This window comes from Archocentrus centrarchus, chromosome 18 (assembly GCF_007364275.1).
Source record: "Archocentrus centrarchus isolate MPI-CPG fArcCen1 chromosome 18, fArcCen1, whole genome shotgun sequence".
Taxonomy (NCBI): domain Eukaryota; kingdom Metazoa; phylum Chordata; class Actinopteri; order Cichliformes; family Cichlidae; genus Archocentrus; species Archocentrus centrarchus.
This window is the reverse complement of record NC_044363.1, coordinates 12264562-12336650: the sequence shown is the minus strand read 5'-3', so window position 1 is coordinate 12336650 and position 72089 is coordinate 12264562. Positions and strand designations below refer to the sequence as shown.

At 40.7% G+C, this 72089-nt stretch overlaps 1 protein-coding gene, 1 long non-coding RNA gene and 1 pseudogene across 2 annotated transcripts; all 3 read left to right on the top strand.

Annotated features, from left to right (window-relative positions):
- Positions 1-35256: 35256 nt before the first annotated feature.
- Positions 35257-45726, top strand: LOC115797123 (NACHT, LRR and PYD domains-containing protein 7-like). The gene is given in 19 exon segments (XM_030753603.1): positions 35257-35376; positions 35615-35656; positions 36134-36264; positions 36945-37047; positions 38783-38861; positions 40147-40375; positions 40463-40490; positions 40492-40652; positions 40655-41434; positions 41437-41511; positions 41514-41681; positions 41684-41722; positions 41725-41832; positions 41835-42246; positions 42358-42367; positions 42369-42532; positions 42833-43003; positions 43944-43990; positions 44742-45726. Coding segments are annotated over 18 exon segments (3261 nt in total). The 5' UTR covers positions 35257-35376; positions 35615-35648; the 3' UTR covers positions 45290-45726.
- Positions 45727-52397: 6671 nt separating this feature from the next.
- On the top strand, positions 52398-53952 carry LOC115797126 (uncharacterized). Its single transcript, XR_004021388.1, has 3 exons — positions 52398-52534; positions 53174-53247; positions 53599-53952. It is a non-coding gene; the product is annotated as an uncharacterized LOC115797126 (long non-coding RNA).
- Positions 53953-62347: 8395 nt separating this feature from the next.
- LOC115797008 (NLR family CARD domain-containing protein 3-like) overlaps positions 62348-72089 on the top strand; it is a 9841-nt pseudogene continuing 99 nt past the window's right edge.

Below are 72089 nucleotides of genomic sequence, written 5' to 3'. Positions count from 1 at the left end.
ATACACCCAACAACCAAACATTTTAACTTGTGTGCTTTCAACTTTTGCATGACTGAACTTGAACTACAAAGAAAAAAATGGCGGCAAGCTGGATGTCAGTGCCCTTGTTTAGCAGATCCACGGCAAATACTGTGATATCACAGGACAGAAATGTCACAGGGACTAGAGAAAACTGAACAGCCTGAAAAATATGACCAAAAAAGAATATAAAGATATCTACGCAGCACCGGAAACAGAATGCATTTAAATTTCCTGCACTGCTACACACTGAAAGTACACAATAAAATGTATTTAAGGGCTAAAAAATGGATTTTGCATGATACGTGTCCTTTAAAGTCCAATTAATAAGCATCACTGCTGAGATCACTTAGACCCAGATAAGAAGCTGAAATGGAATGAAGTATCGTCCCCTTTTTTGGCCCAGCACCCAGCCTTTACTTCATCAGATGTACGTGTCCTTCTAGTTTTTCTTTGATGAAATGAAAGTAAAACATGATGTGAATTAATCAGTGAAGATGTGGGGCTTCCAGCTGATTTGAAACCAAGACTTCAATTCAATTCTATTTTTTTATAGCACCAAATCACAACAATCAGTCGCCTCAAGGTGCTTTATATTTATATAACCAACAGTCAAATGAGCCCCTATGAGCAAGAACTTGGCAACAGTGGGAAGCAAAAACTCCCCTTTAACAGGAAGAAACCAGCAGAACCAGGCTCAGGGAGGGGCAGCCATCTGCTGCGACTGGTTGGGGCTGAGAGGAACACATCTGAACAAATAACCTGCTGTGGACCAGGTCATGTGTTCAGCATTAGTACCACGGTGATCTATCCATGTTAAAAGGAGAGTCACCTTCCTGACACTGAAAACTAACTTTAAGCTCAGGATACCTGGCTAGCCCATTCATTTGACCACAGTACACTTGTCTATTTTTAATTTTTTTTAATTTTTGTCCTGCATGTATTCTCAAACAATTATTTACTTTCTTAATTCTTTGCAGTGTCTGCTGATCAGCTCCTGCCTGAGAGAACCAACTTTGAGTGCAAAACTAAAGAGTTTGGACTGGGATGTGTTTTACATGCAGGTGACCACACGGGCTAATAGCAGGAGCGCTGTTGTTTATTTGTCTGTTACCAAGCATTTGTACTTGTTTAAACAGAAAGACTGTGGGAAATAACTGCAGTATCCCAGTGAGTCATCAGAGGTGTCACATCACAAAATCACATCACAGAATCCAGAAACTTCCAGCAAGTAAACTGTGATATAAAGTCTAAAATATGCTCTGTTTTTAATTTATTATATTGTTTGTGTTTTAATTAAATGATTGCAGCTGTTATATTAATTAGATTAACTGGTGGGAAAAGGCGTGACAGGTATGAGAGTGTGAGTGGACTGGTGACCTGTGCAGGTTATACCCTGCCTCTCAGCCAATGATAGCTGAGAGAGGTGTCAGTCCCACGTTTAGAAAAATGGATGGTTGTATGGAGGAATGACCTCTGTCAGTTTCTCCGCCTGTGTATCGTCTTGCTGATTCATTAAAAGCTTCATCCACCACTTTCTGCTGACTGAGGGCCTCAACTCACCAACTTCAGCTTCACTGTGAGTGCACTGAGGACAGCTGGCTCACACTTACAGGATCACAGGCCTCAGGAGATAACGAAGAAACGGCCATGGAGGACGTGAGGAGGAACTGAAGAGCAGACAGTAAACATGTGTAGTCATCAAAAATAGTCTGACCTCAAATGCACCGAAAAGTCACGTGAAAAACACCTGATGCTGTTTCAGTCTGATAATTTAAGATGATTTGAAGAAACAAAATTATTTGATGGCAATATAAGCTTTTATATTACAATGTTTAAAATTGTGACACTATGTATTCTTCCCACCTCTAAAAGTCTGTAAAGTTATTCACAAACTTGATGGAAACATAATATGTGGCTGGTATTTCTTACTGCACGTTGTCCTTGTAAACCTTTTGCACGTCCTTTGAAAATCTTTATCCCATTTTATAGATTTTATTTATTTTTACTCTTGACTGTATCAACTGAAATACTGATGAGAAATCCTGAATTAGCAAAATGTTCCACTCATCTTAAATCCATACCTTTTTTTACTAAAGAAGAACTGAGATTCTCAGCAATGAAATAAAATTCAACAACAGTACAATCCTGTGAATGTGTTTTAGGGCCACATTGAGACAAAATTAATAAATTGCGCATTTTAAGAATAAAGTTGAAATGTGGAGATTAAAGTCGCCGTTTCAAGTCAAACTGCCCCGCCGTGGCTGCTACACCCTCTCCAAAATGTCTTTTGTAGATGAGTTAGTGAAACTGGACTATAGAATCGCTTTGAGCAACAAGAAAATTATTTTTCTTCTAGTGCATAAACATGATGTAGTGATAACTATGAGGACGATACAGAGATGGTTAGCGGTGTGAAGCATGGAGACCAGGGACAGAGTGTTTTTGTTGACCTCTTTCTTTGTGCATGTCAGTTGCCTGGCATTGTATGGAGTGCCTTGGAGTCGCTTGCTTGTGCTCGGGCTTGACTGCAGTGTGGATGGATTATTGAAACATGCAAATAAACGATCAGTCTGTTGGTTAGTTCAAGAACGAGTCAACAGTGCAGTACTCCCTAATTCAATTTTGTAGTGGCATAAAATGTGTGGAGTCAATACACATGTGCTTAAATAAAGCTGACCCATCATTCTTCATAAAATCTCATATTTACTTCATGACATACCAAGCTCACAACTAACATTTCTAAACTGATGAGACCTTAATTCTTACAGCTTCAAAATAATAATATAAATCATTATCATTATTATTATTCGTTTATTTTTTGGGGTCAACATTTGGTTTAAAATAAATGTAATTTTCGATAACACATCAGAGCCAGGCGGTTCCCTGAGACAAACAAACAAACAAACAAAAAGGTAAAGGTGGTCTTGCATTTATCTCGGCAGTTCCACTAAGGGATTCAAGCCAAACAGATGTGACAGCATTTGAAGAGAGCAAAGTATTCATGTCCTTTGAAACAACAAGCGGTCGCATATTTTTGCAAGAGACCTGAACAAATATCCATCTATTCTCCGCTAACATTTTGTGTTTCGAATCAGCTGATCAGAAATCGTTTTACAGCAGTTTATGCAAACATTTTGTTACTGATGAGTTCTGTTGGGATATTTGTATCAATGATGTTGTTGATCTGGGTAAAAAGCAACAAAAAACAAAAACAAACAAACGAAAATGCATTTTCACTGAAAACTGAAACTAAAGGAAAATGTGAAGCGAAGTAGGCTTTGATACTGCTGTAAAATGCTGACAGGCAGTCCTCTGACACACACGTCCCTCTGCGTCTGTCAGACTGTTAATGGACGATTATGAAAGACGGAGGCATAAAAATAGAGCAAAGTAGGTATTTAATCTTTATATATATATATATTATATATATATATATATATATATATATATATATATATATATATATATATATATATATATATATATACGTTAATTATGTTTTCCAGACATGTATGATTGTGTTGTATATGTAACCAGATCTTGAGCCACCTGTAATTCTTTTGCCTTTTTAAGACACAACAACAACACAGCAGGACAGATGCGAATCTTCTTTTCTCATCCACATGATAGAGGCTTTAAAGCAGGTAATTCCACACAAAAGAAAGTGTGTCACACATGGTTTGTCGACACATTTTTTTTTACTAACAATAAATAAAAAAAAAATCAAATCAAATGCAAAGTGTAAATCCAAGCATTACCGGACTGAAGAAAAAAAAAAAAAACAATAAAACGAATACCTCGGGTAAAGGCCGTTACACACCGAATGCGTTGTGTAAAAACGACACAAAATTCCGAATCCTTTGGGTGCGAGCTTGTCGTGTAACCTTCATACACACTGGACGCGTTGCGTTTTTGCGAATAAATTGTCCTACAATCATCATAAAACGCAGTGTAAGAAAAAAAAATGCAATCGACACCATGAAATGAGGTCCTGATGTTTTTAAACAAGAGCAGGAAGAAACAGATTCTGGGTTGATAAGCACCCTTGTATATAGGCGTAGGAACCGGGGGGAAAGTGTCCCTCCTAATATTGGAGACAGGCGCATTTGTCCCACACAAAAATTACATCGCGGAGGAGAAATATTTTTAACTTGCGTGCTTTTATTTTGAAGGCGCAACTGTGCCACTGTGCCCCCCCCTTCCTCTGAACAGCTGCAAGTGTTTGGGAGACAGCGGCAGGAGTCAGAAACTCTGAATGAGGTAAAACGGTCTGTCGGGAATGTTACCATGAATAAGGCTGTTTGTCAGTTTACTTTCATACAGAGGATAAAGTTTACTTACTGGACAAGAAGTCAATTTGCAACGAATTTCAAATGAGAGGCGGAAAAATCATTTTGGCTCTTCTGCTTAGGCCAGTGTTTTTAACCTTTTGTTTGGCTAAATGCAGGGCTGTAAAGAGGCACACAGCTTGTCTATTAAATGTAAGAGGTATCACTTTCATTTATTTCTTTTGGTTATTATTTTTATTGATATTTATTTTGATTTATAGATTAGAGTTTCAAACTGAATAAGCATATTTTAATAGCCGTTTTTTTTTACTTAAGGTTGATATTAAAAGTGAATAATTTGTTCATTACATTATCTGTGAGGATTCTTTCATGTCAGAATGTTGTTTAATTAAAGAACCAGTTCTGTTGCCAGTCAGCCTACATAAATGCATTTTTGACCATTATTAAATGTTTTTGACCAATAAAACATCAGATTTTGCACTTCTGTGCATTACTAAATTATTTTTGTGCTACTGAAATATTTAGCTTGCTAATATATGAAGGAGTGTGAGGGCCACACTGAGAAAAAAAAATCATTTTGAGAATAAATTCAAAATCGTTGAAGTCTCATTTCAAGTCAAATAACAGCCACAGCTGCTACACTCTACAAAATGCCTTGGGTAGAAACAACTTGATCAGCTGTGTTATTGTGTCTTGTGGTTCTACATGTCCCCTCTGTACTGTACGAAGGTGCAGCCATCCTTGCATCTAACCGTTGCCAGTTTGTGGTTTTTCCTTCTGAGCAGATGCAGCTTTCTGCACTCTCTCTTTAACGTCCTCATACTTATCACTACATCATGTTTATGTACTAAAAGGGAAATCATATCCTTGTTACTAAAACCAATTCTAAAGTGTAGTTTCACTAACTCATAATACAAGACATTCTGGAGGGTATAACAGATGTGTCGTGGCAGTTGTTTGACTTTGAACGACTTTAATCTGCACATTTCGACTTTTTCTCAAAATTTTAAATTTATTCTCAAAATGCATAATTTATTTTTTTTCTCAATGTGGCCCTAATACTCCTTTGTACCAGTGCGGCAGCTGATAAAGTAAACCTGGAATGACATGGTCATTATGCTTCATAAAAGACTCAAGCCAATTTGTTTGGTGGTTTGTCCACATCTTATAATTATAAAACATATTATGTAAATTATACATGCAATAATATAGGTGTACACAACACTATTTTTCCAAGAAACATTTAAAAAGAAAGTAAAAGATTAAATAGCATTTTTTATGCTTTGCTCCGAGTATTTACGGATCTGTCAGGTTTCCGGTATGTGTCCCCCCAATAGTAACTCCTTCCTACGCCCTTGTTCCCACAACACTGTTTATTCAATGTCTCGCTGCGCGTTTTGAGCTATAAGCTCACATGTTGCTAAATGCAGAGCTCTGATCAGTCAGATCTTTTTGTTCGCTCACTCCTCAAAACCCGCGATGCTGCCTTCAGGTCAGGTGACAAAGCTCTGTACAGGCCTGCTTGAATTGACCTGAAAAGAGGAATGATTACTGCCCTGTGGCCCTCGCACCGGTAATCATGAAGTGTTTTGAGAGGCTGGTTCTCCAACACATGAAGGACCCCCCTTCAACACCCATCAGTTTGCATATCGTACAAACAGATGCACAGAGGACGCCATCGCTGTAGCTCTTCACTCTGTGTTGAGCCACTTGGCGCAGCACCATGGTCTTTGTGGATTACAGCTCAGTGTTCAACACATCATCATAGATATTCTCACCACCAAAACTGCACAACCTGGGCCTCCCCCTCTCACATGTTCCTGGATAAAGGATTTCTTTTTTTTTTTTTTTAAGCCTGTCGTGTCTGGCAGTTTTCACAATCGGAATGATGATCTGAATGCATGATGTACCAAACATATTTGCTTTTACAAGAACAGCTCTTTAAGTTTTCTATAGTCTATTCTTGTTAATGTTTGTATTTTATTTTTTTTATTTAGTTATTTATGCCAGGCCTGACAGGCAATAAGGAAGGGAAAGAAAAGAGGGATAAAAAAGAGAGAGAGAAAAAAGGGCAGAGAAAGAGAAACAAAGGGGAGAAAGGAAAAAAATAATTAAAAAAAAAGTAGATATACATACATACATACATACATACATTCTCATATCTATACATATGCATATACAAATACACACAATTTTGCTGTTTGGAGTAATATGTGTGTATGCACCTCTGTCATGGAATGTACCAATAATGAGGGCAAGAAACTGCAACCATGCCCCCCGCGATCCAGAGGAAAATAGGGAAGGACCCAGGGGACCCAGGCCATCCACAGCCCACTAGGAGCTCAGAAGACCTGAGGCCACACATCCTGATGGCAACCACGTGCACACCCCAGAGGAGGACAGAGAGCCCCCAGACGGAGCCCCCCATGGCCAAAGGGCAAGAGGCCAGAGCTGAGGCCCCAAGCTCCCAAGAACGGCCCGACACCTGGCAGAGCACCCTCCCAATGCCAAAGAGGCCCAAGCCACCCCCAGGCCACAGCCGCCAAGGGAGCAGGTCAAAAACATGCCAAAACATCTGGCCATGCACCCGGACCCAGCACCCACACCCAGGGCAGCAGTGATGATTAGTGGGGAGCAGCATGGAGGGGTAGGGGTAACTCCCCCCCTCCACAGGTGCCAAGGCTCAGTAAGCCACAGACCCAAGCCCAGCTGTCCACACACACACACACACGCACACACACATGTGGGAAACTGCTGCCCCCCACCTGGCAGAATGCCAGCCAGACACCCAACGTGGGCCAACCCACCCCATATGGTGGTGCACCCAAGGGGGCACAGACCCCTCCAGCGCAGGGAAGGGCCCAACCGGGAAACGAACGACCCCAGGTACCAGGGCCCCACCGAGGAGGCCGGCTACCCGGGTGGGGCCAGCACCCACCACCGCGGGCCCCCCAGCCCCCCAGCCCCACACTCCAAGACCATGCCATCAGACAACCGAATCCCCCGGCCCACCCCCAGCCACCTGCCGGGTACACCGTGAGACAAGACTACAGCTGGTCACCCCATCATGTGATGGATTGATCAGTGGGGACTAGAGAAATTCAAATTTGGCCAGTTAGTTTTTAGAGGTGGCAGACATACTTTCCAGACTAATGTGGACTAAAAGTAGATTCCTATAGTGAGTAATACATAAATCATTTTTTGATTTCCAGTTTCATGAGGATAGATTTCTTAGCGATGCATAAGGCAGTAAGAACTATGTGTGATATATTTTTTCCATGTTTAATTCACTTACATCACCTAAAATGCACAGTTTTGGTAAAGCTGGATACTGCAATTAAACAATGTGGATAGTCTTAAAATATCATCTACCAGAACCTCTGAACAGGCATACAAGACCAAATAGCATGCATATAGTTTTCAGTATGATTCCCGAACAGTGGGTGCATATATTGTGTCTCTGAGGCCCTGTCTGTTGTGTTCAGTTTTGCTTCCCCTGGATCTCTTCAAAGGAATTAGCGTCAGGTGTGTTTGCCAGCTGTTTTCCTCCCCCTCATTATCTTCTTGTGTATTCAAGTCCTGTGTGTTCTCTGCCTGTTGTCATGTCTTCATTGTTGTTGATCTCCTGCTGTGTGTGTCCTGTTTTGCCTTGCATCGGGAATTTAAGTCTAGTGTATTTTTGTTCTGAGTTTTTGCCACTGGCTCTGTCCAGTCTGGCTTTTTGTTCAGCACTCACAAATAAAGCAGAGTTTAAATTTTTACTTCCATCTGGCGTATCCTGCACTGGGGTCCTCTTCCTGCCTGCCACACAGCTGTGATGTCTCTCTATTTTAATAATAAGTGAATGAAGTCAGACTGTAGATTTCCTTCTTCTAGTTGTACTGACTGACCTTTGACCTCATGTGTTGATGACTCTTCACCTCTGTCTCCTCTCACAGGGAGAAGATGATCTGCAGGATCCTGCTCCTCCTCATCCTCACCTCATCTGTCTCTGGTTAGTTTACAGCTTCACTTTATGAACTCCAAATAAAGCTCAACAACAGATTTGTTCCAGTTCTCAGTGTGTCTGCTCCTCTCTTTCCCTCTCTGTCTCCTCAACAGGATCATTTGTAGTCAATGTGACACAGACCTCCTATCAGGCAGAGGAGAACCACAACATCACACTGGAGTGGACGTTCACCACATCTCATGGATCCCCCAAATCCCTTTCAATTTACTGCAGACTCGTAACTGGTAATAAAGTCTTTTTTTTCTTTCACTTCCATCTTCATGAAGGTGTTGAGGTGTCAGAGTCTCCGGATGCAAAGTTTTCAGGACGAGTCCAGTGTGACAAAGACGCCCTCAGAGAAGGACGAATCAGATTTCACTGTCCAGACTCAGGACTGATGACTCGGGTCGGTACCGGTGTGCAGTTCAGACAAATGATGGCTTTGACTCTGCCAGCTGTCAACTCAATGTGACTGGTAATTAAATGTTATTTGAATCTTTCATTTTTAAAAGCTGAATTTTACTGTTGCACTGAGCCGCTAACCTACACCTAATTTAATGTAACAAAAATGTTTTATTTGGTAAGATTGTTAGTTGTTTTGTGAAATAAGGGTCATCAGGTTCACCAATATCCATTTTAATTTTAGACATAAACAAGTGTCAACAATATTTGTGCTTTGCGTCTTATAGCAGTTGCTGATTACCCCCCAACTCAAATACCAACTTTTCTGCCACTTCAAGCAAGTCGGACCAGGACCCTCCTTTACATTTCACTGGGACTGATAGCAGCAGCTCTTGTTGCCCTACGTCTGATTGCTGGGAGAAATACAGTAGAATCAAATAGTTAAATAATTATTTAATTGTAAAATTGTAAATAATTTTGTAAATAGAAAGTTGTAAATATTAACCCACTGTATATCTGTAGCACTGTAGCAGTGGTAGGAGTGAGGAGCCATTTTTGTTGAAACCATTTTCTCTTGTTTATTGTTAAGAGTATAGTTCACAGAATGTCTTTGTTTTGCCTTTTTCTTTGGTTAGGAAAAAAATAGGAACACTACAATCTTTTGCTTCTTGTTTTTGCACAGCTCACTGCTGGCATAAATAAACTGCTGCTTAGCATCCTCAGTTGTTCTGTGTTGCCGTCCTTTTCTTGGGTGTGGTTAGAGTGGGGGGTCACACCTCATGTTATGTCTAGATTACCTCAAGGCCAGGGACATAACAGAGTTTGAGGGGCTTCTTTTAAAGTCTGCTTTTTAGTGCCAGGAAGTGATTTGTGGTACTCTGAGTACTCTTTGTTAAAATGTGTTCATAATATTCTGGGTGCGACTTTATGTAATTCCAGCAGTAATGATGTATTTGTATGTAAAAACATTTATACATTTATACATCTGACTGAGGACCTCACATCCCTCAAATCTAAAGACTCACATTTTTTTCATTTTTGGCCACAGCAGCTTTTTGTTACAGTGGAAAGAACAGGAAATGGGGGAAAGATACAGGGGAAGACACGCGGGCAAATCGGCACTGGGCCGGGACGCGAACCCGGGCCGCCCGCTCCGCAACGCGGCGTGTGTATATGGTCGCGCTTCGCCACTAAGCGATTTATGTGTCTCACTGAGAGAAGAAAAATATTTTGCATATCATTTGCCTATATGACAGAAACATGTTTCTATAGATTGTATTTTCAGTCTAAAGGACATACGGGAAAACAGCTCTTTCCCTGCTGGACTTCTGTTCAGATTGAGTTAAATAAGAACAGCATATTAACAAGAAAATCAGACTTTCTCACACACTCATTCATTCATTCATTCATTCATTCATTATGGAGTTCCACAGGGTTCCGTACAAGAACCAATTCTATTTGTATTATACATGCTTCCCTAAGACAGTATTATCAAAAGGTATAGCATACAGTGTCATTGGTATGGAAATGATGTTGAGCTCTGTCTACCCATTAAGCTAGATGACACACACCAGTTAGGTACTGTAAACTGCAGGGATGTCTTAAAGACCTCTAATTTCCTGCATCTAATTCCAGATAAAACTGAGACTTTTGTACTTGGCTCTAAAAACTTTAGAAACATGGTGTCTAACCAGATACTTACTCTGGATGACATTGCTTTGGCTTCCAGTAACACTGTGAGGAATCTTGGAGTCATTTTTGACCAGGATTTATCCTTCAATGCACATATTAAACAAAGACTGATTGCATTTGTGCGATGAATGAGGTGCTGCCTGTGAGCATAAAAGAAGAGTAGCAAATCCTCCTCTATGCTCTCACATTTTGACTCATCCTGGTCTAAACAACTAATCAAATTATCCCCAATATTTTCACAGATTTTGTGAGTGCAGGCAAAGCGCCAGCTCTTAAACTGTTTGACTGTTTTTAAAGGTATGTTTTGGAATTTCTTCTTTAATAATCATGCAGTCTTAAAAGGAAACAAAAGGGTCTTTGAATGGCATTTCTGTGGGGTGATGTTAGCGTTGTTATTGGTGTGAGTGGTGTGAGAGAGAGTGTGTGTGTGTGTGTGTGTGGGGGGGGGGGGTCATGAAGTACATGAATATTTCACTTATTAAAGGTTATGTTTTCACATGTTTGCAGGACTTACTGAACAATGAAAACTACACAGATTAGAAGCTGAATTTTCATGGCTAAAATGTTGTGTTCACATTAACGCTGTGTGGACCAAACTAAACCACACAGCCGTGACAGGATCACACTCTTCTGCCAGTCACATGTAGAAAAAAGATGAGCTGGCTGATGGCAGGGAACCATTAGTGCTGATGCAGACTGTGGGTGCGTTTCAAAGTCCATTTTGCTTTTGAAGGTTCCTGAAAGAGGCACCACAGTGGCATGGTGGTTAGCACTGCTGCCTCACAGCAAGAAAGACATTTAGGCCTGGTTTTGATTCCACCTTGTTTCTCTTTGTGGAGTTTCCATGTTCTCCCTGTGTCTGTGTGGGTTTCCTCCCACAATTACTGGGGTCAGGTTAATTGGTTACTCTAAATGTCCATAGGTGTGAATGATTGCCTGTCTCTCTGTTTTGGCCCTGCGACAGGCTGGTGACCTGTGGACAGGTGTCTTTTTACAGATGACGAGGTGGAGCCTGCCTCTTGCCCTATGTCAGTTTTTTAAAATTTTATTTAACCTTTATTTATACAGGTAATCCCATTGAGACTCAGTGTGTCATTTACAAGAGAGACCTGTTTCCAAAACATACTAAATTTACAACAATAAAATAATACAATAAATAGTAAATAAAATGCCAAATGGGACAAGCTCCTTCAGTAATAACCAGATTTCTACCAAAAGGAGTGCAAATTAGTGTCTCAAAATGAGCATCTGACCCGAGGAGGAAGTGTGAGGGAGAGCTGATGAAGGCCCATCAACCAAATTAATCCAGTGTAAGCTCAGATTTGAAAAAAGAGGAGGCTAAAGGTAGATCAACATGCTTTTGATAAGGGATAATTCTTCTGATAGAGGTCATTGAGCACTGTGCTTGAGGTCCTGAAGACTGAGTTTTTGTTTTCTATCTTTGGTTTTAGTTATTTATATTCTGTCTGTTTTCCCTTTGTCCTTGTCTTCCTGTGTCTGTTTTTCTCAGTGCGTCTGTCTCCTGTCTGGCCCCTTGCCCATGTTTTGAGTTTAGTTTCCCTTCCTGTTGTTTCCTGTTGTGTGGTGTTTAGGTTTCCTTTCCTGTAGCTTTAGAGTTTTGTTCTCCTTTTATTTTCCCTTCGTGTGAAGTGAGAAGTGTCTTGTGTCTGTTTTCCCGAGTGTGTAGGTGATTTCTTCTGTGGTGTCAGCTGCATGTTTGTATCTTGTTTGGCCACTTCCTGTTTTTAAAAGATGCTTTGGCCACAGTGGCTTTATTTGCAGTGCAGACAGACAGGAAGTGGGAGAAAGATATGGGGAAGACACGCAGGCAAGTCGGTGACAGGCCTGGACTCGAGCCCGGCCGCAAGCCAGCACTGCCCACGCCGCAAGGCAGCACATATATTGCCTGCACCACCACTGACCTACCCAGGCACCCCAGGTCACTTCCTGACAGTCCAATGTTCCCGTGCTTTGTGTTTGGTTTTGCTTCCTTTGTATTATTAGTTTCATTTGGTTCACCTGTTGTTCCCTGCTGTTTCCACTCTCCCTAATTTCCTTGTGTGTATTTGAGCCATCAGTTTTTTTTTTGTTTGTTTTATTTGTTCTTTGTTATGTCATTGTCTGTGCTTTTGTAGTGGGGTGTCCCCCTGTTTAGTGTTTAGGTTGTTTGTCTCTGCAATCTGAGATTGATATTTTGAAAAATAGTTCATCTGATTAAAGACCTCAATAATATTCAAGTCTCCTTCTCTAAACAGAATCTTACAAGTGTCGATGACTGAGAAAGGTTTGTCAGCAGCACATGAGTGAATGAATAATTGGAGTCTAACCAATTCATGGACAGCAGTAAGTTGCTGTAAAATGCCTTGTATATGGTGTAGGCCAGTATTAAGGGCTACTGAGAGGATGAAAATTAACATTTAATGCTGTTCTTCAGTTCCTGTCTTCTGGATACATAATTAGTAAACTAAATCATGGTCGCTGAACTAGAAGAACGAACTCTGAAAGGCTGGAAATGTGAAATATTCAAAATAATTTCACTAGTGTGTGAGGAAAACTCACATCAGAGTTCTTTCCAGAATGTGATCTAAAATAAGGTCTTATGGACTTTGGACCAATAGAAACATAATACCTCCTTTAAACACACAAGCTGTTTTTTTGTTTGTTTGTTTGTTTTTTAAAGTTGGGTACTTCTTGACTGCAACACCTCTGGTTAATTTCACTTTCTTCACTAAGCTACACATCATTCAAAACTTGCTCTGCATTGTTGCTATAAGTTGCCTACAGCAAAGACTTAATGTCTGGTGGGGAACCCACCACACTATCAAAACAACATGTAAATCATATGGGCTTCTCAGCATGCATCTACAGTTCAGGGTGAGCAGATTGGTCTAATCAATACCTACATTGATAATGGTATTGGATGGTTACTTTAATACATTAAAGATCACAGATGGCCATTCAAGATTTGTCTTCCTCTCTTCATCTGCCTCCTCCACCACTGCTAGTGCAAAATACAGGGTGATATTCACCCAAGAACACACCAGCTGGTATAAACATTGTACTTTTGAGTCTGAGATGAAGGAAACTTCATCTCAGACTCTGTTGATACCTATAAACTTGATGTTTATAGGTATCAACAGAGATGCCGCTGTTACAGGGTTCTTGTAAGCCATACAATTTATTAAGTAATTCACATAAACCTACGTTGTAGCTATTTTGTCAGTCAGTGAAGACAACATGCAAATTACTTTATTCTTTACTAACTGGCAGATGGGCTCAACTGCAGAAAAAAATATTAATTTTGAAATCTATACAGATAATAACTTAAAAAATGGTTAGCACTCCCTTGAACTGAAGAGAATTGAGGAAATTATTGTGTCATTTGTAGTTAATTTGAATAAATTACATTTATGCATACAAAACATTGACAAAGCTTTCTGCACCCCCTTACTCAACTCAAAAACATGTTAGCTTTTAAAAGTTATACGCCATGAATATAACATTCAATATTGCGTTACTAGAGTGACTGATCTGATGAGCTACTACACACATCCAGCAAATCAAAGTGGGTCAAAGTGCTGTTACAGTGAAGTCAGTGAGCAAGTGTGTCAAGTTTGATGGGTCTAGCTTGAAATCAGAGTAATTAGTAAGTAAGTAAAAAGTCAAAAGGGTGCAGGAACAAAAGCATAATCCTGAGCAAAAGAACATGTGCACACCAGAAGAGCTCCTGAAGGAATTTATAATGCAAAAAAGCCTCGAGGATGTAACATTTCAGGCACAGCTGGCCTTCTCTAGATGTGAATTGTGAATTTAAACACTCCAGGTGAAATTGTTCTGGAGTTACTGCATTGACAAGATGTTTAGAAAACTTGACCTTCTGTCAGGTTTTCTTAATGTGCTGCTAATGATGTCATAGCTTTTTAAAAAAATTAAAACGTATGTACAGTCCTTCTGTCACCGCTAAGAACAATTAAGAGCCGGTGTGTAAGAGCTATTGTAGCTGTTTTTAAAACGTGTCACCACTAGAGGGCAGGGTGGTGCTGTCAATTGGTGACTTGAGCTGATTTAGGTATTGTGGGGTTTTGTGACCTTGCGCTGGGTTTTAACATCTTTGTTTTGTTATTGGAAACATATTGAATGGAGCTACCTTTGTGTTTATATTCATAAGATTATAGAATAATTACATAAAGTATTAAAAGCTGAGGGGGGGGGGGGGGGGGGGGGGGGGGGGGGGGGGGGGGTGGGGGGGGGGGGGGGGGGGGGGGGGGGGGGGGGGGGGGGGGGGGGGGGGGGGGGGGGTGGGGGGGGGGGGGGGGGGGATGTTAGGTAGGTAGCCACTAACTGCTAACAGACCTAATTATCAAATGCTTAAACACAATTTTGATTTCATCCACTTAAGTTGATCAAGAAGAGCTCACTGTCTAAAACACAAAACATCACTGCTCAGTGAATGAAACTCATTCTGGGAAACACTTGATCTTACAATAGAAAAACTGGAGCCAGCTCCACTAATACCACAATAGTTAACTTATGTTAAACATGCCAATGATTTTCTTTGTTAAGCACAGTGGTTACCTGAGAGCTGGACATCTCCAGTCCCTCTCCAAAGTTCAGAATATTTTTCGGTGCAACAATTGTGTTACCAATGACACAAATTTAAAAATCAACACGTTCTCTCTCTCCTTACTCACATATGATGCTTGGAACGGGGTTCCTCTGCATCATGCGCTGGGACCCCCCTAGCATCATTAATCAGTGCTCTAGGGCTTCCCCCAAGTTGATAACTGATGACATGAGACTACATGCTGGGTTTGTTTGTTGTTGTTGTTGTTTGTTTGTTTAATGTCAGAGGCTGGCTGAAGCAGGTACAGGTACTGACTTGGATTGGATTTTTATTTTTGACTGTTTTTTACTGTTGATATTGTTAATTTTAAAACGGATGGGGAAGATCTCAGCGGACAGTTTTGAGAAAAGTGCTTTTGAGTGGGAAGCTGTGAGATATGACTTAGATAACATTTTAAAGGAGGATGCCTTCACATGTCATGGGTGCACCCCAGATATACTTGCAGTTTCAGTGGATGGAAACTGCAAGCACGCAGCTAAGTATGGAAAAATATGTATATTGATACAATATTTGCATCATTAAAAAAATGTGACTAACTTTGGACTGTGAGACATCATAATGTGTACATATCTTTTGTTCAGATCTGAGGAGCAGGCCATCTTTGAAGATATCTTCATAGCAAAGGATGAAGACGTGGCAAGATGGACTACATACACAACACGAGCAGACATGTAAGATTACAGACTATAATTACATAAACAGAATTAAAGTGACCTCTAACCCCCTACTAAAGAAATAATGTGGACCATTGATATCAGCTGCTTAAAACATTTTAGCTCTCTGGAAGAGGTGTTTGTGGAGGCCAGAGAGACCTCACAAAGATTCAGCAGCAAGACGAATGAAGAAGGACTGGAGCTTGCAGTGTGTAGGCATGGGGTGCTGCTCAGTGCTCTAAATATGTACAGGGGTGAAATTTTTGCTTATCCCTTGTATCTGCAACAAAAGCCGGCCAACTGGCAAATCACTTTTTTGTATGGATGTGACCTGCAAGTATTGGCTGCTTCATCTCAACATGAAGCCGTTTCTTTCAGTATTTCATGCAAAGCTCAAAGTTTCAAATGTGAGGAATTCTGACATAGACATGGAATCACTTTCACTTTCTCTTTGTGTGTGGGTGTGTTTGTGTGGGGGCGCATGTGTGCATCTTTATTCAGGTGAACTGGAGTGGAGCATATCAGGATGGGCCTGTTTGGACAGTAGGGGAGGAGGTGGAGCAGTGCAATGCTTTTCTCTCAAGGACTGCAGTTACCACAAAGCATATGTCCAAAGCAGGTGAAAAGGCCAAATATTTCAGCGGTTTGATCTTCAGCTTAAGAAACTGTCATGAAGGAAAATAGAAACAAAATTTTCTTTGTTTGCAGGACAGAGAGACATACTGACTCTTATGGACGTTCCCCAAAATCTCCAAACGTGAGACAACTTGGCCACCGCTCTGACCCACCAATATCAGAATTTAATGATATCCATGATGTATTTTTAAATGCTTAATTCTCTCTGTTCTAAAGATTTGGAATTGCAGTTTAAACATGGTTACTGTTTATTTAATTTCTCAAACTGGCAATGCAGATCACAAAAGCTTTTTTAAGCCAGCTGCAGAATCTGGAGTCCTTCAAAATCCAGTTGGCAGTGACTGACAGTCAACTGGACGACTGGGTCAGTGATGTAAAAGAGTGGGCAGAAGGTGAGCACAGAAATGTTCAAAGAATAGATGAAATTGCACAGTTACCTTAAGTTAAGTGTAACCGATTTAACTTAAAGCTGAACAGTTTTTGCTGTTTTTCTGAATTGCTAAATCACGAAACTTGATTCCATAAACCAAATCCTCAGTGGCCTAAAGTTATTTCAGGAATCAAACACTCTATTGGCCAAAACGCAAACACTGTTCAGGCATTTAGACACATAGCGCACACCTCAAACTATTTTTTGCTAAACCGCAAACACATTCTCAGTCATTAAACACACTCCACTCTGTTGCAAAACCATAAACACTGAGTAACTTTCAGTGTTTGTAATGTGTGTGAGGTGATGCTGCTTTATGCTGCTAATGCTCATTCTTGTGTTGGTTTCTAGTTTCTCAGCCATCAGTGAGCTGTCTGCTGCACTCCTGACTGCAGCTGATTTTATCAGTGTTAGGAAGGTTGAGTCTGCTCTGCCTGCTGCAGCAGGAGAGTTTGAGTAGAAGAGAAATGCTGCTTTGGTTTGTGTCACAGTTTGACATGAACGGCTGATGAATGAAATGTGCATCAATGCATTCTTTCCATTTCTTCCAAAGTGTAAAAAAATGAGTCTGTGACGGTTTCTTTGTATTATACCTGTTATTGTAGCGCCCGCTAGCATGTTTACTCTGTTTACTTTGTTTCTCCTGAGAAACAAAGTAAACAGGTGGCTGATGAAGCCGCACCACATCTTTGATAGAAAGCCAGATGTAACAGTTGTTGAAACTTGAGGAAGAGAACAAACAGGCAGCAACTGGAAGAAGAGGACACAGCAGGAGTTTATATATTATTTTATTTATTTTTTATTTTACTGTAATTCTGTGTCTCAGTTCCTGCTGTGATGTGGATTATTGTCCAGCTTGTTACCATGTGAACTTGGTTAAATATTTGAGTTAGTACATATTATGAAGTGAAGCTCAGACCAAAGCAGTTTATTATAAGGGATGGTGTTCTCCTCTGTAGTGGGACCCTGAGTTCCTCTGCCTGGACTGAGAAGGCTGAGGGTCTCCCACTGCAGGCAGATCATAGACTGTGTTCAGCTTTGTCTCTGCTGAGGACTCAAGGTGAGACCATGAATTCAGTCTTTTGTCTTTGGAAACATGATCCTGTGGTCATATTTGCATGTTGCTATGGAAATGCTTTGTATAACCTTTAAACTCCAGCCTCTGGTTGATGATCTGTAATTTTTCATCTTCCTGATTCAGATGTTTGAGTCTGATCTGGTCTGAAAACAAGACAGGATATTCAAAGCTTTGCAGAGTCCTACATTTCATAAAACAACTGTTATTAGAGATGGATTCAAATGTCAAACACTATTTATGTAACTGGTTATTTAAGCTTTGCTGTTCAAAGAGGAAATTCAGTAACCAGGAGCATGAAATTCAACAAAACATCAGAATAATGTGATGGTAACATGAGACTCAAAACTGGTTTAACCAGCTGGACGGTGCAGGCATGTCCGTCAAGGTCAAATAATGAGCTCAGTGTGTGCAGCTCTGCTCACCTGTATTCAAATCCTCTTTATCTAAGAGAAAAACAGGGAAGTGAAGTTCAGAGTGAAGCAGATTCATGGTGAGCTTTAAATTATTTTCATTACAGAAACATTTCTGTTATTATTGAATGTGCAGATGGAAATTATTTCTCATTTTGTTTGGTAAAAATAGTTCTGTTGGCAGATATGCTCTCAATTGTGCAAAAGACATGTTTGTTTCCTGTTGTTTACAGACAAGTTATTTGTGTTAAATATTAATGTGGCAGAGGATGCCGACAGCCAATGAGGCGTGTTTTTTGACAGTGGTATACACTGGTGGGCGTGAATAAAGTTTTCCCTCTCGCGGGAAGTTGGTTCAAGTCTGGGAAAACTAATGGCTGGTGTGTTTTTGTTCCTCCGTAATGATCGTCGGTAAAGTCTAGGCTTCCATGCCAGGATCTCTGTGCATCTTGTCTCTGCTAACAGGTTATGGGCCCAGTATAGCTTAGACTTGCCCAGAGAAAGTTGTCAAGTGATTTTCCACCGAAAGAAACGTCGCAACGTACAGCGTGTCCGGTGAGAGTTAGCATGCTAACACCATGAGTCGACGGGTCGCCGAGTCAAATAACCGCTGGTCTCGGCTAGTTTTTGACGGAGATGAAAAGAACTATGAACTGTGGGAGACGAAATTTTTGGGCCATCTTCGATTGCAAGGATTGAAAGATATCATTCTGAAGCAGCCTGCCGGCGTCGAGGAAGAAGAGGACAGCGCGAAAAACGCAGAGGCATATGCGGAGCTGATCCAGTTCCTGGATGAAAAGTTTGTCTCTAGTGATGCGAGAAGCGGCGGACAATGGGCAGAAAGCGCTGAAGATCCTAAGGGACTATTATGCAGGTAAAGGAAAGCCTCGCATAATTAGTCTGTATACAGAACTGACTTCACTCCAAAAGTCTACCAGTGAGAGTGTGACTGAGTATGTAATACGGGCAGAGGCCGCCATCACTGCCCTGAGAAATGCTGGTGAGACATTGAGTGATGGGTTATTGGTAGCAATGGTTTTAAAGGGACTGCCAGATTCATTTAGACCGTTTGCTATCCATATCACACAAAGTGAAGTGACAGTGACCTTTGCAGAATTTAAAACTAAACTGCGGAGCTATGAGGACACTGAGAAAATGCGCACCGTAGCATCGGAGGATAATGTCATGAAAGCAGGAGCACGGCCGGGTGACAAACCCGCGTCTGAAATTCCAAATGACCGGGGAGCCGGGAATACAGACATTGTGTGTTTCAGATGTGGATTAAGGGGACACAAAGCCAGAACGTGTCAGCGCAAGCAGTGGTGCAGTGAGTGTAAAAGCTCTACACATCGGGACGCAACCTGCAGACGGAAACAGCGACGGGACAACGCGCGAAAAGTTTCTGAGGAACCAAGCGGCAAGGATTATGCTTTCCGGACGAGCGACGAGGATCCAGGGATCCAGTCAGGGCGTGGCGTCAAAAAGAAAGGTCTGATGGTGGACACGGGAGCAACTTCGCATATCGTTACGGATATTGCAAAGTTTGTAAAATTCGATGACAGCTTCCAGGCCAAGACACACTACGTAGAGCTGGCTGATGGTACGAAGTGCAACGGAGTCGCAGAGCACAGAGGAGATGCAGAGGTTTGCTTGATCGACAGCAGGGGGCAGTGCCACAAAACAACACTGAGGCAGGCACTGTACATTCCTTCATACCCACAGGACATCTTTTCTGTAAAAGCAGCTACTTCCAGCGGAGCAACTGTTATTTTCAAGCAAGAGAAAAATACCCTACAGCACAGAGACGGTACAAAGTTTCCCATATATGAATATAACAGATTGTACTACTTGCAAACAGTGAACAAAAGTGATGACCAGTGTAACGGTTGCTATGACATGCAAACATGGCATGAAATATTAGGGCACTGCAATTATGATGACATTCAAAAATTACAAGGTGTTGTCAATGGTATGACAATCAAAGGTAAAACTGATAAATCAGCCCTACATTGCCAGGTATGCACACAGGGGAAGTTTATTCAGACTAGGAACAGGGAGCCTGATGTAAGAGCCAAGGCTGCTCTAGAACTGGTGCACACAGATCTAGCAGGACCAGTAGACCCAGAATCCAAAGATGGATATAGGTTTGCATTATCATTCACTGATGATTATTCCAGTGCAGTGTTTGTGTATTTTCTGAAAAGTAAAAGCGACACAACACAAGCAACACAGAAATTTGTGGCTGATACAGCCCCATATGGGCAAATTAAATGTATCAGATCTGACAATGGAACGGAGTTTATGGGGAAGGATTACCAGGCACTTCTCAGAAAAAATGGGATCAGGCATGAGACTTCAGCACCATACTCGCCACATCAGAATGGTACTGCCGAACGAAACTGGCGCACACTCTTTGACATGGCCAGGTGTATGCTAATAGAGAGTGAGTTACCTAAGGAGTTATGGACATATGCAGTACAAACCGCAGCTGTGGTGAGGAACAGATGTTTTAACAAACGCACAAAACAGACACCATATCTAATGTTGACAGGAAGAAGACCAAACCTTTCTAGGATGCAGAGATTTGGGACAGTGTGTTATGTTTACAGACAGAACAAGAGGAAACTAGACTCGAGATGTGAGAAGGGAGTTTTTGTCGGCTATGACAACAATAGTCCAGCTTACATGGTCTACTACCCTAACAGTGGGAAGGTACAGAAGCACAGACTGGTGAAGTTTGTTATCAAAACAACTGTAGAGAGAGAGACACAAACTCACATGATGCCAGGTGATGATGATGACTTTGAGGTACAAAACAGGACTAGCAAGACTAGAGAAAATACTGATGCTCAATGTCAGCTTCCAGTAACCATGCCTGAGGTGAACAACCAGTCACAAGATGTGAGACAAACCATGAGGCTGCACGTTACCCTTCCAGAGTGAGGAAGAAGCCAGAATATTTGAGTGAATATGTAACTGGTGAGGACAGTGGTGATCAAGTGTTGACTAACATGGATTATTGTTACAGAGTCATGTGTAACATACCCCTAACATTCAGAGAAGCAGTAACGTCATCTGACTCTCAGAAATGGGTAGGTGCAATGGATGAAGAAATGGAGTCACTGAAAGAAAATGACACATTTACCTTAACCACCTTGCCAGAGGGTAAGAAAACAGGGGGGGTAGATGGGTATATGCAATCAAAAACAATGTAGATGGAACTGAAAAATACAAGGCACGATACGTAGCCAAAGGATACAGTCAGAAGATGGGTGTAGATTATGAGGAAACATTTTCTCCTACTGCTAACCTGACCAGTATCAGAGTATTGATGCAAAAGGCAGCGCAAGAAAACATGATTTTACATCAGATGGATGTTAAAACTGCCTACCTACATGCACCGGTAGATTATGAGATATACATGGAACAGCCAGAAGGTTATGAGGTGGAATCCGACACCGATAAAAGATTGGTGTGCAAGTTGAAAAAGTCACTGTATGGGCTAAAGCAATCAGGCAGAAATTGGAATAGGATGTTGCATGAATATTTGAGTGAAAACAACTTTGTGCAGAATCCTGCTGACCATTGTGTTTACACAAGGGTAACAGAAAATGAGAAAGTGATCTTGATAATATGGGTGGATGACCTGCTTATCGCAGCCAGTGATGTGAAAGCATTGACTATTGTGAAAGAAATGCTCACAGCAAGGTTCAAAATGAAAGATTTGGGTAAACTGAAACATTTCATTGGTATAGATTTTGACCAGAGTGATGACTGTGTAAGAATGTCACAGAAAAAAATATGTTGAAAGAATACTTACAAGGTTTGATATGCAAGATTGTAAAGCCAGAGTGACACCCTGTGAACAGAAAGTAAGCTACACGGATGGTGCAGACATGATGGACAATGTCAGGAAATATAGAGAGGCAGTGGGTAGCCTGCTCTATTTGGCTACATGCACAAGACCAGATTTGAGTTTTGTAGTAAGCAAACTGTCACAGTATTTCACTGAGCCAACTGAGGAACAATGGACTACAGTAAAACATGTACTGAGATACCTAAAGGGGACATCTGAGAAAGAACTGTGTTACAGAAAATGTGATGAGAAACTGAAGGTCCAAGCATACAGTGATGCAGATTGGGCAGCAGATCTAACTGACAGAGGAGCACAACTGGATATTGTGTAAGTCTGAGTGAGAATGGTCCTTTGATCTCATGGAAAACCAAAAAGCAATCCACTGTTGCTTTATCTACCTGTGAAGCTGAGTACATGGCATTAGCTGCAACTGTGCAAGAGTGTCTGTACCTGCTGCAACTATTAGAAGGTATCGATGGACAGCAATATGCACCGTTTAAGGTTTATGAAGATAACCAAGGTGCGATAGCATTGGCAAAGAATCCTGTTACCAGACAGAGATGTAAGCACGTTGATATAAAGTATCACTTTGTAAGGTCAACTGTGAATGAGGGAAAAATTATTTTGAGTTATTGTCCAACAGATGAGATGGTAGCAGATGTGATGACAAAACCTGCCACAAAAGTTAAGCTGGTTAAGTTTGAAAGGTTTATTTTTGGAGGTTGAATGTGTATCAGTGTGTACAGTGTAAGTATAGTGTTGTAGTCAAGACCACCTAACCCGAGACCGAGACAAGACCAAGACCAGAGGGTATCGAGACCGAGACAAGACCAAGACTTTTAGGGTCCGAGACCAGTCGAGACCAAGACCGAGGGGGGGCGAGACCGAGACAAGACCAAGACCAGTGCCTGACACTACATGACACAATAAAATGTGAAACATGATCAAAATCACTTCTCAAATTGATCTGAAAGATCCGCATTCCCATAAAATTACCCTGATATTAAAAACTCACAGCTCAAATAAATATAACCATCTTTATTTAATACTCCTGGGTGACTTCCATCATTTATCACAGAATGTAAAACAATTATTCATAGTTCATCACAATAGTCTTAACTTTTCTCTGCCTTTCATAAACTATGCATAAAGTTGTGTTGTTTTTAAACCAACAACCTTTGTAAAAATGGGTGCTTTTTCAAAACCACATAGCTAAATGTGTAAAACTGAAAAAATGGCAAACACTCATCAACAGTAAGAACTAAAGCCTTTAATTATACAGATTAAAGCTGCAGGATGTAAATTTTAAAAAAATCTGGTTTTTACATATTTGTTAAAACTGTCACCATGTCAGACAGTATGAGACCGATAATCTGCGAAAAAAATGGAGCTCCTCCACTCCCTGAACCACTCCCAGTCAAAAACAACCAGTCAGAGCCAGGAGGAGGGTCTTAGCACTGTCAATCACTCCTGGTGTATGCTGCTCAATGTAGTTGTGTGCAACACTTCAAGATTTGGTATCGATCCTATGCCAAGTAAACACAGGGCCATTATCACCGATACTGATACCAATACTTTTTAATAATTATGAAGAATTTCCATGAAGTTTAACTGGTTTGAGATTTTTTTCCTTTGGATCATTAATTAGTTAAAACCCAGAATAGAATTGGGCAAAGTTTATATGTAAGTAGAAAATACTTTATCAAAATAAAAGTTATTGTTCTGAAACAATAGAATAAAACAATTTTCCCCATAAATTGATGTCTGGATTTTTTTTTTCATAAATTAAGTGTACAAAATCATCACTCAAGAACAAATGCAAACTTTTTTCCAGGTAGATTTTTCAGAAAGTATAATAAAAAATTTAAAAAAATGTCCCTTCATTCACTAATTTTCTACAAATTTACATTTAAATTTGATTTAAATGTTTCATAGCAAAATCCTTTTTTTTCCCCAAATAAAATATGTTATGCATCACATGACAGTATAACAAAACACTGTGGGGAGGGGAGGAGCAAAGTGCTCTGTGCTGTGACAGGAGCGACACTTAGACAGTCAGCTCGCATCTTTGATGAAACCGCAGCACTGCATACAGGAGAGAAACTGAAGCCAAAGTATCGATCTCATTACACTGATATTGATCAATACCAATACAACGTTGGCATCCATATTATCGATATTAGGATCAATCTGCCCACCACTAGCTCAATGTACTAATGGCGGAGAAACAACTTACTTACTTCTCTGCTGTTACCATTGGTGGTGGCCATGGTAACTTCCGGGTTCTAGCAAGAAATATTCCTCACCCCAGCACTAATGCTAATGCTAATTAGTAAGCTAATACTAACCACCAAATGCCGCTCCCACTTGTTAATTGAGTGATGGGGCCTAAGACATAACCAGAAAGCAGTAATCAGTTTTTTTGGACGTGTAGTTACATTTCTTGAGGTGCATGTCAGGTTTGCTTCAGAGAGGATTTTCAGTTATACACAAAGGATCAATGCAGAACTCTAAATCAGGCCTTATTAGATCGATAGAATGATCATTTTTGCATATAATCCAGAAAAGTTACATTTATACATCAAGCATTTAATGTGTCCCAGAGTGCCGTTTCCTTCCACTGTGTTTGCAGAAATCACATAAAAAAATATACAACAAAAACATAATCCAGATTCCTCGGCTGCTAATAGCATTTCCTACATTTGAATATCAGCCACCATGTTGTGAGCATAAACTATCACGTTTTTAATGCAACAATAGGAAGTGACATCATCTTGCTGGGAACTGTAGTATTTTATTCTTGAAGGCCTCTCATAGCTCTACTGGTGCTGAAAACTAATGTTTGACTATGGCTTTCTGAATACAAGTAGGGCTGCAACTATCAATTATTTTAGTAAACAAGTATTCAATTGATTACTCCGTCAATTAATCAAGTAATTGGATAAGAAATAATTTTTCATTTTAACAATTCATCAGCATATTTTAACTTCCGTACTGCAGATGTTTCTCTGTGTGAAACAAACAGGGGGGTGGGAGCAGCTACAAAGTTCTCTGTTCTTCATGTTGCTGATCAGGTGGTTGATAAAAACATTTTGACGGAGCCCCTCTGTACTGAAGGGGGTGGGGGGGCACCGAACGATTGCTAGTGCTAATGGCAGCCCCCCTTTCCCCAGTACACTGTGGTTATAGGTCTGTTCTGGTGGCTACAGCTGACGTAAAGAAAAAATAACAGCTGACATCCCTGCACAACACGCGCACATTCAAACATGCGCACTCACAGCACAGAGAAGTAGGGGCGTGAAAAAACATCTCAGCGATCCACTCGCGTTAAAGGCTCGTTTTTGTTTTTTTTGGAAATGCTCCGCTTACACAGACACCTGAGCTGCAGAGCTGATACGAAACATCAAAGCAACAAATTTGTGTCGAGGATTTTTAATAATCGAATTGCGTTATTCCAAGAATCGTTGCAGCCCTAAAACTTGCATTAAATTTTTAGTTTGTGTATCAAAATACATGAAGGTTGGTATTTACCTTTCATGCTGGGATTTTTTTGTTGAATCGGAAGCCTGAAATTTTCCTTTGATCTTCATTTTCCCTCTTACTTCTCTTCGTGTTCATGCCGGTTGTTATTTCGATTTATGCAGCACACGCATGACCATAGTGAGATCAAACGTACACACTGTGAATGAAACTGTCCGTGCTCTGTGGTAGATTGCAAACTGCGGTGAAATGATACAGGCGTAAGCAGCGATAATAGCAGCGACCTAGCCGGGGCGGAGTCTGTGAGGTGCGCTCCTTTGAGAGGCAGAGGAGCGCAATATTTGTGGGATTTGAATCAGTACGTTTTGCATCCAATAAAGCAAAGATGTTAACAAATAAATTGGACAGTATTCTGGCAATTTAGGGATATTTCCACAGCTGTGGTCTTGACTGGTCTTGAAATAAAATCCCGAGTCCGCAAGGTCCGAGTCCATGACAAGACCGAGACCAAATGCGGTCGAGTCCATGACAAGACCGAGACCATCAAAAAGCGGTCTCGAGACCAAGACCGATCTCGAGTACTACAACACTAGTAAGGTAAGAAAACCTCATGTTTTTGTTATTTGAAAGAATGACAATGTGAGAGCAAGTGGGGGTGTTGGCAGATATGCTCTCAATTGTGCAAAAGGCATGTTTGTTTCCTGTTGTTTACAGACAAGTTATTTGTGTTAAATATTAATGTGGCAGAGGACGCCGACAGCCAATGAGGCGTGTTGTTTTTGACAAGTGGTATACACTGGTGGGCGTGAATAAAGTTTTCCCTCTCGCGGGAAGTTGGTTCAAGTCTGGGAAAACTAATGGCTGGTGTGTTTTTGTTCCTCCGTAATGATCGTCGGTAAAGTCTAGGCTTCCATGCCAGGATCTCTGTGCATCTTGTCTCTGCTAACAAGTTCTTCATTAATTTATTGATGAAGACGTTCCTGTGAATCCTGCAGTGGTTACAAACAGTCGGTGAGGAAGTTCCTCTTTGGAGAGTTAAAGATTGGAAAGAAAAGCTGAAATGGTTGAAGTAGAGGCTGATTATTAATGTTAGCATGATTGTCGAGTTATTTTCAAAGTTCCTAGATTCAGTGTCAGCCGTAACTCGAACCGGCTTGGATTCCACAGAGGACGCTGACACTGAATCTAGGAACTTTGAAAATAACTCGACAGTTGAAAACCAGTCTTTCAGTGGGGGACGAGAAGATAAAAGGCTTCAGTCGTCTGAAGGAGCTGTAGACGCTGAGGTGAAGCTGTCCAGTCAAACATGGCTGAAGATGCCGTGGGCAAAACCATAAAACAGCTCAAAAGGGAGCGAACCATTGCAAAGAGCAGCTTCACCAGACAAGCCAATTTCCTGGATAAAGCGGCAAGCACCATGGTTGAAGCAGAACTGAAAGAAGGACATAACAAGCTCCATGATTATTTCAAGAAGGTAATCGAAGCCAATGACGACTACAGGTTGGGATTACTGGCTGAGACCAAAAAGGATAAGGATGGAGATGCAGTCCTTGGAGAGGTCCTAGAGGGCGACATTCAGAGGACTGCAGACAATGCTGAGTCAAGGCTGAAAGAGATAAAAGAGACTGTCCAACAGAACCTGTGGTCAAAGTATGGTCAGTATGAACTCACTGTTGCAATTCTGGAAGCAGAAAAAAGCTGTGATATGGCGAGTCACCTTCCTGTGGAAGGTAGACATCTTGAGGCTTATGAAGTGCACCTAACTTTCCTCAAGCAGAGGATGCAGGATGCTCGGGCAGCTATGTCATCCTGGGAGCGGTGGATCCCTGGTGAGGAGAGAGGGGACCTAGATCGAAGGATTAAAACCCTAAGAGAGATCACCAGCAAACTTGAGCTTAGGAAAGCTGAATTTGTCTTGGCACAGCGGATTACAGAGGACACACAGGCTGCAGAAGCGACTGGTGGAAGGGATGGAGCATCATTAACCCCGGCAGCACCTATAGTGAGGATTAAACCAACAGCCTTACCCATCTTTAGTGGAAACAAAAGAGAATATTATAGATGGAGGAAAGACTGGGAGAGTCTGCAAAGACAAGGAGAGCCATCTGGATCAGCTGAAATCCGAAAAATCCAACTCCTCAATAGCCTTGATGACAAAATATTGAAGGACCTCAGATTGTCAACCTACAGCACGGCTGCAGAGATCTTCAGAGTTTTGGAGAACAGGTATGGAAATAAATCAACCATCACAATTGAGATTCTAGAAGAACTAGATAAATTACTTCCTGTGAAGGGCAACCAGCCAAGAAAAGTTATAGATCTGATACAATCTGTAGAGAAAGCGCTGGCCGACCTCACAGACCTGGGGAACTCTGGTGCAATTAAGAATCCACTGGTGATCAAAGCAATTGAAAGCAAGTTACCTGACTTTGTAAAGCGAGATTGGTTAATCTTCATGGTGGATCCGGGTAATAATGTCACATCAGATAACCACTTTGATGTCCTGTTGGAGTTCCTGAAAAAACAGGAGGAGATTCTTGAGAGGCTTGAGCAGCTCAAAGTGGGTGAGAAGACAGAAAGACCAGAGCATCATCCGGTAAGAAATGTGAGAAGAAATATGCCTCTACAAAAACCGCTAAAAAAGTGCTGGAGGATGTGTGTAGTATTTGTGGTGATGGAAGACATGCTGATAAGATCTTCTTCTGCAAAAAATTTAAGGAATTGAAGCTAAATGAGAAGAGAGCTGCATTAAAAAAGCTGGGAGCTTGTAGCCGTTGCCTTGGACGTCATGATCATGAGGGGTTTTGCAGAGACACTTTCTTATGCAAAAATAAAGACTGCAAGAAAGATGGCACCTCCAATCATCATTATTTTCTTTGCCCAAAAGGTGGCAGCAGGAAGAAAGTGAAGAGGAGTTTGGGAGAAGTATCAGAGGAAGACTTCAGCTGACATCCGAACAGGAGGACTTTTTGTCTGAGCTTTCTCCAGAGATGGCAGAGAGATGCAAAAAAGCTTTCACAAACAAAACAGTAAGGATGACAAACACCAGTAAAAACCAAACTGACCTTTTAAGGGAAAACAGATTCTATGAGCTTCCTGTAATTATGATGCTGTTGGAGGTCACTGCTAATGCAGGTCAGAGGATTGGCACTTTGATTGACCTTGCATCTGACACAAACTACATCACACACAAGGCTGCTGATAGACTGAAGCTACGCAGTGAGAAGGTGACCTTAGTTGTGCATGGTGTGGGTGGGATGTCCCTGAAGGTCAGCACTGAAAGATACCTCCTCAAGGTCAGAATAAAGACAGCTGATGGTAAACTTGTGGCTCATGAACGTTTATGCTATGGTCTGGATAAAATTGCCAAAGTGCACAGAGTTATTGAACCTGAGAAGCTGCAGAAGTTTTTCCCGGAGGTCCAACTAGAGGAACTGAGGAGGCCAGAAGAGATTGAACTCCTCATCAGCCACAGAGAAGGAAGGCTTGCCCCCCAAAGAAAGAGAGTGATTGGTGACCTCGTTTTATGGGAAAGTCCATTAGGAAAAACAGTGGGAGGAGCACACCCGGAGCTTTTTGAGGATGTGGAGGTGATGGCACATGAGTCGAAGACCCACTTTGCTCGCTCCATGAGAACAGCTGCAGTTAAATATGAAGAAATCACCAGAGACCATAGTAATGTAACCGACGGGAAGTTGACAACTGCAGCAAACCACGAGTTTCTTGAATGGTGGGGGGGGAAAGCATCGGTGCAGCCTGCGAACCGAAGTGTGGTGGGTGTCGGTGTGGAAATTGCCAACCTGGAGGAAAACAAATGACTCTGGCAGAGGAGAAAGAGCTTGAAATTATAAAAAGAGGACTGACCTATGTAAAAGAAGATGCTCACATAAGTTCTCCACACTGGGATGCAAAGTATCCGTGGACAGCAGATCCCTCCTCACCCAACAAAAATGCAGTGGAGGCCACATTCTTGAGGACAGAGAAACAGCTGGAGAGGGAACCAGAATGGAAAGTTGCATACACAGCCCAGGTCCATGAGATGGTTGAACGAGGTGCAGCCATGGAATTAACTGAAACCATCAAGAGAAGCTGGGATGGGCCTGTGTGGTATGTGAGCCATCTGGTGGCACCCAACCCACATTCTGTAACAACACCCGTCAGACTGGTGTGGAACAGCAGCCAGAGGTTCAAAGGTCTGAGTATGAATGATCTTCTTCTAAAAGGGCCTGACGTCCTCAATCCCATAAGGGCTGTGCTGCTAAGGTTTAGAAGAGGTGTATATGCGGCCCTGGGAGACATCAAAAAGATGTATAACTCAGTATGGTTGGAAGAACGTGAGATGCATCTTCACAGATTCCTCTGGAGGGATGGACCTGACCAAGAAATTAAAGAATATGTCATCACTCGTGTCAACATGGGCGACAGACCAGCTGGATGCATCGCACAGGTAGCAATGAGGGAGACAGCTAGGCTGACCGATTTTGCTCATCTAGAAGATGAGCGCAGGGTCCTGGAAGAGGACAGTTATGTGGATGACATCCTCACTTCCAATAACAGTCTAGAGAATCTGAATGTTGTCACAGAAGGAGTAGAGGAATTTTAAAGGCTGGTGGGTTTTTCTGAAACCTTGGGTCCGATCAGGGCAAAGTGGGAGGCAGAAAAGTGCAAAAACCCTGGGAAGACATGAAGTTGTGCCACAAACCAGAACTGTCATCCTCCCAAACCAAATGAGGGATGAAGATAACAAAGCCCTAGGGGTTGGATACCAAGTGGAAAGTGACAGACTGCATATCATGACCTCAATCAACTTTTCCAAAAGGAAAAAGAAGATGAGAGTTGGCAAAGATCTCCTTAAAGATGAAGTGAGACTTGGAACGCCTGACCCATTGACTAGAAGAGATCTACTCAGTCAAGTAGCTGGACTTTATGACCCAATCGGCCTAGTAACACCTGCCAAGCAGAAGGGGGCAATCCTTGTGAGAAAAGCATTCCAAGAAACAGGTGGTGGAAAGCTGACATGTGGAACCTGGGACCAGCCACTATCAGAAAACCTCAGAACAGAGGCTATCAAACTTTTTGAGGAATATGTGGCATTAGGTGAAATTAAGTTCCATCGGAGTCTCACCCCAGTCGGCTGGATAGGAAAACCCTGGGGAATCACCTTCTCAGATGGGAGTGATAATACTTATGGAGCTGTGATGTACCTGAGATGGTCCACCAGGCAAGGTGTGGAAATCCGATTAGTTGAATCTAAAGCCAAGCTGACTCCACTGGATCAGAAAGGAGACACTGTTAAGGCTGAAATCTGTGGTGCAGTCTTTGCCACCAGACTCAGAAAAGTTTTGAGAAACACGGAAGATTGGAGGTTGAGCAGTGGATTCATCTAGTAGACAGCCAAACAGTGCTAGGAGCAATCCAAAGGGAGAGCTATGGATACCAGACCTTCTTTGCTAACCGGGTTGGTGAAATCCAAAAGACCGGATCAGTGAATGACTGGTGGTGGATTCCTGGGGAATTAAACATTGCTGATATCATCACAAGAGGCGGCTCTCCTGAGGAGTTAAAGGAGGATTCCACATGGCAGAACGGACCAGAATTCCTGAGGTGGCCGGTGGAAAAGTGGCCCAGAAAGTCAGCTGGTGAAGTGGCAGCGTATGCCAAAGAGAAGGTAAACAAATTGCAAAGAAAAGCTTTCTCGTCAGTGGTAACTAGAGCTCAAGTGAAGCAATGGGACAATGACCAGCATCATCGGGCCTCGCAAGTAGAGAAAGCAACTCAAGAAGAGGATGCACCTACTGGCTGGTGCAAGGACCTCATACAGGTGGAAAAATTCAGTAGCCTGTCCAGACTCATTAATGTCACAGCCTGGGTGTGGAAAGCTGCCAGGAAGTGGCTGACTTTAAGGAAAGGTGGGAGAGGTCAAATCAAAAACATCAAAACTGTGCTGTCAGTAAACGAACGTGAAGGCGCCCTCAGGATGCTCTTCCTTTCTGCCCAAGGAGGTGTCACTTTTCCAGAGACAATATTAAACAGGCTGGTGGTATACCGTGATGTGATTTCTGGACTGTTAGTCTGTGGAGGCCGAATCCAGATGTTCAATGAAGATAGAACTGCTGTTCCACTTATACCTTATGATGCCTGGTTGTCCACACTGATAGCACGTGAGGCCCACAATGCTAACCATGAAAGTGTTGCAGGAACACTCCTAAGGATGAGGAAAAGTGCTTGGGTAATAAATGGTCGAAGACTCGCAAGAAAAGTAGTGGACAGCTGTGTGGTTTGCAGAAAAGCAAGAGCCAAGCTCTGTCAGCAAGTGATGAGTGACCTTCCTCCTGAAAGAGCATGCCCAGCCAACCCTTTTGAGTTTGCAACTGTGGACCTGTTTGGACCTTAGAAGGTAAAAGATGAAGTGAAAAAGAGAGTCACACTGAAGGTCTGGGGTATTGTGTTCTGCTGCATGGCCTCACGAGCCATACATACTGATGTGGTCAGTGACCAGTCACCTGAAGGGTTTCTCCTGGCCTACCAGAGGTTCACCTCCCTTAGAGGACATCCCAGAAAATATGGTCTGACACCGGCACAAATTTTGTGGGGGCTAAACCTGCACTGGAGGAGCTTCACAGATTCCTCAGTAAGCTGAATAAGACTGAGCTAGAAGAAAAGGCTTCCAAAAATAAAACAGAGTGGTCCTGGAAATTTCACCCAGCAGACTCTCCCCATAGAAATGGAGCAGCAGAAGCAGCAGTCAAACTGGTAAAGCGAGCCCTGAACAATCTTGGTGGGGATGGTGTCTTTACATGGAATGAATTCCAGACATTTCTCTTCATGGCAGCAAATCTGGTGAATGAAAGGCCCAAAGATGCTAGAGTGCAAAGCCGGGAGGACTGTATAGAATATGTTAGTCCCAACTCTCTTTTGTTAGGACGAACCAGCCCAAGAGGAGATCTAGGTGACTTTGCATTTGAAGGCTATCCTTATAAGAGACTTCAAACCATCCAAAGGGAAGTGAACAAGTTCTGGAGGAAATGGTGCCAGTTAGTGGGTCCTAACCTCTTCATAAGGACTAAATGGCACACAAAAGAGCGGAATGTAGCTGTGGGGGATATAGTGTGGCTGGCTGACCAAAATGCTTTGAGAAGTCAATACAAGCTGGGCAAAGTAGTCAGTGTCAACACTGACAAGAATGGAATAGTGAGAGATGTGAATGTGAAGACCTATCCCAGCTATCCTGTCCCACTCATCAAGCCAAGAAAGCCATCAGATTCACAGGAGAGGAATCTCACATTCATCCCTGCTACGATCCTCCACAGGGACGTCAGACGTCTAGTGATAATACTTCCTGTTGAAGAGCAGCAAGGAACTTAAAAGACTTCTGTGACCTCCTTGGGTAAAGTAACCATGAGCTCAAGTGGGAGGTGTTGAGTTGTATTTAAAAAGGAAAAAAATTCTGCTACTTATCCATATTATATTTATGTTATATTTATGGTTTGAAATTGAATGAATGGCTGGTATGAGCTTGCAGGCCTCAGGCCTAGGCAGATGAGGAAGTGATTTAACCCTCCTGAATCAGGTGTGCAGGTTTCTTTGTCTAGTCATCATGGCAGACTGTAGCAGCAGAGAGGAGAGCTGTGTGTCAGTGTTTTAGGAGACCCAGAGACGCCACTGGTAGGTGTGGATTTGTTTGATTTTCACTGCTCAATTATGGTGAATATGATTTAAAGTGTGGCATGTTTAGTTTCAGTTATACAATTTCCGTCGAATGAATAATTGCTCCACTTGATTTGACTGTGCTGAAAGCTGTTTGGGCCAGTTACGTAACTGACACACATGCTTGCTTTGACGTGAAACCCATTAGTTTATACGTTTGAATAAATGGATTTAAGTTTGAAATCTTTAAACAGTAAGGATAAAATCATGAACATTCTTCGGTAAAAATGTTTAAATATTAATTACAAGTATGTGTTAAAAAATGATGACATTGGTTTGTTTATCAAGAGGTACTTTAATGTGAATTTGTGTTTCTCTTCTATAGGTTTTCAACCTGCCTCATTACTTTGCTTTAAAATTTGAAATGCACATGGAACAAATAAAGAAAGTATAGAGTGAGTTGGCCAGCGTCCTCTGTGGAATCCAAGCCGGTTCGAGTTACGGCTGACACTGAATCTAGGAACTTTGAAAATAACTCGACAATGATGATGAGATCAAAGAAATTATGATGTGTTATCTGAGTCATGATGTGTACAGAGAATAACAAGAATTAACTTCACACCTAAAACCTCTTTAACAAACAGCACAGGTATGCAGTTTGTTTATGTATGAGTCTAAATTTATGACTCTATGAAGCACACAGCTATGATCAGAAGAAATGGTGGATATTAATGAATTTATAGATCAGAAACAGACCTGATGGGGATCAACCTGAGCTGAACCAGTTTCTGTGTTATTAACAGTGTTGCCAAGTCCACTTTTTATAAGCGACTTTGGGCTTGTTTTTTTCTAAAGTCGCTTGCAAATCTCGTGAGTCGTGGGTTGCGGTTTTTTGGGCTTGTTTTTGAACGTGGAGTTGCTTATTTGGGCTTTTATTCTTTCCGAGTGAAACTCCTTGATTATCTCTCGGCGCCCTATAATAAAGCAAAAGACGAGTGGTAGGTAGTTTGTCTCTTCCAAGCCCCCGTTTCCTGTTTATCGCTCCTGCACAAGTTGACCGGGCGCACACCCAAACAAACAATCATAATAGCCCAGAATGAGGAGGCAGCACAAGAATGAGCTCCAGTAAGCGGGGAAAATATGGAAAAAAATATAATAGAGTGTGAGAAAGAGAGCACACTTACAGAATGGATCCGAGCTCAGATGACAGTGGCGCTAAAAATGAGTATGCACTATATGCAGTGCATAGGGGTGCCTCACAAGAGGGGGGGGGCGCCAAAACGATGTGACGAAGTTATTTCTCTAGTCGGCATTTTCTGTATTTAACAGCTGTGCGTATGAAATGATCAATAACAGAGAAATGGCGCTGATTAGGCACCAGTGTACTCCTCCACCTCCCCTCCTCCTGCCCCCCCCCCCAAAAAAAGTGTCCGCATACACCTCTGAAAGTAGCTGCGGTCCTAATGGGAGACGTACCAAAGGCATTCCCCAGATTTTGCAAATATGTGAAATATGTGCTCACCATGCTGGTTTAGTTCAACATGCTAATACAGAGAAACACACACAAACTGTGCGCCCTTCTCTTCTATGAGGCTAAGACCAATGGGTTTTACTGCTCCAAAACACAATGAGACCAAACAAAGAAGTGAGCTATACTGCTATAGAGCTATATACTGTTTAAACTCGGCCTCAGTTTTACACAATGTTGTGGGTTTGCCAGTTGGGCTTCTTTTGGGCTTGTTTTCATAGAGCTGGTTGCTTGTTTCTGTCGCGAAATCTGGCAACACTGGTTATTAACCTAAAAACAGCAACACAGAAGTTACAAGCTGTGAATTCTGCTCTGTGTTTTCAACATCCTGAAAGTTGCATGTCCACTCAGTTTTAGAGCAACAAGTTTCATTTGATTTGAAGGAAACGTCCAGCTTCTTTTCACAGAGACAAACTTCACTGAAACATGTTGTGGGCAGTTCAGAACGAGCAGAGACTTCATGTTCATCATGTTTTAGTTTAAACACTGAAAAGTGCCTTTGTGTTATTTTCACCTAAATACAGACTCACACTCTTCAAGCTCAAACTGATGAAGGGACCTAAATAGAAAAAGGGCAGAAACAGCGCCACCTGCTGCAGACAGCACAGAGCTGCAGAGTGACGGCGATCAGGAGGAAGTCGAGTAAGTGAAGCTTTGATGTGATTTCACACTGATGATAAAATAGTCTCTCATGTTTCACTTCATCACAAACAAACTGATTGTTTGCTGGTTTGTTGTTGATCAGACACAAGCTGACAAATAATGAACGCTTTAAGGAAAATAAAACACTAGAATATTAAACAGGTCACTGCCTTCACAGCAATCAAAGATCCCAATAAACAGAAAGAAAACCAAATTATAATCTGTGTTTGATTCTCAGGTTTCTCATCAGGTGACTGCAGGTTTGGACCAACATGGAAAGGTATCACACTCAAAAGCTCACATTAACTCTGCTCACACAAAGACACTCAATAACTCTACAACACCTCTGTTCTCTCTGTTCATCACTGATTTACACCAAACTGCAGCTCTCTGTCAGACAGCATGTTAGTGTGACTCATGGAGATGAAGATGACAGCTTTAAGACATTCAGCCAACATGATCAGAGACCATCTCATCAAAGTGGAAGAAAATAAAGAAAATCTGACTGAGATTGTGAATTTAATAAAGTCAAAGAAAAGGAGGAAAATTTCTGAGACATCAGAAATCAAACATTTACAGCACAGAATGTGGCAGCTTAACACTAGAAATCATTCAGTATGAAGAGCTTCAAACTTTATAGGTTCACTGTTTTCTATTTGCTGTAGATGTTCAGTCTGTCCAGCATATGTTTCACCTGAAGAGTAAAAATAAAATTGTACACATGTTTCTCTAACTTGTGCTTTTCCTCCCTTCCCAGAGCAGACTCTCCTGAAGCTGAACCTGGACTCAGCTCTGTGTCTACAAGGAAGCAAAACTATCCACAGGAAGAAGCCGCTGACCTTAAAAGAAGAAATGTGTCTGCTGCTGAGAAGTAAGAGTTAACTGAATGTTAAAGGTATCTTACAGCTGTCATTACAGCTGACCTCCCACTGCTCAGCTTTAAGAGCTTCATGAGGAAAACTGACCAGAGTGCTGTCATTTATTAAAATGGTGGCTTAAAGTAAAACTGGAAATAGAAATATTTTCATCTTATAGATGAAGTCATTGTATTAAATCCAAACATGATATGAATATGAGCAGTGAGTGATGATAGATGTGGATATTCATTCTCTGCTTCTACTGAGACTGTGAGGCTCTGCTCCACCTACATACATTTATCATCCAATATTAATTCTTCCCACAGTGCAGTTCCTGCATGATTTATAATGAAATTTGTATTCAATCACAAATCAAAGTTTGAAAAAAAAAAATATTTTCCTGTTTATAAATTTGAGCCATAAGCAACAAAGAAAAAATGCTTAAGAAAAAAATGTTGTTACACAGTGCAGCCAACCCATCTCAAAGGCTGACAGTAGTAAGCAGCTGCTGTGGTCACTTTATGATTATTATTTTTTATCTGTGTTAATGGAAATGAAAAAAGACTAAAGAGAGCAGAAGAGCTTCAAGCCTTCAGAGGCTTGCAGTGTTGTTATTGTTGTGACAGCTCTGAGTTTGTCAGTACTCACAGCTGAAGACTAAGAAGTTCATTTCTCTCTGTTATGGTCTCTTTGTCTACCAGGATCAGTGAGGGACCAGACCCTCTGAACCTGAACCTGCACCCAGCTGTGTGTCTTTGAGCAGTGATCGGTCAAAGAGTCCTCTTATCCACTTTAAAGGATCAAAATGTTCTGTGTTGAGAAGTAAGACATTTTAAAATGACCTCACAGCTGAACAGCACAACTGTCCTCAGTAATCTCTGGAGCTTTTCCTGAAGACGTTTCTTCTCTCATCCCAAAGCTTCTTCAGATGTAAACCATACCCAGTGCAGCAGTCAAACATTTATGCCATTTATTTAAAATAAAAAAAGAGCCCAGGTCAAAAGACAACAAAAACTAAAAGCAGAGCTAACTTTCAGTCCACTTCATATTACATGAACATTTCAGTCTGACACAAATGCTTCAGGGCAGGAAACATCAACGGCTGGCCCTCAGGCCATGTCTGGCCCACCAGAGCTTTCCATCAGGCCCCTGAATAATACTGCCACGGTACTTTACCTCAATCAATCACCAAAACCCATTAAATACCGTCTCTGACTAGTCTGAGTTATCAAAAGCCTCCAAACATCACTATCCATTGACAGTAAATGAAAAAGGATGCAGATAAAAAAAACTCTTTAAAAGAAAAGTGTCGGCCAGATTTAGAGGGTTTCACATCTGAACTCTTCATGTTTCTACATTCAGTTAAAAACACCAACACTGTCTGAAAAGCAGATTGTGCAGAGATAAACTCATGAAATATTTATTCCAGCCTTCATAATGAAGAGATAATTTTTCACCAGTGGTTCTCTACATAGGAAAATTTAAATCTTCTTTTGCTGCTCCCTTATGGCTCACCACAGCAGATCATCTTCCTCCATCACACCCTGTCCCTACCATCCTCCTGTCACTGCATGTTCACAGAATCCATGAATCTCTTCTGTGGTTTTCCTCTTTTCTTCTTCCCTGGCAGCTCCATATTTGACATCCTTTGTCCAATATATCCACTATCCCTCCTCTGCACATGTCCAAACCATCTCAGCTTTGCCTCTAACTTTGTGTTCAAACTTCCCTCTGATGCACTCATTTGAATCTTCTCCATTCTGGTCACTCACAATGAAAATCTGAACATCTCAACTCTTCAACACAGGACTCCACCTCCTGTGTTTTTGTCAGAGCCACGTCTCCAACCATAGATCACAGCAGGTGTTACTACCATCTTGTAAACTCCTCTTTCATCCTTGCTGCCATCCTTCTGTCACAAATCCCCTCACACTCCACCCACTCCATCCTATCTGCACTCTCTCCTTCACCTCTCTCGTCCACTGTCCTTGCTTTGATGGTTGATCCCAGATATTTAAACTTGTCTACTTTCACTGCTCCTTTCATCTTCACCTTTTACTCATCTTCCTCTCACTTCATCCTTCCTTCACAACTTCCTGCCTAAAGATGAGTTCATTATATTACATTGAAAACAGGACATGAATATGGGCACTCAGTGATTGATAGATGTTGGTGTTAATATCCATAATTTTACTAATTAGATACAAAAGTACTGAAGAGGTTTACCTCAGGGGAGGTAATGAAGTACAAACACTTTGTTACTTCCCACTACTTTCTTTTAATACAGGATGCTCTTTTCTGACACAACCTCAAAGACGTTTGTCGCTCCTTCTGGGCTCAACTGTGTTAACCACCACACTGTGGACCCACAGATACAGTAGAGTCCAAAAGTAAAACCAAAAATGACCCTATAAATGAGTGCAGTAAGCTCCCTTTAAAAACAACAGTACAGCAGTGTTTGTGTAATCAGGATGATCACCACAGAAGAAGAAACCTGAGCTTGTGTTTGTGTATAAAATGTTTACAGTTTCTTCCTGCTGTCTTCACAGAGTCGATCAGCAGAGCTCAGATGTTTTGAGTCTCCAGCATCAGCAGCAGCAACAAACTGATCTGGACCAAATATTTATGGTTTGTACCTGTACAGATAAACCTCTTTATCATCTTCATGTTTCACTTTCAGAGTGTCAGAAAATCTAAACATCCAACAGCAAATGTTGTCCAACAGTTGCTGTAAAATAACCACAAAATTACAAATGTAATTCAATAGTCATTATGTCTAATTACGTCTTCTCTAGTAAATTTCCACTGTATAATAACACATAATAACATTTTATCTAATCTAATCTAATTTTCCCCATCAATAAAAATCTGTAAATATAATAAAATACAGACAAACATAATTTGGTGGTTGCTCTTTAAATAACAGCATAATTAATATTATTTGTTTTTTCCAATCAGTTTATAACATACACTACTGAAGGAATCGATTTCTTGAAGTAAAATTAGTAACTTATTTGAAAATAACAGTCACCATTTTCTAATCTCATAAAAACATATTCAGTTATTTTTATTTCAATTGTTTCTAATGTTATGTCCATTTATTTTACTTAAAGATCACCAGCCTAAATACACCAATGTGTGTACTTTTCGTCAGTCTCAGTTTACCCCACCCTTAGCTGCTATGATATATGACTTTAACCATTTTGATAAACTGCTCATGGCTCAGGGTGAGCCCCACTTTTCACCCTATGAGCTGTGATAGGATGTCCCGTCTGTCCATCAATCTGGAAAGATTTATAAGGTGATTTTCAAACACTTTGAAATCCATCACTATACAATAAAACAAACAAACAAACAAACAAAAACACTGAACAGGATGTTTGGAAGGGTTCTCTGTGTTTACAAAATTGCACCTGAACAAACCACCAGACCTCTGGATCAGTGTTCTTTGACAGATAAGACCAAACTGGAGATGTTTGTCTATAATGCAGAGAGCCACATTGACAAAAACAAACAGAATATCAGCACAAACACCTCAAACCAGCTGTCAGCACGGTGGTGGAGAGGTGATGATTTGGGCTTGTTTTGCAGCCACAGTGACCTCCTCTGTATGCCAAAGTATTCTAGAGTCAATCTGAGGCCTTTTGTGTTTGTATTTACATGTATTTGTTTGTTATATCTTATCACAATTTAGTTTATTTCAGAATATAAAAATAATGTTAGCAGCATATGTTTTTACATTGATAGTTACCACATTCACAATTCAAATTGTTTAGGAAAATTATGGCTACATTTTTATTTGTTTTTTTAAATTTTGCATCTTTTAACACTGTTTCTTTAAAAGGGAAGGAGAAAAAATGTCTATGAAAATCTATGTGCAATGTACATCTGATTGTCATTTATTCTTTTCCAGAGGCTGGAGGAGAATATATACAATTTTATGAAGAATGAGCTGCAGAAGATGAAGAGTTTTCTGAATCCAGATTACCCAGAATCCTCAGAGTGTCAGAGGGATGATGAGGAGGAGTTGGACAGTGATGAAGAGAAGCAGAGGAAAAGCAGCAAAGAGGCATTTCTGAAACTCACAGTTAACTTCCTGAGGAAAATGAACTTTGATGGGTTGGCCGACCGTCTGCAAAGCAGTAAGATTTATTTTAATAAATGCTTTCTTTTAGGGAATTGAACTCTAAATTTTCTATTGAAATTATGATGCTCATATTTTCCTGCAGAAAATCCAGATCCAGTTGTGAATATGAGTTAAATCTAACCTGAAGAAGAAGTTCCAGTGTGTGTTTGAGGGGATCACCAAACCAGGAAACTCAGTCACTCTGAATCAGATCTACACAGAGCTCTACATCACAGAGGGAGGAGCTGAAGGAGTCAATGATGAACATGAGGTCAGACAGATAGAAGAATTTCCAGAAAACGAGACAGACCAGAAACATCAATCAGATGTGAAGACATCTTTAAACCCACAGTGGGGAGAGATAAACCAATCAGAACAGTGCTGACAAAGGGAGTCGCTGGCATCGGGAAAACATTCCTAACACAGAAGTTCACTCTGGACTGGGCTGAAGATAAAACCAACCAGGACATCCAGTTCATGTTTCCATTCACTTTCAGAGAGCTGAATCTGCTGAAGGATAAAAAGTTCAGTTTGGTGGGACTTGTTCATCATTTCTTTACTGAAACTAAACATGGAGGACTCTACAGCTTTGACAGCCTCAAGGTTGTGTTCATCTTTGATGGTCTGGATGAGTGTCGACTTCCTCTGGACTTCCACAACACTGAGATCCTGACTGATGTCACAGAGTCCTCATCAGTAGATGTGCTGCTGACAAACCTCATCAGGGGGAATCTGCTTCCTTCTGCTCACATCTGGATAACCACACGACCTGCAGCAGCCAATCAGATCCCTGCTGAGTGTGTAGACATGGTTACAGAGGTCAGAGGGTTCAATAACCCACAGAAGGATGAGTACTTTAGAAAGAGATTCAGAGATGAGGAGCAGGCCACCAACATAATCTCCCACATTAAGAGTTCACGGAGCCTCCACATCATGTGCCACATCCCAGTCTTCTGCTGGATCACTGCTACAGTTCTGGAAAATGTATCAAAACCCAGAGAGGAAGAAAAACTGCCTCAGACCCTGACTGAGATGTACATCCACTTCCTGGTAGTTCAGATCAAACTGAAGAAAATAAATATGATGGAGCAGCTGAGTCAGATCCACACTGGAGTCCAGAGAGCAAGAAGATGATTGAGGTTCTGGGAAAACTGGCTTTGAGCAGCTGCAGAAGGGCAACCTGATCTTCTATGAATCAGAGCTGACAGAGTGTGGCATCAATATCAGAGAGGCCTCAGTGTACTCAGGAGTGTTCACACAGATCTTTAAAGAAGAGAGAGGGCTCTACCAGGAGAAGGTGTTCTGCTTCATCCATCTGAGTGTTCAGAGTTTCTGGCTGCTCTTCATGTCCATCTGACATTCACCACTCTGGTGTCAACCTGCTGGAAGAAGAACAAACAGCATCGGTGCCGACTGAGGAGCCTTCAGTGAGACACTTCTACCAGAGTGCTGTGGACAAGGCCTTAGAGAGTCCAATGGACACCTGGACTTGTTCCTCCGGTTCCTCCTGGGTCTTTCACTGCAGACCAATCAAAGTCTCTTAAAAGGCCTGCTGACACTGACAGGAAGCAGCTCAGAGATGAATCGGGAAGCAATCAAGTATATTAAAGTGCAGATCAGTAAGAATCACTCTCCAGAGAAAAGCATCAATCTGTTCCACTGTCTGAATGAACTGAATGATGACTCTGTAGTGAAGGAGATCCAACACCACCTTAGCTCAGGAAACTTGTCCACAGTTAATCTGTCTCCTGCTCAGTGGTCAGCTCTGGTCTTCATCTTACTGTCATCAGAAGAAAATCTGGATGTGTTTCACCTGAAGAAATATTCAGGTTCAGAGGAGGCTCTACTGAAGCTGCTGCCAGTGATCAAAGCCTCCAAGAAAGCTCTGTAAGTGTTTAAGTTTGATCCTAGTAAGATATTGCTTTAATGCACTTCTTTCAAGAGTTTGAAAAAAATCACATATGTAAATGATGATGATTATTATTATTATATTTCCAGGTTGAGTGGTTTTAAACCTCACAGAGAGAAGCTGTGAAGCTTTGTCCTCAGTCCTCAGTTCCCAGTCTTCTACACTGAGAGAGCTGGACATGAGTAACAACAACCTGCAGGACTCAGGAATGAAGCTGCTCTGTGCTGGACTTGGGAGTCCTCACTGTAAACTGGAAACCCTCAGGTCAGCTTAATGTTTGTTTAGGAGGAGTTTGATATTTTCTTTAATTGTGATTATTATATAGCGAAAAAAAGCTTTCACACATTTCATGAGGAGGTGATTGTGCTCTTCTGTTACACACTATGCAGAAGTACAGTAGAGTAATGTTAGAGAAACCAAAGCAAAACAAAATAACTTTATTGAAACTTAAAAGCCATCAAATACAAAATAAAAAAGTTTAAGTTTTCTTTAAGCTGAAGTTAGAATTTATAACTTTGACTGCACTTAATCAAGTGGCATGTTTGGTGTTTTCTGTGTCTGCAGGCTGTCAGGTTGTCTGATCACAGAAAAAGGCTGTGAGTCTCTGGCTTCAGCTCTGAGGTCCAACCCCTCCCATTTGAAAGAGCTGGACCTGAGCTACAACCACCCAGGAGACCCAGTGAAGTTCCTGTCTGCTCAACTGGAGGATCCACACTGGAAACTGGAAACTCTCAGGTAGGAAAACTGGAGGTAAATCTGACCTCAGATTTCAATAATAATTTAATGATATATGTAAATACACTGTATATCTATAGCAAAATATAGGCAGAGTCAAACAGGTGTTTCACAGAATAACAACTTTAATCCAGGTATTTATAGAGCACAGTAGTGACTGCATAGGTTTGTGGTCTGAGAAGTGAACAGTTTGCTCCAAAGAACAGGCCCACACTCACTAAAAGCACCCTCAGTGCACAATGTTGGCACTGGCAGAGAAGATTTGATAAGTTTTTCATGGGCACAACCCACATACTCAACTCAGCTGTTCAACCCACAAATGCATTTTTCTTACCAATGTGAAACCATTGAAGGGCAAATAAACAGGCTTTCCAACAGTATAGGATTTATTGCCAAGACGCATTTTTACAACAAAGAAATAATCAGCCAAACACAAATTTCCTTACTTTTTGTTTAAGATGTTTTCACCACTAAAATGATCACTGACTGAGGATGTCCTGGTGCCAAGTGAACTTGAGTAATTGTCACTGTGAAGGCTGTTCCTCCAAATCACGCCCTGTCAGGTTTCAGTATCATTGTCCATGTGAGAGTTGACTTTTATCAGTAACCCTTCTGTTTCATTGACCCCTCCCTGCCTGTTTCAGTGTTATACTTTGCCAGTGCTTTGGTTCAGCTTACCATCCCAGAATTACTGTCACTAGCTTACAGCCTAATACCAATGAATACAAAACTACTTTAAACTTTGTCACAGGACTTTCTGATTCCCACAGTGACTGTCAATCAAAGTCATACTGTTCAATAAGAGGAAAGCAAGTAGCCTATTTTTTATTTCATGTACTCATAAGTAGAGCAAAAAACAAGCTTGTTTCTGTAGAGGAAGATGACTCAAAGAATATAAATGTCCATGTTTTCATGCTGAATGAGAATGTGCTCATTTCAGGTTGGAGCCTCAAGGAGTCCAATGGTTGAGACCAGGTCTAAAGAAATGTAAGTGTACTTTTTTAGTAGCTATATTTACATCCTGCTGTGTTTTGTTCTATAAGAAGTCTTGTATATTTTATTCCTGTCATAAGACCTTTTCCATGAATTGAAAAAAATTGTTCTAGGAATTTATTTCCATAACTAAAAAGCCATTTTTGTTAGCAATACAACCTTAAAAAATCACTGTATCATTATGTTCCAGCATTACTACATCTCTGCTGCTGATATTGACTGATTATGATGATAAACTGATTTTACACTGATAGTCGAATGCTTGTTTGTCCTGAATGTTTCATTAGATAAAGCTGGCTTTCTCTTAGCAGATGTTGCGTAACATTATCTTACTTGTTAGTTTGATAGTCTACATAACAGGTACCTGGATAAAATTAGCTTGCTTTCAAATCTTAGTTAGTTTTGGTCTTTATTTTTCATGTGTGTGTGTGTGTGTGTGTGTGTGTGTGTGTGTGTGTGTTATGTTACAGTCCACCCAAACACTGATAATAAAAAAGTGTTTAATACATTTATGAAGTAGCACAGGGCACTCATGAATGACAGCATGATCAGACCTTGATGAAGAAACAGTGACACCTGCAGGTGATCATAAATATAGTTATTAATGATCATTACACTGCCTGCATCCTACAGTGTTTACAGGTCACAGACTGTGTGGGCCACTTACATACATACTTATACATTGACTAATATTAAGCTATCAGGCTGCTAGAGTTAAAAGCATTAATGTCTTTTGTCTCTTTAGATTTCTGTGATCTGACTCTGGATCCAAACACAGCACACAGAAACCTCAAACTGTCTGACAACAACAAGAAGGTGATGTACGTGAATGAGGAGCAGTCGTATCCTGATCATCCTGAAAGATTTGATTACTGGCGTCAGCTGCTGTGTACTAACAGTCTGACTGGTCGCTGTTACTGGGAGGTTGAGTGGAGAGAAGAGGTTCATATTACAGTAACTTATGGAGGAATCAGACGTAAAGGAGACGGCTATGACAGCAGGTTTGGAAGAACTGATCATTCCTGGAGTCTCTTCTGCACTGATCTTGGTGGTTACTATGGAAATCACAATTACAGATCAGTAGTGATCTCTGTCCCCTCCTCCTCTGTGTCTCACAAAGTAGCAGTGTATGTGGACTATCCTGCAGGCACCATCTCCTTCTACAGTGTCCTCTCTGACACACTGATCCACCTCCACACCTTCCACAGCACATTCACTGAACCTCTATATGCTGGGTTTCAATTAAGGGTTGCTAACTCCAGCATCTGTCTCTGTGGTGACTCAGAGAAGTGAACTTACTGTGAAGAGAAACATTCTCACAATGGTTAAAAATTCAGCATTTTGAGCCAAAGAATGAGCTGAATGTCATTGATTTACCATCACTTCACATCATGCATTAGGTTTTCATTAATCATTAACTGCATTTGTGATATCCAGAATGAACACTGTGGTGTTCAGATGAGTGTGATGCAATGTTGGACAATTATCCAGACTCTCTTCCACCTGCTCCCTACTCTCACTACAGGTAACACACTGCTCCAACAAGTTAAAGAACACTTTAGTGATACTTTAGATCTTGAATTTTCACTGTTTAATCTCTGAGAACAAAGTGACAGAACAGTCAGTGGAAAAACAAATCATCAGCACCAAAAATCAAAGTTAACTGTTCAAAGCTTCCCTGAATGTTTAATGTTTGCAGTTTATATTCTGTATGTTGTTCAGACAAACTCATACTGTACATCATGTGTTGGAGTGATAGAAGATATTTCTTTGGAAATTAATATATAAGCACTGAAAATAACTATGCACAGATATTTTATGAAGGATTTTATACTGTGTGTTTTTGACTGATAAAAAGCTCAGCTTACAAATTAAAAAGCATTCAAATGTTATATTTTATTGTGTTTATTAGTTTAATGTGGTTTAATGAAAATAATAAAGGAGACCTATTGTGCTCATTTTCAGTTTCATATTTTTGTTCTTGGACTCTACCACAGTACCTTTACAAGTACCAGCCTGCTAATTATTATTGTAGGTATTTGTAGTTAATGTCTTTGTAGTTTTTTAACCTTTATTTAAACAAAATGTAAAATTCTTGACAATAAATCACTGGTGTGGGGGGGGGGGGGTCTATATGTTTACACATGTAACAGTGAGCTTTGAATTTCTCTGAATAAAACAGACCCTCACATACTTATGAAAACAGAAAACTAGCCTCTGCTGTCAGTTGATGCTCCAAATGAAACAGTTTTAACTCCAACTTTCTTCTGATTGGCTGCCCCTCGTAAACAGAAGGTTTGAACAGCAGGTGGGTGGGGCTCCTGTGCTAACAGAATAGGTCCACTTTAAAGATGGAAAATGAAAAAAAATCTAATTTATGAAACATTACGCAGCTTAATAGGTTAAAGACTGAAATATATTTTTACGCAGAACAACTGCATTAATTTACAGTACTGAGATAATATCAAATATTTTTAAAATTGAGTTATAAGTACAAACATTTTTTTCCTTGAAATTATAGTTTTAAGATTTTTGGGTCGGTGTTTGACATTTACTGTCTGAGGAAATGTTTTGTTGCAGTACCAGAGTTGATCAGTAGCAGCATCATTGTGCATATTTACATCAACCATCTACAGAACAATAAAGACAGCACAACATCAGAGCCCTCAGAGTCTGTCCACTCTGCAGTGCACCTGCACCATCTCCACATCCCAAAGCTGCTAACAGATCAGCTCAAAGTGTCTGCATGGCAGCCACAACAACAGCTGTTGTGTCTGTAAATACTAATGAAAGGTGCTTCATTGATTATCTCCTTTAGCAGAGGACACACTGGACCATACTTAATCAATACTTGGGCTACAGATTAGTTAAGAACTGTAAACACACACGAGTTGTTTAATGACACTAACATGACTCTACATCTAAAGGTAAGCCACGCCCTACATTAACTGAGATGTTTACCTTGGGAGACACTATTGTGTTTGTCTCTGACATGCCTGAACACTGATAACAAAATAACTACATCTAAAGTTTGATTCTGAGCAGGAACCTTAGTTAATGTTAACAGCAGCCTCATTACAGGAAGAGCTAAACTGAGAGGTGATCTGTGATGGACGACTGTTTCACAGTAATGTAAACTTGATAATACGAGACCTTCATCACATCAGTTATTCCAGTAGAGTGTTTGTTATCAAACAAAGTGCATTCATCTTAAGGTCAACATCTCCTGATTGCTGAATGGGTCGACTGATTCATTTGTACTGGAGACCAATATCAAACTGTCTTCAGTGTGCTGAGCTTTGAAGCAGAGCTGCACAAAAGTCTCATCTTAAATAAAGACTAAACTGCTCCCATAGAAGAAGAATGGACGTCAGGAGCTGATACAAACACACTTCTGTATAAACTGAGGGAGCTCTAATGAGGCATTAGCGCCAGAGTTAATTAGCAGCAGGCTTTTTTTAATCAAGGTTTCCTGAATACATTAGTGTTTTACAAAGTTTTATGACAGGCAGACTCCAAAAGTGGAGATCTGCAGATCCACCTGTGTTTTTATAACATAGATAAGCATTCCCTTAGATTCAATACATGTGGCCAATCTCAAGGAGGAGTGGAGACACAAAAAACAAAAGACACTTTTTTTTTTTAGTTTATTCAATTCAGAGCAGCAGATTTCCCCAGTCTCTATAATACTGCAGAGTGCCAGCAGTATTATAGAGGAGCCCAACAATCCAAGGCTCCCCTATGAGCAGCACTTGGCGACAGTGGGGAAGGAAAAAAACTCCCTTTAGAAAGGAAGAAACCTTCACAGAACCAGGCTCAGGGAGGGGCAGTCATCTGTCGCGACGGGCTGGGCCTAATGTACTTGGGGGCAGTTGCTGTTTTGTTTCTATACGAAGTCAATTTAGAGTGTAAGCCAATTGAAACAGATCTTCTACTACCAATTATATAAACACCAATTTTAGCAAGCTACTCTGAGGTCTTCTGGAGCCAAAAATCTCTGTATGAGAGCTGCACTTCTTTGTCAGACCGTGTAAGAAGTTTATAGAATCGCAGTCCTGCACTTGATCCACGTCCTCAGGACGTTCCTTCCGCCAACAGACAGGACAACAGCTCTGGCTCCAGAATGAACTTTTAAGGAGCATCCATCTGGGTTAGATAACTCTAGGTGGAAAATATCCCCTCAAAACCGTGGGAATAGGCATGTAGTCTGGATTTTCTTGCTCTCCTTTTCTTTGGGGCTTCTCTCTTTGTTCTCTTTCCTCTCCAGATGTCTCTCTCTCAGAGAGGCCAGGTTTGATTGGTGACCTCGTGCTCAGTAGTATCTTCTTCCTCTCTGCTTGCAATCTTTCCATTTAGGTTCTCTTTTCCCTCTTCAGACGTCTGTCTGTCAGAGAGGCCAGGTCTGACCTGGGTGACCTCGTGGCCAGTAGTTTCCTGCTCTCTGCTTTCAATCTTCTGTCTTTTTTTTCTTTTCTTTGTCTTGTTTCCTCTCCTGAAATCCATCAGACAGAGGGAAGACAGAGATCTCCTGTGTCCCACAGACACTGGTATCAGGAGCAGAGGTGGGCTCAGTCAGGGACTCCAAATATTCTGGTTTCCTCTCCTGAAATCCATCAGTAGAGGGAAGACAGAGATCTCCTGTGTCTCACAGACCTGGTCTCAGGAGCAGAGGTGGGCTCAGTCAGGGGACTCCAAATCTTCTGGTTTCCTCTCCTGAAATCCATCAGTTAGAGGGAAGACAGAGATCTCCTGTGTCCCACAGACACTGGTATCAGGAGCAGAGGTGGGCTCAGTCAGGGACTCCAAATCTTCTTGTTTCCTCTCCTGAAATCCATCAGACAGAGGGAAGACAGAGATCTCCTGTGTCTCACAGACACTGGTCTCAGGAGCAGAGGTGGGCTCAGTCAGGGACTCCAAATCTTCTTGTTTTCCTCTCCTGAAATCCATCAGACAGAGGAAGACAGAGATCTCCTGTGTCCCACAGACACTGGTATCAGAGCAGAGGTGAGCTGTTCAGCCATGTTCTCCTGAATTTCAGTCACGGACTCCAAATCTTCTATTGGAGTTGGTGACTGAGATTTTCTCAGGTTTGAGCTGATAAATCGTTCCAGCTTTCTAAAACCCAGGGAAGCACGTGATGGGTCGAAGTAAGAGCGGCATCTTTGTGGATCCAGCAAGTCCAGAGTGATATGATGCCAACTCTGTACTTGAATCCTTTGGCTCTGCTTTAGAAGACCGCTCTGTAAAACACCAGAGAGTTTGTGGATGTATTTCAAGATTCCACCCTAAGATCCTTTGAGCTTAGATTGTGGTGAATTCCAGAACATTGTGACATCATCAGGTAAACTTAAAACTCAGCCCTATGTTGACATTCTTGTTAACATGGCAACTGTTGTTTTTTTTTCTTTTAAATAAAAGCTGCTTCAACTGGAAAACAAACTGTGGTTTAAAATCCACTGATTGGATGTTACAGCACAGACCTGTGATTCCACCCAGTGGTGAGTTTCATGGCCCATCAGCAGACTGACAATAACTGAATCATCTGCATACTTTGAAATGAATCTGTCCTCCTGCTGCTGCCACACGTTTGTATAAAGAATGAGCAGGAGAGGTGACAGAGCTCATCCTTGTGGGGAGCCGGTGGAGGAACAGACCTGATCAGACAGAGTGCCGTTCACTCTCACTCTCTGAGTGAATGTTTGTTAAGAAATCTAAAATCCAAACCCACAGGATTAAAACTTCAATTAAAATTTCAAAAAGTAACAAAGTTTAAATGTAATATATTCCACAATACACAGAAATGTCAGTTCTTCTCTTTATTTATCTTTGATAATTATTGCTCAAAAGATTTAAAATAGCAAATTATTACAATATCTCACTTTGAGTGTGAGTAATTTATCACTATAAAATTACAAAAGCATATAAATGTGTGCAGCAGTCATTGCATCCCTCACTGGTGAGTTAACAACCGCTATCAAAAAGGACATGTTGCTATTTGACAATGATGATGCTCCACCTCACCTGCAGCTGGAGCTGACTGAGCGTCAGTGTGACAGTGAATGCTGCAGCCTTTTTACCAGCAGCTGGATAAGGTCAAGTTTTCAGAGACGTGAACATTTACAAAGAAAATGGCCCACAGAGTAAGTTGGGTAAAGGGGAGATGGAGAGGAGGCAGGCTGCACACATGAGTCTGCAAAGGAGAATGACGGGTAACACCCGGGAAAGCAGATGACTGATTACAGATCTTCCTTGTTGAACTTACACATAAGATTCATATTAATCATATTTAAAACTTATCACTCAAGATTTCTCCATGATGCTCAGCTTCAGCATCTGACCTCAGAGGTTAAACTGAGCCTGGAGCGCACACAGGAGAGGCTTTTAGAGCAGATCATTCTGCATGAGGCTGAAATCCAAGAGGAGAAATAAACATATACAGGAGACATCTGTGAAATGTTGGATAGAAATTTAGACTAAAATGTAACAACATCTTGTATTTGAAAAAAGTAATAAAATTATTAAAATCATCTAATAATTCAGTGAACACATCTGTGATAAGTTTCAAGTATCTTAGTTGAATTCAGTGGTGTTAGAAAGGCCTGGACCTGTTTAGGGTTTTGTTGTGTCTCTGACTTTATAAGATTCCTCACATGTTGTGTAGTAATGCACCTCCTACTGGACCAACAGGCAAACTGATCCCCCTCACTAGCAGCAAGTGTGGGGCTGTTGGAGTGTGGCTACTGAGCAAACCAGTCCAGTCCATGAGGTGTTTGCATTCTTGATCTAAAGTTCATTTTCTAACACATTTACAATTATATCAGGTCTCCTTCCCTCCATCCACCACCTACATGGCCTGCTCCCAGAGTGTGTGTGTGTGTGTGTATGTGCATGTTTGTGCGTGTGTGTATGTGTGTGTGTGTGTGCATGTGTGTATGTGTGTGTGTGTGTGTGTGTGTGTGTGTGTGTGTGTGTGTTTGCATCTTTTGTCTTTCTGTTCCAGCTTTTCCCACACGAGGTTCCAACATTTCAAACACCCACACCTGCTCTCACTTTCCCGCACATTTCTCTGTCTTGCGGGAACCACTCTTCATTTTCTCGCACTCTGTCCCAGCTGGAAATCAGGGGTGGGTCAAAAAATGTGTTTTGTGTGTGTGTGTGTGTGTGTGTGTGTGTGTGTGTGTGTGTGTGTGTGGTCCTTATTGATGAAGATGGCAAAAAGACTGTTCTCAGAGAACTTCAGTGATTTCAGAATAGAGAGAAAATCTGAAAGATGAAGAGTTTTCAGAGCAAAGGGCCCTGCAGTGAGAACTCTAGTATTCAGTACATGTTCACCTGCTTATCCAGGTGAGCTAAAGCAGCACCTTCAACTCAGAGTCTGACAGTCAGTTTGGAGAAAGGATGAACCTGACCAGGAACATGGATGCATAAATACTGTGACACTGAAAGGTCTTTTTGTCCAAAGGATGACCCACCCAGCATGAGCAACACAAACCTGAGCTTCAACTTTTCAGCCCAGATACCATCGAGACAATGATCCTGGTCAGCAGATGTTCCCTGGTTTAAATTCTGTTCTAGTGGGAACCAAAAGGAGAACTCCAATGTTCAACATTCATGAAGTACAAGAAATACATATGCAACACACACAGACACACACACAAACACACAGAGCCAAACTGCTGTGTAGACTGGCATGAACCTGTTTAACTGAAAGAAATAAACTTTCATAGTGATGAGAAACCTTCATTTATATTTGATGATAAACATGTTTCTTCCACGTTTTTCTTTTTTTAATTAGATTTTATAAAATCATAAATGTGCTCTAATTGAGGTAAATGCCAAATATTAACCACATATGTCCATCAAGTATATTTACAGGTGTACTTATTTAATAAGTCAGTGATGTGGTGGCTCCAGCAGACCCACCAAAACTGGCTGAGTAACAAAAATATGAATATCACACAAAGGTTAAGACATGTAACAAAGTGTTACTGCTGATTGTTGAAGGACAAACAGAAAGCTTTCTTCCTCTTCAAAATCTGCATCCTAAGACTTTGAAAGAGTTTCTCAGTCGTTCTTTAAAGGATCTCAAAGTGAACGACTGAGCTTGATCGCTGTTTGAGGCTCTTTAGATTTCAGGGTTGTGATCACACTTTTAGTGGCATTGCTGAGGAAAAATACCTGTGAGTCTGATAGGCCTGTGCAGGCATGTGAGCTGGGAATAGTGTGCAAATGTTGTGTGTGGGAGATGATGATAGTGTAGGCCAATCACACAGGAGGAGTCTGTAGTTCCTCCTCTTACATGTGCAGACCCTGATTGGTGATCAGCAGCTGTTGGATGGTGCTCAGGTCTGTACAGGTTTGCACATTGATGCAACGACTGTTTGGAGAGTTATTATTTGTTTCTTGTTGAGAGCTGACGAACTGTTTGAGCTCTGAATGAGCATGAATGTGGATTCTACTACAGAGATCTGAGGGAAAAACGAAGGAGAACAGATGCTTTTTCATTGAGAATCTGCTCGTTCTGCAAACAGACTCACAGTAGGTACATTTCTACAGGCCTGCATGTTCATACAATTCTATGAAAGTCTATAACATATGCTATATAACATTCCCTAAACACTTATATGGTTTAAATGGATTAACTATCCAATAATTTGGATTAAAAATCAGCTACATTTTTACCCCGCACTCCTCGTCAGATCAGAAACACATCATTTGTTTTCTGGACAGTGTTTTGTGTTTTTTATGTGCAGCTGCATAAAAACACATCGATAACATTGGTGCAGTCATAGCATCCATATTAGTCTTTGGAGCAGGAGTGCAGAAACATCGGCATCAGTAAATGGAGTCTCTACAGCTAAAACTTAGCAAGTTTGCACTGACTTGCATTGGGGACGTTACTTTTTAATCCTTGGATTTTTTGCATGACTGATCATGTTTGAGTGCAGTGCTGTTAGTGTGAAGGGGGCGGGGCGGGGGTCCAAAAAGCTGCGATTAAAATGAAACTAAAACTAAAAAAAAGTTTCTTCTGGGAACAAAGACATGCTGTGTATGAGAAGTCTCAGCTACAGTGAATATCTGCTCTCTACTACAGCTGTGATATGGATTAATGGACTCAGTTCGTATATTAAGAACATAATGCTGTGCTGTTCTTCTTCTGTGGTTTCCCACTTTCAGGGTTCAATGAAGAATGTTGGGCTGGACAGCTCTTCTCTCAGTATTAACTGTGACTCTCTGCTGTCCTGCAGTGGGTGAGTAGCTGCTGCTGTATTCAGCTGATGAAGCATCAGTTAGTAACCTTGCTGTTTCTATATATATATATATATATATATATATATATATATATATATATATATATATATATATATATATATATATATATAAAGATATATATATATATATATATATATAAAGATATATATATATAAAATCTGACCTCCACGTGATTTAAAATATTTTTATTCTGCATTTTCGAGGCATTTAGAGGTGGTGCCTTTTGTAATTTGTCCGTAATTAGTTTATAAACTTGATTCTCAGTTATGTCTGCATTTAATTATAATTCTTAATTTATTCTGTGTCTTTTTCCTTTTTAACTCCTGCAGGTGAGACTAAATTCACTGTGAGTGTAGAACAGGACGTCTACCAGGCAGAGGAAAACAGTAACATCACGATGACATGGCTGCTCCATTTCAGCATCAACTCGTCTCGTGACGTCGTGTTTATAGACTTAATGAATGTAAAAAGGAGGACACAGATTTTCTTCTATAACAGTGACAGAGACACTGAGATTTATCCAGATGAGTTTTTCAGGGAACGACTGCAGTGTGACCCACAGCTCGCCAGGAAAGGACAGTTTAAATGTCTCTTAACTGATCTGAGGCTCAGTGACTCGGGTACATATCACCTCAGTGTCGTCCTTAACAGAGAAAAAAGCTCCAAACCATGTGACCTCAGTGTTACAGGTAAGATGATGTCTCTGTGGGTGTCCAGCACAGTAACTGTGGAGTAAACAAATATTTAGACCTGGATCAATTAAGGCATTGTGCCCAATCAGTGTGTTTCATTACAGTCATGGACATTTTTGCAGCTACATCATGGCCAGCTGCCAAAAAACAAAACAAAACAAAAACAAACAAACAAACAAAAAACATCTGTGTCAGCCACACAATAATGTCCAGTGAGTCTGCGTTCTGTGGGGTGAAATTCCTTGTTGGTGTCAGAGGTCAGAGGAGAATGGTCGGACTGCTTGAGCTGACAGGAAGAGCATCTCTGATCACACAACACACTGACTCTGGAAGCAGACGGGTCACAACAGCAGAAGACCAGGGATGCCACCCCTGTGCACACAAGCTCAACCAAAACTGGGCAAAAAGACTGGAAAAACGTTACCTGGTCAGATGAGTCTCGATTTCTGCTGCAACATTCAAATGGTAGCATCAGAATCATGCATACATTTTCTTGGCTCACTTTGGCCCCTTAGTACCAGCTGAGCAACATTTAAACATCACAGCCGACCTGCCTCCCTTTATGACCGCAGTGTACCCATTTTCTGATGGCTGCTTCCAGCAGGATAACACAACAATGCACAACCTCAGATTATCTCAGTCTGGTTTCTTGAACATGACAGCGAGTTCACTGCACTCAGATGACCTCCACAGTCACCAGATCTCAGTCCACCAGAACACCTTTGGGATGTGGTGGGACAGGAAATTTGCATCGTGGAACTGTGTGATGCTGTCAGTCATTCTTAAGATACTAAATGCTCCACTTTGTTAATTTGTCTCTAAGTTCTCTCGTCCTCAGCTGTTTACAGTTAATGATCTCGTCCTTCATACTTGTTCAATGTCTTTGCAGCAGTCATAGAAAAACCTGTTGGAGAAACATCAAAGGCAGCGAGCCGTGAGAGAATCGGCCTCTATGCAAGTCTGGGTGTGTCTGCAGTGGTGATCACAGCACTTTCACTCCTTTACTTAAAGTTGAAGATATTTTGTAAGTAATGAAAACAGTTGTACAGACTAATACCTCCTATTACCAGGTCTGTCCATCCAGTCATCCATTCTCTTCTGCTTATCCTGTTCAGGGTCGCGGGGGGTCCTGGAGCCTATCCAGCTGTCATAGGAGAGGGGCAGGGTACACCCTGTACAGGTCACCAGCCTGTCACATCTTTGGACTGTGGGAGGAAACCCACACAGAGTGGCCTGGGCCCAGGTGGAATCAAACCTGAAGTGTAAGGCAGTGGTGCTAACCACTGTACCACTGCTGCCCTATTATTACCAGGTTTGTATTCATTTAAAGTAGCAGTCCATTACAGATCATTCCTGAGGTCACCCCTCACTGTAATGAGGCTGCTGTCAGTGTTTTTGATAGTTTTTGAAACTTCCTCAGAGCTGTACCTCAGAGCAGCACAGTTACATCATCCTCATGTTTTACAGTATTGTGCAAAAATCTTGAGCCACGCCATATTTCTTTATAGTTTACTTCCAAGCTTTATAAATTGGTCTCGAGGAATAGTCGTCCAGACTTTCTGAAGGTCTTTCAAAGTTTTGGACAGTGGCTGCTTTGTATTTCTTGCATTTGTCCAAGAAAAAAAGTTTCTCTTTAATTCTTATATTACTACCTCATAGTTTTAAATTAATAGTGGAAAAAGCAGCAGTGTATTTTTATCTGGTGTCTTGATAATATTCCACAACAGAAGAATAAACTGAATCCAGTCACAAAGCTCTGATGGTTCCTCGTCCATCACTTTAACTGTATTTAGAAGGAAACATGCTGCTGATGAGCTCTGCTGCTACTCGGAGCTCCCTCAGTTTACACAGAAGGAGGTTTGTGTCAGACTTTAGGTGTTGCAGTTATTGTGTGTCAGACACCAGCAGACACTGTGACCAGTGAGTGAAACAGATTAGAACATCAGTCACTCTGTTTGTAGGTTGTTTATTTGCCAGAATACTAAATCAGTAAAATTAATGTTATTGTTTTGTCCTCACATTACATGTGAGAGAGTGTCTGAGTGCACCGATGTTGAAGAGTGTCCAGCACACAGAAATCATTTTTTGCCTTTATACTTTTTAATCACCTTTTTCTATTTTTGTCTCTGACTGGAAGCAGATATGAGCCTTTTCCAAATCTGCGTTCCAGTTGGTGCATTTTTACTTCATTTTCTTGTAAAAGTTCTTTTTAAATAACACATAAAAATGTCATTTCTAGTCATTGAGGATCAGCCTCAGCTGTTTGGATTCATTTCTCTTTTTAAACAACTTGTAGTTCATTGACAGAAAGCTGATCTGTCACCAGCTTAGTTAGGATTTGGAGATGGTGTGGGTGTGCTGCAAAGTGGACAGACTCTGAGAGCACTCATTTTTACTGTGTTTGTTCTTTTTCTGACTGGAAAATAAAAACTTCTTTTAAACTTGGACGTTTGGAGATGAGCTTTTTGTTTGTTTTTGAAAACACAATCATGCATAACCTAAAATACGATAAGATTTTTTCCACTAACATTTCACAGGCAGGTGTAACTAAAAGGCAAAGCTTTAAAATGAAGATTCAAACTAAATCCACAGTCTTTGGTGAACATTTGAGTCCTAAAAACAGCTCCTAAAGCTGTGAGGAGTGATGAAGAGGAGTGAGAAGCTCAGGAGTTTCTAAATGAGAGAAAGACAACGTTTATAACAACATTGTAACAGCTGCTGCTGACGGGTAACATTTTTATGTTAATTAAAAATAAAAAAGTCCAACTAGTCAGGGTTTCTTCCTGGGCTTCATGTCACTCTCCATAAATGTAAAGAAACAGGCAATGAAACACAATTCAACCAAAGCAGAAAACTTTAACAAACTAAGACAATGAAGAACATCAGCTCCATAAGAAGACACTGTTTTCAAATCACATTAATGACTCTGCAGAATTTTCACTTTTGCTGCTGTTTGAGGTACCACTGATTTGTTTGGTGAAATTACAGCTTCATCTTTCAGCCACAGCAACTCAGGTCTTACATACAATGACAAGCCACACTTACTCTGTTGAAGCACAGCCTCTGTGTGAGTGCACTGTAACATCATGACCAAAGAACATCTGACAATCAAACCTGTTTTCCTTCCAGCTTTAACTCTGACACTAACTTTAGAAAACGATGTCAGAAAATAATACTAAAAATCATTATTATTGACACGATTCCTATAGTTATCTTAGGGCTACTATGATGAAAGTAAGTGTACTTGACCCCACCCCACCCTCCACCACACCCACCGGAAAAAGGTCTAAATTTGTCAGTGGTTTAAATACCCCACCCCCACTAGTGGGAGTGACTGGTTGGTGTGTGTGTGTGTGTGTGTGTGTGTGTGTGTGTGTGGGGGGGGGGGGGGGGGGGGGGGGGGGGGGGGGGGGGGCTTATTTTAAAACCAAAAATATGCTGCGGCTTCTCGCCGTGTATGAAGACGAACATGCTGCCTGTATCTCTCTCTGTCTGCCTGTCTGTCTTCATAGATCTGCAGTCAGCCCAGCGCCCACGTGGACCTGCAGGTTAGACAGCTTCCCAGCAGCAGCAGCAGCAGGGATGTTCGTTCAGAGAAAATGGGAAATTTGGAAAAAATGAAAAGAGATGCAAAATGCCGAAAACTAAACTCAGAACAACAGGCGCACAGATTTAGGATCAATTTCAGTAAATCTGTGGCAGTGTGTGTGTGTGTGTTCCTTTTCTTCCTTTTCATTCACTTGTGGTCTCTATAAAGTAGAACTGCAACACTTTGGTCTGAATTCCTCGTTATTGTAGCTCCACAAACCGTTTTTTTACATCTTTTTTGACACATTCAAAGCACACAACAAAATGTATTCAAGGGCTAAAAATGTGGATTTTGCATATGTCTCCTTTAATAACACATTTGAGTGTCACATTGACATCATGATACTAACACACATTTTGTGCAGCTTTCATCAGTGTTACAGGAGATCATGGTGACACTGGTGCTCACGTTGGTGCTGTGCTCTGATTTTAAGTGGATTTCACTTGTTAATTAAAATGTTCATTATAGCACGATGGCTCTGTTTTCTCCTGTAGATGACCTAAATATAACATCATTGCAGTTAATTCCCTGTTCAAATGTGTAGTGAAGATTGATCAGCTAAACAGTCTGATTAAACAAAGCTGTAATGATACTCTCCTCCTCTCTCCACTGTGTGTGTGACATGGTTTCAGTTTGAGAGTTTAATGAGTCACAGTCTGACTCATGGATTCAGCAACAAGATCGACTCTAGTTTACCCGAGTATTTACATGTTCTCCTAACAAAAGAAATATCCCAGTTTGATCCCAGGAAGAGAAACAAATCCCCTTTTAGGGCTTCAGGAGTAAAAACTGCCAAATCAACATGAGGGACTCCCTGCTGTGAATCAGAGAGGAGCTGAAAGTCTGACATCAAACTAAAGACACGTTTTTCCTCAGCCTGCTGTTCACAGTGTGCAGCTGATATTCACCAGGATACGATCTAAGTCTAGTTTTCCTGCAGCAGTCAGTGAAGGTTTAGTTCAAGTTGGAAGAAATGAGCTCCACAGTCGAGTTTCCTTTATCACTTGAAACATGGCGCCACCTTGTGGCAGAAAAACATTTCTGCAGCTCTGAAGATTTAAACTGTGAAACATTTTCAGATCAAATCAAAGTGCAGGTTCTTCTTCTGGTTGTAGTTCTTCTAGTTTTGGTCAGTCAGTGTAAGAATCAGGATCATGAACAGGATCAGATGTTGCTGACCTTTGACCTCATGTGTTGATGACTCTTCACCTCTGTCTCCTCTCACAATGGTTGATTCATTTCTTTTATGAAAGCAGAGATGGAAGCTGAGAAGAGACAAACTAAGTGTCAGATTTTCGGTGCTGAGAGGAAAAAAGTTGTTTCAGTTTGTGTTTCGTGTTTTTCAAAGAGCTGATCTCAGATCAGGGAGTTAAAATCAGCTCTCCCATTTGATCCAGTCTGTGCTGTTAATGGCTAAATAAAATGTGAGTGCAGCTCGCTCCTCAGCAGTACTCAAGGCAGCTGAGAGAGGTGACTTCATTCACTCATTACAACATCTGATCCTGTTCATGACCCTGATTATTACACTGTTTTTTATGATTCAACTGATTAACACAATTATCCATTTATTGTAATGAGGAACAAAAGAGAAGAACAGACAACATGTCAGTGCCTCAGCTACACACTAATGTAAAGAAGCTGCAGACACAGAAACACAGTGAAAGCTCACAGAGTAAATATGGCGCTGCTTTGTCCTCTTCTTTGAATTTGTAGCTCTCTGATCTTCAGTCAGCTTCATCTCTGTGTGCAGGACTCTTTAATGACTCTGTGCTGGAACTGTTTGTGGTTCATGTGCAAACACTGTCAGGACTGTCTGTCTGCCAGAGTCAGCTGTTGTTATCAGCCAGTTTCTCTTTGTTTGTTCTTCAGTTCACTTCTGCTTTCAGGTTTTTCACTAACACGTAGTTCTGTTGGTCTGTTTGCATCAGTAATGTTTAAAGTTACAGCTGCATAACTGATTCTATTTAATCAAACACTCACATGAAGTTTGGTTGTTCACATTTATCTTTGTATCGACTCATAGTTCAAACATGACTGTTGAATAATTCACATGATTCAGTGTGAAGTTTGAATCATTGATGAAGTAATATTAATTATCTATGCAGATAATGAAAATGATTCAAACCTGGCAGCATTTATAAATGACTTCTTTTATTCAACTTTTCTTTATTTATTTCATCTTTACCTGAAACATTGATTCCACTCTTTGATCTGCAGATTTCACTGTGCTCTCTTTATGGATTTTAATTATGTTTTCTGCAATAAACAATTCATCCTGTTATAAACTTGGGCTTCAAACTTAGTTTTCTATGGTGACTGAATGCAGAATTGATTGTGATATTTTCAGAATGAATTTATCTTTTGTAGATAAAAACTAAATTTGATTAAAATCTTAAATGTGCTGATAAATGAATCTGACCTCATGTTGGCTGCAGAGTTACAGAGAATCATATTTTCTGCTGCATATTTTTCAAACAAAGGTTTCTGATACTAAATAACTAAAAAAGTGATGAGAAACATTTTCCTGCTGCCTTCAAACATCACTGACAGAAACACAGAGGAATATTTGTTTTTCTACAAACGGGAGAAACAAAGTAAACAGACGGCTGATGCAGCCTCACCACATCCTTGGTAGGAAGTCAGGTGTGTTTAAAGAGAGAAGTCACACTTTGTTCAGGATGAAATGAAACATGAGGAAGAGAACAAACAGGCAGCAACTGGAAGAAGAGGACACAGCAGGAGTTTATATTTTATCTTTTTTTATTTCACTGTAATTCTGTGTCTCAGATCCTGCTGTGATGTGGATTATTGTCCAGCTTGTTACCTGGTGAACTTGGTTAAATATTTGAGTTAGTACATATTATGAAGTGAAGCTCAGACCAAAGCAGTTTATTATAAGGGATGGTGTTCTCCTCTGTAGTGGGACCCTGAGTTCCTCTGCCTGGACTGAGAAGGCTGAGGGTCTCCCACTGCAGGCAGATCATAGACTGTGTTCAGCTTTGTCTCTGCTGAGGACTCAAGGTGAGACCATGAATTCAGTCTTTTGTCTTTTGAAACATGATCCTGTGTGCATATTTGCATGTTGCTATGGAAATGCTTTGTATAACCTTTAAACTCCAGCCTCTGGTTGATGATCTGTAATTTTTCATCTTCCTGATTCAGATGTTTGAGTCTGATCTGGTCTGAAAACAAGACAGGATATTCAAAGCTTTGCAGAGTCCTACATTTCATAAAACAAATGTTATTAGAGATGGATTCAAATGTCAAACACTATTTATGTAACTGGGTTATTTAAGCTTTGCTGTTCAAAGAGGAAATTCAGTAACCAGGAGCATGAAATTCAACAACACATCAGAATAATATGATGGTAACATGAGACTCAAAACTGGTTTAACCAGCTGGACGGTGCAGGCGTGTCCGTCAAGGTCAAATAATGAGCTCAGTGTGAGCAGCTCTGCTCACCTGTATTCAAATCCTCTTTATCTAAGAGAAAAACAGGGAAGTGAAGTTCAGAGTGAAGCAGATTCATGGTGGACATTTGGTGAGCTTTAAATTATTTTCATTACAGAAATATTTCTGTTATTATTGAATGTGCAGATGGAAATTATTTCTCATTTAGTTTGGTAAAAATAATTCTTCATTAATTTATTGATGAAGACGTTCCTGTGAATCCTGCAGTGGTTACAAACAGTCGGTGAGGAAGTTCCTCTTTGGAGAGTTAAAGATTGGAAAGAAAAGCTGAAATGGTTGAAGTAGAGGCTGATTATTAATGTTAGCATGATGATGAGATCAAAGAAGTTATGATGTGTTATCTGAGTTATGATGTGTACAGAGAATAACAAGAATTAACTTTACATGTAGTTTCTTTTTTAGTCTTTAGTTATTTTATTTATTTCAGCTCGTTGGTCACATTTGTTTTACTTTAAAATCATTTTAATATTTTGAATTTTTAAATACAAAGCTCTGTAAAACACCTAAAACCTCTTTAACAAACAGCACAGGTATGCAGTTTGTTTATGTATGAGTCTAAATTTATGACTCTATGAAGCACACAGCTATGATCAGAAGAAATGGTGGATATTAATGGATTTATAGATCAGAAACAGACCTGATGGGGATCAACCTGAGCTGAACCAGTTTCTGTGTTATTAACCTAAAAATAACAACACAGAAGTTACAAGCTGTGAATTCTGCTCTGTGTTTTCAACATCCTGAAAGTTGCATGTCCACTCAGTTTTAGAGCAACAAGTTTCATTTGATTTGAAGGAAACGTCCAGCTTCTTTTCACAGAGACAAACTTCACTGAAACATGTTGTGGGCAGTTCAGAACGAGCAGAGACTTCATGTTCATCATGTTTTAGTTTAAACACTGAAAAGTGCCTTTGTGTTATTTTCACCTAAATACAGACTCACACTCTTCAAGCTCAAACTGATGAAGGGACCTAAATAGAAAAAGGGCAGAAACAGCGCCACCTGCTGCAGACAGCACAGAGCTGCAGAGTGACGGCGATCAGGAGGAAGTCGGGTAAGTGAAGCTTTGATGTGATTTCACACTGATGATAAAATAGTCTCTCATGTTTCACTTCATCACAAACAAACTGATTGTTTGCTGGTTTGTTGATGTTCAGACACAAGCTGACAAATAATGAACGCTTTAAGGAAAATATAACACTAGAATATTAAACAGGTCACTGCCTTCACAGCAATCAAAGATCCCAATAAACAGAAAGAAAACCAAATTATAATCTGTGTTTGATTCTCAGGTTTCTCATCAGGTGACTGCAGGTTTGGACCAACATGGAAAGGTATCACACTCAAAAGCTCACATTAACTCTGCTCACACAAAGACACTCAATAACTCTACAACACCTCTGTTCTCTCTGTTCATCACTGATTTACACCAAACTGCAGCTCTCTGTCAGACAGCATGTTAGTGTGACTCATGGAGATGAAGATGACAGCTTTAAGACATTCAGCCAACATGATCAGAGACCATCTCATCAAAGTGAATGAAAAGATAAAGAAAATCTGACTCAGACTGTGAATTTAATAAAGTCAAAGAAAAGGAGGAAAATTTCTGAGACATCAGAAATCAAACATTTACAGCACAGAATGTGGCAGCTTAACACTAGAAATCATTCAGTATGAAGAGCTTCAAACTTTATAGGTTTACTGTTTTCTATTTGCTGTAGATGTTCAGTCTGTCCAGCATATGTTTCACCTGAAGAGTAAAAATAAAATTGTAGACATGTTTCTCTAACTTGTGCTTTTCCTCCCTTCCCAGAGCAGACTCTCCTGAACCTAAACCTGGACTCAGCTCTGTGTCTACAAGGAAGCGAAACTATCCACAGGAAGAAGCCGCTGACCTTAAAAGAAGAAATGTGTCTGCTGCTGAGAAGTAAGAGTTAACTGAATGTTAAAGGTATCTTACAGCTGTCATTACAGCTGACCTCCCACTGCTCAGCTTTAAGAGCTTCACGAGGAAAACTGACCAGAGTGCTGTCATTTATTAAAATGGTGGCTTAAAGTAAAACTGGAAATAGAAATATTTCTATCTTATAGATGAAGTCATTGTATTAAATCCAAACATGATATGAATATGAGCAGTGAGTGATGATAGATGTGGATATTCATTCTCTGCTTCTACCTGAGACTGTGAGGCTCTGCTCCACCTCACAATACATTTATCATCCAATATTAATTCTTCCCACAGTGCAGTCCCTGCATGATTTATAATGAAATTTGTATTTAATCACAAAATCAAAGTTTGAAAAAATAAATATTTTCCTGTTTATAACTTTGAGCCATAAGCAACGAATAAAAAACACTTCAGAAAAAAACGTGTTACACAGTGCAGCCAACCCATCTCAAAGGCTGTACAGTAAGTAGCAGCTGCTGTGGTCACTTTATGATTATTATTTTTTATCTGTGTTAATGGAAATGAGAAAAAGACTAAAGAGAGCAGAAGAGCTTCAGCCTTCAGAGGCTTGCAGTATTGTTATTGTTGTGACAGCTCTGAGTTTGTCCAGTACTCACAGCTGAAGACTAAGAAGTTCATTTCTCTCTGTTATGGTCTCTTTGTCTACCAGGATCAGTGAGGGACCAGACTCCTCTGAACCTGAACCTGCACCCAGCTGTGTGTCTTTGAGCAGTGATCGGTCAAAGGACATCTACATCAACTTTAAAGGATCAAAATGTTCTGGTGTTGAGAAGTAAGACATTTTAAAATGACCTCACAGCTGAACAGTTCAACTGTCCATCAGTAATCTCTGGAGCTTTTTCCTGAAGACGTTTCTTCTCTCATCCCAAAGGCTTCTTCAGTTCTTGAGAAGTAAACCATACCCAGTGCAGCAGTCAAACATTTATGCCATTTATTTAAAATAAAAAAAGAGCCCAGGTCAAAAGTCAACAAAAACTAAAAAGCAGAGCTAAACTTTCAGTCCAGCTTCATATTACATGAACGTTTCAGTCTGACACAAATGCTTCAGGGCAGGAAACATCAACGGGTGGCCCGCAGGCCATGTCTGGCCCACCAGAGCTTTCCATCTGGCCCCCCGAATAGTACTGCCACAAGTACTTTACCCCAAACAATCATGTCACCCCTTAAATACCATCTCTGACTAGTCTGAGTTATCAGAAGCCTCCAAACACGACTTCCCACTGACCGTAAATGAAATGACTAAAATTTAAGATGCAGATAAAAAAAAACTCTGTTAAAAGAAAAGTGTCGGGCAGATTTAGAGGGTTTTGCATCTCAACTCTTCATGTTTCTACATTCAGTTAAAAACACCAACACTGTCTGAAAAGCAGATTGTGCAGAGATAAACTCATGAAATATTTTATTCCAGCCTTCATAAAAAAGAAATATTTTTCACCAGTGGTTCTCTACATAGGAAAAATTAAAACCTTTAAGCTGCTCCCTTTATGGCTCACCACAGCAGATCATCTTCCTCCATCACACCCTGTCCCTACCATCCTCCTGTCACTGCATGTTCACAGAATCCATGAATCTCTTCTGTGGTTTTCCTCTTTTCTTCTTCCCTGGCAGCTCCATATTTGACATCCTTTGTCCAATATGTCCACTATCCCTCCTCTGCACACGTCCAAACCATCTCAGCTTTGCCTCTAACTTTGTGTTCAAACTTCCCTCTGATGCACTCATTTTGAATCTTCTCCATTCTGGTCACTCACAATGAAAATCTGAACATCTTCAACTCTTCAACACAGGAACTCCACCTCCTGTGTTTCTGTCAGAGCCACCGTCTCCAAACCATAGATCACAGCAGGTGTTACTACCATCTTGTAAACTTCCTCTTTCATCCTTGCTGCCATCCTTCTGTCACAAATCCCCTCAACACTCCACCCACTCCATCCTATCTGCACTCTCTCCTTCACCTCTCTCGTCCACTGTCCTTTGCTTTGGATGGTTGATCCCAGATATTTAAACTTGTCTACTTTCACTGCTCCTTTCATCTTCACATTTTTACTCGTCTTCCTCTCACTTCATCCTTCCTTCACAACTTCCTGTCTAAAACATGAGTTCATTATATTACATTGAAAACAGGACATGAATATGGGCACTCAGTGATAGATAGATGTGGGTGTTGATATCCCATAATTTTACTAATTAGATACAAAAGTACTGAAAGAGGTTTAGTCAGGGGAGGTAATGAAGTACAAACACTTTGTTACTTCCCACTACTTTCTTTTTTAAATACAGGATGCTCTTTTCTGACACAACCTCAAAGACGTTTGTCTCTCCTTCTGGGCTCAAACTGTGTTAACCACCACACTGTGGACCCACAGATACAGTAGAGTCCAAAAGTAAAAACAAAAAATGACCCTATAAATGAGTGCAGTAAGCTCCCTTTAAAAACAACAGTACAGCAGTGTTTGTGTTAATCAGGATGATCACCACAGAAGAAGAAACCTTGAGCTTGTGTTTGTGTATAAAATGTTTACAGTTTCTTCCTGCTGTCTTCACAGAGTCGATCAGCAGAGCTCAGATGTTTTGAGTCTCCAGCATCAGCAGCAGCAACAAACTGATCTGGACCAAATATTTATGGTTTGTACCTGTACAGAAAAACCTCTTTATCATCTTCATGTTTCACTTTCAGAGTGTCAGAAAATCTAAAACATCCGACAAAAAATAATGTCCAACAGTTGCTGTAAAATAACCACAAAATCACAAACTTAATTCAATAGTCAATTATTGTCTAATTACAGTCTTCTCTAGTAAATTTCCACAGTACAATAACACATTAATAATATTTTATCTAATCTAATCTAATTTTCCCCATCAATAAAAAATCTGTAAAATATAATAAAATACAGACAAACATAATTTGGTGGTTGCTCTTTTAAATAACAGCATAATTATATTATTTGTTTTTTCCAATCAGTTTATAACATACACTACTGAAGGAACCGATTTCTTGAAGTAAAATTAGTAAACTTATTTGAAAATAACAGTCACCATTTTCTAATCTCATAAAAACATATTCAGTTATTTTTTATTGCATTTTTTTCTAATCTTATGTCCATTTATTTTACTTAAAGATCACCAGCCTAAATACACCAATGTGTGTACTTTTCTTCAGTCTCAGTTTACTCACCCTTAGCTGCTATGATATATGACTTTAACCCTTTTGATAAACTGCTCATGGCTCCACGGTGAGCCCCACTTTTCACCCTATGAGCTGTGATAGGATGTCCCGTCTGTCCCATCAATCTGGAAAGATTTATAAGGTGATTTTCAAACACTGTGAAATCCATCATTAAACAGTAAGGAAGATTATTGATAAGGGAAACGTATTCAAGACACCTGTAATTGTTTCAGAAGTAGTTGTCCCAGCAAATTCATGGGAAGGTCAGACTGTGCAACAGTCAGAGAAACAAAACAAACCACCAGACCTCTGGATCAGTGTTCTTTGGACAGATAAGACCAAACTGGAGATGTTTGTCTATAATGCAGAGAGCCACATTTGACAAAAACAAACAGAATATCAGCACAAACACCTCAAACCAGCTGTCAGCACGGTGGTGGAGAGGTGATGATTTGGGCTCGTTTTGCTGCCACAGTGACCTCCTCTGTATGCCAAAGTATTCTAGAGTCAAATCTGAGCCCATTTGTGTTTGTATGTACATGTATTTGTTTGTTTATATCTTATCAGAATTTATTTTATTTCAGAAATATAAAATAATGTTAGCAGCCTATGTTTTACATTGATAGTTACCACATTCACACTTCAAATTGTTTAGGAAAATTATGGCTACATTTTTTTTTTAAATTGTCCATTTTTTAACACTATGTTTTCTCTAAAAGGGAAGGAGAAAAAATGTCTATGAAAATCTATGTGCAATGTACATCTGATTGTCATTTATTCTTTTCCAGAGGCTGGAGGAGAGTATGTACAATTTTATGAAGAATGAGCTGCAGAAGATGAAGAGTTTTCTGAATCCAGATTACCCAGAATCCTCAGAGTGTCAGAGGGAGGATGAGGAGGAGTTGGACAGTGATGAAGAGAAGCAGAGGAAAAGCAGCAAAGAGGCATTTCTGAAACTCACAGTTAACTTCCTGAGGAAAATGAGCTTGGATGAACTGGCTGCCCGTCTGCAAAGCAGTAAGATTTATTTTAATAAATGCTTTCTTTTAGGGAATTGAACTCTAAATTTTCTATTGAAATGATGACACTCATATTTCTGCTGTTTTCCTGCAGAAAACCCAGATCCAGTTTGTGAATATGAGTTTAAATCTAACCTGAAGAAGAAGTTCCAGTGTGTATTTGAGGGGATCATCAAACCAGGAAACTCAGTCGCTCTGAATCAGATCTACACAGAGCTCTACATCACAGAAGGAGGAGCTGAAGGAGTCAATGATGAACATGAGGTCAGACAGATAGAAGAATTTTCCAGAAAACGAGACAGACCAGAAACATCAATCATATGTGAAGACATCTTTAAACCCACAGTGGGGAGAGATAAACCAATCAGAACAGTGCTGACAAAGGGAGTCGCTGGCATCGGGAAAACATTCCTATCACAGAAGTTCACTCTGGACTGGGCTGAAGATAAAACCAACCAGGACATCCAGTTCATGTTTCCATTCACTTTCAGAGAGCTGAATCTGCTGAAGGATAAAAAGTTCAGTTTGGTGGGACTTGTTCATCATTTCTTTACTGAAACTAAAGATGGAGGACTCTACAGCTTTGACAGCCTCAAGGTTGTGTTCATCTTTGATGGTCTGGATGAGTGTCGACTTCCTCTGGACTTCCACAACACTGAGATCCTGACTGATGTCACAGAGTCCTCATCAGTGGATGTGCTGCTGACAAACCTCATCAAAGGGAATCTGCTTCCTTCTGCTCACATCTGGATAACCACACGACCTGCAGCAGCCAATCAGATCACTGCTGAGTATATAGACAGGGTGACAGAGGTCAGAGGATTCACTAACCTACAGAAGGAGGAATATTTCAGGAAGAGATTCAGTGATGAAGGAAAGGCCAACAGCATTATCTCAAACATTAAGGGATCACGAAGCCTCCACATCATGTGCCACATCCCAGTCTTCTGCTGGATCACTGCTACAGTTCTGGAAAATGTATCAAAACCCAGAGAGGAAGAAAAACTGCCTCAGACTCTGACTGAGATGTACATCCGCTTCCTGGTGATACAGATCAAAATGAAGAACATCAAGTATGATGGAGGAGCTGAGTCAGATCCACACTGGAGTCCAGAGAACAAGAAGATGATTGAGGCTCTGGGGAAACTGGCTTTTGAGCAGCTGCAGAAGGGAAACCTGATCTTCTATGAATCAGACCTGACAGAGTGTGGCATCAATATCAGAGAGGCCTCAGTGTACTCAGGAGTGTTCACACAGATCTTTAAAGAAGAGAGAGGGCTCTACCAGGAGAAGGTGTTCTGCTTCATCCATCTGAGTGTTCAGGAGTTTCTGGCTGCTCTTCATGTCCATCTGACATTCACCAACTCTGGTGTCAACCTGCTGGAAGAAGAACAAACAGCATCAGTGCCGACTGAAGAGCCTTCAGTGAGACACTTCTACCAGAGTGCTGTGGACAAGGCCTTAGAGAGTCCAAATGGACACCTGGACTTGTTCCTCCGGTTCCTCCTGGGTCTTTCACTGCAGACCAATCAAAGTCTCTTAAAAGGCCTGCTGACACAGACAGGAAGCAGCTCAGTGACAAATCAGAAAATAATCAAGTATATAAAAATGCAAATAAGTGAGAATCTCTCTCCAGAGAAAAGCATCAACCTGTTCCACTGTCTGAATGAACTGAATGATGACTCTATAGTGAAGGAGATCCAACACCACCTCAGCTCAGGAACCCTAGTTAATCTGTCTCCTGCTCAGTGGTCAGCTCTGGTCTTCATCTTGCTGTCATCAGAAGCAGATCTGAATGAGTTTGATCTGAAGAAATATTCAGGTTCAGAGGAGGCTCTGCTGAAGCTGCTGCCAGTGATCAAAGTCTCCAAGAAAGCTCTGTAAGTGTTTAAGTTTCATCCTAGTAAGATATTGCTTTAATGCATTTCAAAATCACATATGTAAATGATGATGATGATCATGATGATGATCATGATGAATATTAATATTATATTTCCAGGTTGAGTGGTTTTAACCTCACAGAGAGAAGCTGTGAAGCTTTGTCCTCAATTCTCAGCTCCCAGTCTTCTACACTGAGAGAGCTGGACATGAGTAACAACAACCTGCAGGACTCAGGAGTGGAACTACTTTGTGCTGGACTTGGGAGTCCTCACTGGAAACTGGAAACCCTCAGGTCAGCTTACTGTTTGTTTAGGAGGAGTTTGATATTTTCTTTAATTGTGATTATTATATAGCCAAAAAAACTTTCACACATTTCACGAGGAAGTGATTGTGCTGTTCTGTTACACACTATGCAGAAGTACAGTAGAGTAATGTTAGAGAAACCAAAGCAAAACAAAATAACTTTATTTGAAACTTAAAAGCCATCAAAATACAAAATAAAAAAGTTTAAGTTTTCTTTAAGCTGAAGTTAGAATTTATAACTTTGACTGCACTTAATGATGTGGCATGTTTGGTGTTTTCTGTGTCTGCAGGCTGTCAGGTTGTCTGATCACAGAAAAAGGCTGTGAGTCTCTGGCTTCAGCTCTGAGGTCCAACCCCTCCCATTTGAAAGAGCTGGACCTGAGCTACAACCACCCAGGAGACCCAGTGAAGTTCCTGTCTGCTCAACTGGAGGATCCACACTGGAAACTGGAAACTCTCAGGTAGGAAAACTGGAGGTAAATCTGACCTCAGATTTCAATAATAATTAAAGGATATATGTAAATACACTGTATATCTATAGCAAAATATAGGCTCAAACAGGTGTTTCACAGAATAACAACTTTAATAAAGATAATTTATTTGTTAATCCAGGTATTCACAGTACACACAGGAGCACAGTAGTGACTGCATAAGTTTGTGGTCTGAGAAGTCAACAGGTTGCTCCAAAGAACAGGCCCACAGTCACTAAAAGCACCCTCAGTGCACAATGTTGGCACTGGCAGAGCAGATTTGACATGTTTTTCATGGACACAACCCACATACTCAACTCAGCTGTTCAACTCACAAATGCATTTTTCTTACCAATGTGGAACCATTGAAGGGCAAATAAACAGGCTTTCCAACTGTATAGGTTTTATTGAATTTTTACAACAAAGAAATAATCAACCAAACACAAATGTCCTTACTTTTTGTTTAAAAGCAATATGTTTTCACTACTAAAATGATCACTGACTGAGGATGTCCTGGTGCCAAGTGAACTTGAGTAATTGCCACTGTGAAGGCTGTTCCTCCAAATCACGCCCTGTCAGGTTTCAGTATCATTGTCCATGTGAGAGTTGACTTTTATCAGTAACCCTTCTGTTTCTTTGACCCCTCCCTGCCTGTTTCAGTGTTATACTTTGCCAGTGCTTTGGTTCAGCTTACCATCCCAGAATTACTGTCACTAGCTTACAGCCTAATACCAATGAATACAAAACTACTTTAAACTTTGTAACAGGACTTTCTGATTCCCACAGTGACTGTCAATCAACGTCATACTGTTAAATAAGAGGAAAGCAAGTAGCCTATTTTTTATTTCATGTACTCATAAGTACAGAAAAAAACAAGCTTGTTTTCAGCATGTTTACATGCTGAAAGAGAATGTGCTCATTTCAGGCTGGAGCCTCAAGGAGTCCAATGGTTGAGACCAGGTCTAAAGAAATGTAAGTGTACTTTTTTTAGTAGCTATATTTACACCCTGCTGTGTTTTGTTCTATAAGAAGTCTTGTTTACTTTATTCTGTCATAAGTCCTTTTCCATGAATTAAAAATAATTGTTCCAGGAATTTATTTCCATAACTAAAAAGCCATTTTTGTTAGCAATACAACCTTAAAATATCACTGTATCATTATGTTCCAGCATTACTACATCTCTGCTGTTGATATTGACTGATTATGATGATAAACTGATTTTACACTGATAGTCGAATGCTTGTTTGTCCTGAATGTTTCATTAGATAAAGCTGGCTTTCTCTTAGCAGATGTTGCGTAACATTATCTTACTTGTTAGTTTGATAGTCTACATAACAGCTACATGGATAAAATTAGCTTGCTTTCAAATCTTAGTTAGTTTTGGTCTTTATTTTCCATGTGTGTGTGTGTGTGTGTGTGTGTGTGTTATGTTACAGTCCACCCAAACACTGATAATAAAAATGTGTTTAATACATTTATAAAGTAGCACAGGGCACTCATGAATGACAGCATGATCAGACCTTGAAGTCGAAACAGTGACACCTGCAGGTGATCATAAATATAGTTATTAATGATCATTACACTGCCTGCATCCTACAGTGTTTACAGGTCACAGACTGTGTGGGCCACTTGCATACATACTTATATGTTGATTAATATTAAGCTATCAGGCTGCTGAGTTAAAAGCATTAATGTCTTTTGTCTCTTTAGATTTCTGTGATCTGACTCTGGATCCAAACACAGCACACAGAAACCTCAAACTGTCTGACAACAACAAGAAGGTGATGTACGTGAATGAGGAGCAGTCGTATCCTGATCATCCTGAAAGATTTGATTACTGGCGTCAGCTGCTGTGTACTAACAGTCTGACTGGTCGCTGTTACTGGGAGGTTGAGTGGAGAGAAGAGGTTTATATTACAGTAGCTTATAGAGGAATCAGACGTAAAGGAGACGGCTATGACAGCAGGTTTGGAAGAACTGATCAGTCCTGGAGTCTCTGCTGCATTGATCATGGTGGTTACTTTGGAAATCACAATTACAGATCAGTAGTGATCTCTGTCCCCTCCTCCTCTGTGTCTCACAAAGTAGCAGTGTATGTGGACTATCCTGCAGGCACCATCTCCTTCTACAGTGTCCTCTCTGACACACTGATCCACCTCCACACCTTCCACAGCACATTCACTGAATCTCTATATGCTGGGTTTCAATTAAGGATTGCTAACTCCAGCATCTGTCTCTGTGGTGACTCAGAGAAGTGAAC